Genomic DNA, 72,089 nt, shown 5'->3' with positions numbered 1-72,089 from the left:
GGACCTGGACTCTCTCCGAGAGGCTCGCCGACGCGTGGGGTCGATAAAACACAAAGGTGGTCAGTGTTGAAGCGGGGAAATGGAAATAATGACCTCCGTCGGCTCCAGATCGCTATCATCCAATCAGCCGCTCTTTACCTCCCGGAGACACGACGCGATTGGCCGCGGCGGGTGTGTGTGAACCAACCAGTTTGGCCGCATTTTGAGGAAAAAGAGACGTTGGCGTCCGCTTTGGGTAAAGCAATTTCTTATTCTCACTAATCGACGAATTCCACCCAACCGTTTGAAGCGACCGTCGTTTCGTTAATTGATGATTAAATAATATTACTGAAAAATATTTTTTATTTATCAATATGTTTATCTATTCATTATTTCTATTTATTTTAATTATTTAATTATTTTATTTTATTTATTTGTATGTTTATTTTAAATCCAGACCCCTTAAAAGAGATGAAAATCAAAGATCTAAACACCCTTCTGTCTGCCTCTCAGTTGTTCCCCTGCAGGAACACGTAAAACAATCATTCATTTCTTGAAGATCAGATCCCGTGATAGGAACACGCCTCGCGGCCTGAAGGTCCTTGGCTCGCTTCGGACTTTTTTTTTTTTTTTTTTTTTTTTTTAAATCGGTTAAAACCTTTTTTAAACCCGGTGCATCTAGCCGGGAATCAAACCTTGTTGGTGCAAAATTAGTCAAATGCTTAAAAAGTGTGAGATGTTACTGCCGTGCAAAAATTCCCTTAGATTCCGCAGAAGGGGATCAGGACACAACACGCCGAGACGATTGTAAATTTCATCTCCTGGAAGAAAAATGTTGGACTTTTCACACAATCTGCATTTAGACGATTTTTTTTTTTTTTTTTTTTAACCCAAAGATGGTCTTGGAATTTTGGCACTTTATTGAAATCTGCAAGACATGTTTTACTCAACTCAAGTTTCTAATTTAAATGATCCGCAGGGGAGATTCTTGATAAATCGAGATGTCATTTTCTTGAGAAAGCGAGAAAATCTGTGCATTTTTGACGAGCAATAAGCCGAGCGTCGAAGAAGAAGGGTTGGACGTCCGGGACGGTCAAAGATCCCCGTGATCGATAATAACCGATTGATTGATTCCGATCCTGATCACGGATAATCTCAGGAAAGTCACTGACGATGCAAACAGGAAATAAAACACCCGGCAGGAGGTTTTCAGTCGCGGCTGATTCGGATCTTCCTTTAAATGGGACGATAATCTCGGCGAGGAGAAAGGGCTTCCGAAATCACACATTTACCGTCGAATCCTGGCCGAGGGCGACCGCGCCGGGAAACGTGCTCGGAGGTGAATTCCATTCCTTCTCCTCGTGAATATCGGTTTACTAATCGCAGGGTGCTCGTTCTGTTCGAACCAGACTTTCGCTCCCCGCGGGCGGCGTGAGAAAACAACCCTCCCCCCTCCTCCTCCTCCTCCTCCTCATCCATCCAGCCCATCGATCGGATCGAGACGGTTGATTGTCTAAACCCGCGCTTTTGTTCTTATTCCGTGTGTGTGTGTGTGTGTGTGTGTGTGAGGAAGGTTAGGGAGCGTTTGCCACCGGGTGCCACTCCCGTGTCAACAAACCACTCCGGAGCTATTCTCAGCAACACGTCCTCATTAAAACATTCCCAGAAGTGCCCCGGTGGAAAACGCCCTTGGCTTAATATTTAGGTGTCTAATTAGACTCCCTTCCTCCGCTTTGGTTTTTTGGCTTGTGTGTCATTTTAATGAGGCAATTAGGGATATTAGTGATATTCTATCTGGGACTATCTGGAAAGCGGAGGGGGAGCGGGGAAGTTTCGGGCCAGCGAGAGGACAGAGGTGTAGGGTTGCAGGCATGCAGGGGCTGGAATGGTCAGCCGTTGGGAAAATAAATGAATTAAAACGGAGGGAAGTTGAATTTTCGGACCGTTATTAGCGCGCATTGGCAGGATTTAGAATCCAGTTCTGTCGATCTCCTCGGCGTAACGGAGGTTTAAATCCGTTTTCCAAAGAAACCGCGCCGAAGATATCCGAGGTCGGAAGGAGGATTTATCCGCGATGGCATTCGAGGTGAAAAAAAAAACAAAACGAAAACACGCGTCTTCCCGCAGGTTCGGGCTCGCTCATCGATCAAACACATTATCGGGATTTCTGCCCGACGTCTGGTTTTTGGCCGCCGGCGATCCGCGCGGCGAGGATACGGATAATCTCGCCGCGGTGAACTAAAGTTTTTCCGCCGCTGTTTTCGTCGGGCGATTTTAAAGACCTCCTGCGGGAAATTCTTTACATCATCCCGGCGCGCCGCTGATTTATCCAGCGACGGCGGAGTCGGACTCGCGATGCTGTCACCGCCGCATTAATCTCGGCAAACGGTGGCGTCATTGACAGGATCTCTCATTTTCACAGTTTCCGCCGCGCCTCCGGGCCACGCCGGCACCTTTTATCACGAATCTAATTTAAACGCGGCACTCGATGACCGGATGACCTCTGACATTATCCGGGGAGGCGGCGGCGGCGGTCGGTTCCGCTGCGACTGACACGGAAAATCTTGCAAGGCGAGCCGCGAGTAGAAAAGGGCGACGGCGTTCTGTGTCCGGTCCTGCTCGGACATCGACCCGTCCAGAGGGCTCTGTTGGAGGAAATAAGTCACCAAAGGTCTTTGTGACTCAGGGGGTTTGTCTTGGCGTAAATATCCTTTAGTGCGGCCTCGGGGTTTCTCCGGCATCGGGTTTCAAATAAAAACTTGTGTCCGTTCACGGTATTTGTCTGAATACAACCATCTATATCAAGCACGATAGCTTCATTAGCTAGCCGTTAGCTGCAAATAATGCGTAGCCGGCGCGTATCACCTGTTGGGGTGAACCCGTGCTATCTTTATATTTTCTTTTACATGCAGCTCTCTTTTTTGCTCGTTTCCTCCCGAAAAAGCTCTCCAGCGACTTTTGTTTCTGGTGCTTTTTTTTTTTTTTTTTTTTCCCAAGGTCTAGCTCGTGGTAGCCGATGTGTGAAATGGTGCAACAGAGTTAAGTGTGGCAGTAAAGCGAAGGCGGAAACAGTTGTTTTTCAAAAGAAGATACAAAAGTTGTGATAAAAAAACTATAACTTGAACCCAAAAAAGATTTTCTTTGCGGACCAGTACCAAAATATCCGCGGATGGGGGATTGGGGAGCTTTAGAATTTGCTGTTAAAAAAGGTTGAATTTGTTAAAAATGTTTTTTTTTTTCCCGTTTTAGAAAAAAAATAAAATCAAATAAATAAATAAACATTAAACAAACAAACAAATAAATAACAAATAAATAAATAAAAAGGTTGAATTTGTTAAAAAAAAATTTTTTTCCCGTTTTAGAAAAAAAAAAATCAGATAAATAAATAAACAACAAACAAACAAATAAATGAATAACAAATAAATAAATAAAAAGGTTGAATTTGTTAAAAATGTTTTTTTTCCCCATTTTAGAAAAAAAATAAAATCAAATAAATAAACAACAAACAAACAAACAAATAAATAAATAACAAACAAACTAACAAATAAATAAAAAAATGAAATTTAAAATTGCAATTTATAACCTATTTCAACCAAGATGTGCAGCCATTGTTTGACTAGCGCAACGCACGCCGCGTCGATGACGTTAACAAGTCGCACTGTGTTAACTTTCGCGTTAACGTTCACCGCTTACGGCACAAATATAGCAATAATACCGCTTTCAGCTGCTTTTGGGTGGAACTTCCAGTCCGAGCTTGTGGACGCACAGGACATCCTCAGGTTCCGCGACGGCGTTCTTGCCGTTTCTCTTCAGGTTCTTCGAGCCGAGCTAAGCTGCTGAGAGAAGCTCACGTGCGCTGCTAGTTTTAAACGGAGGCTAAAGCCAAACGTCGTGCCGAGAGTTTTCGTCCACAAGTGTACAAAAGGGAAACGAGTGAAGCCGGTTTGGAGAAACGCCACATGCAGGAGACGCCGGATCTTCTCCTGCTATGTCCGAAGTAGCATCTACTGACGTGAGATGTAAGGGGAACTCCTAACAACAGACGCGCTCTCTCCCTGTCGGCATAGCAACGCAGTTTGGCCGACTCCGGCTTCTTCGCATTTTTGTCCTGCTTTATTTAGAAGCTCGTGGACTTCTGTCTTCAGCATTCTGCTCCTCGCTCTCGTCTCTCTGGGGTCTAAACGGGAAGGGAAGACAAAATTGGGATGTAAACAACAACAAGCTTAACATTTCTTTTACAATTCTATCCAAATTAGATACAGTGAGAGAATTTATTATTGTTTTGCTGTAGCTCTTAAAAATTTCGATCAAAAAGGACAATTAAAAAAAAGTATGTCTTTCAAATAAAAATGAAAATTTGAGAAACTACCCAACAAAAAAAAAAAAAAAAAAAAAAAACGTGGAAAAAAAACAGCGGGAAATACTTCCAAAAAAAAGTTTCGCGAATTGAAATATTACATTTGCGCGGGGGCGAGCGCGGGTGTACGAGTGTGTCATTGACTGAAGCGCGGTAGGTGTGAGTGTGTGAGGCGTTCTGCGTGCGAGCCGAGCGCTGTGCTGCAAATTGCATCTGTTCCTAATTACAGAGTGCTAATGAAAGCCTGTACTCGGCGTGGGCCCGGTGAGCGCCGGCTTGGCACCTCGCCCCCGCCGCTCGTAGGAGGCGGCGGGGTGATGCCACACCCCAAAGCGAGAACAAAATGAAACGGTTGCCGCGCGCCGGAGGGCCGATGAAGATCGAGGGGAAATGACGGGGCGACGGTCAACGGCGGAGGGCGCAGCTGTCGCACGCCGGGGTCCCGGAGAAGATCGACCCTCGGAGGTCGGATGTTTCTCACGGTCCGATATTCATTTCCTCCGAGATTCCCGTAAAATGTTTTCCGATCGAACTGTCGCCTTATCGCAAAAACAAAAACTCGCTCGGTCTTCGATATAAACGGCTAAGCGGCGAAGGTAAACAAAATCAAACACCCGATTCGGAATAACTTGCTCGGCGCTCAGAAAGCGGGGAAAAAATAGCAGCGAGGACGAACGCGCTCGGCGAAAGGGGAATCTTTCTCCCCAGATGTGGGGGTAGACGGTCATACGTAGACTCAAAATAAAAAAAAAAACTTTGTCCCCGAGGGGCAATTGGGAGGCACAAAGGGTCGCAGCATCGAATTATAAACGTCAATAAATAAATGGGTGAATGTACACTGCTCAAAAAAACAAGGGGAAGACTAAAATAAGCAGCAGAAGACGGATGGAGGGAGTTATAAGACAAAGCAATTTTAACCCAGCAATGAAAAACACAGGGATTAGGAAAATACACGGCTCAAAAAAATAAAGGGAACATTAAAATAACACATCTTGGATCCGAATGAATGAAATATTCTTATGTTCTTTACATAGTTGAATGTGGTGATAACAAAATCACACGAAAAAGATCAATGGAAATCAACTATCAACTCATGGAGGTCTGGATTTGGAGTCAAACTCCAAATTAAAGTGGAAAAACAGCCTGATCCAACTTGGATGGAACGTCGTCGAAACAAGAATCAGTGTTGCTTCCGAGGTGGAAAGTTTGATTTCAAACAAGTGTGACTTACTCGGAGTTACATTGTGTTGTTTAAGTGTTCCCCTTTATTTTTTTGAGCAGTTTATACTGCATATACTTTACAGAATTGTGCATATTGCACCATTGGAAGGGAGCGGTAAGGGTGAAGAAGTTGGATAGTTCTGTGGACGAAGGTTGCCCTTTAGGCTGCGCCGTTATCGCAAAAAAGGGCGAACCCATAATCAACAGAACAAAGAAAACGACATAGCAGACAGCGGTGCATCATAAGGGCATTTCATGACGTTTAAACAGCAGATCGACCAAGGATATTAAAGGGGCGCAGGTGGAGCGACCCCAAAGGCGTCCCAGTCATCCCCATGAGGTCTAACATGTCAAGTTAGACCGGACCAACTGTGGCGGTAACCAAATAGAGGTTCCCTTCTTTCTCAACGCCATCCTTTTGCCATCGGAGGGGTTCATCGACAACCAGGGACGCTCCGACGGGCTACGTTGCTCTTCTTAGGTACGCCAGTTGGGGATTACCAAGCAGCTAAGTCTTGGCAAGAGCAGTCGCGAGTCAGACCCGATCGGCAAAGTTTGTTGGCAGCGCCCGACGCTCTGCAGCCTTGCACGTAAAACCGATTGTCCGTGTCGGCGTGCGGTTGAATAAGGGTTCACCCGCAGGGACGTGCGCGGTCTGTCCGTGACGGTCACAATGAGAAATTCATTCAGAAAAGACAGAAAAGATGTCGCTCCGTCATCCAAGACATGCGATCCATTATTCATTTACTGCATTTTTTTGCACTTAAAATCTTCGCGCTATGAAATCTTGTTGTGCTTATTGACCTCCAACCAATCAGACGTGGTACACTGCGCTCAAAAATCGCGTCGAAATGTTTCAGTGCGACGAAGCCGATCCGCTTGATTGGCTGTCGGAGCGTTCCCACCTGATACCGTTGATACGTTGTATTTAAATCGGTCCTCGGTTGAATATGGGTTGCGACGACAGACAAGGTTAGATGACTAATAATGTCGTGCTGGAATACCACATTGTTCCAACCTCGCACTAACTTCAGGTGTCGCTGGCAACGATTGACCAATCAGAGAACGGTATGTCCTACGCTTACCTCCGCTGCTTTTTGGAATAGCGGTCCGTACTGTGCCTCTGTTACTACTGTACATTTGTTTGTATGGGGAACCCCCAAAATGGCATCTGTTAAGAGACATGCTCATGAAGGGGAATTCAAACTCAGGACGATCAGTCACGCAGGAAATGATGGGAACTGAGCAGCTGCGAAAGAATTCAACATGAATGAATCGATGTTATGGAAGTGGAGGAAGCAAGTAGATGAACTGAGCCAAGGAAAGACCAAACAGAGTTTCTAAGGGAACAAACCGAGACGGTTGCAGTTAGAGGACAAAATTGTACAGTGGGTTATTGAACAATTGAATGACTTGAATAAAGTTCGACTAAACTATTTTGTTTCACTTTATATACCATATGTTTTATCAGCCTTATAACACGGTGCGCCTTATGAATGAAAATAGACCCCTTCATTGATATTGCGCCTTATAATGCAGCGCGCCTTATAGTCCGCAAAATACAGTACGGTGATCCCTCGCTATAACGCGGTTTACTTTTCACGGTTTCGCTAATTCACGGATTTGCATAGTACATTGTGTTCTGCATTCTGATTGGCTAAAAAGTCACTCCGCTTCTTCTCTACCTGTGCGTCAATAACGTTGCAGTTTAATATGTACACGTACGTAAAACAGCTTGCCAAATTTACATGACGTACGTGCAAATTCTCTTGTGATTTTTTTTTAATAAGGATGCAAAAAGGGTTGCAACTGTCCGCAACAAGACCATGGTAAGGATGGAGTCTGCATTAGCTCTGTGGATTAATGACTGCATTAATTTTATAATAATTGTAAAAAAAAATACAGGTTTCTACTTCACGGATTTTGCCTATCACGGGTTCTTTTTGGAACGTAACCCCTGCGAAAAACAAGGGTATACTGTACATGCACAACATTCATCCTCACATATCAAATAGAGACTTAATACCGTTGATCCTCTCATTCAGCGTTCAAAGTTCATATTCTTGCAATTCACTCAATCACATATGATAAAGAAACTCAACATCCCTATTCATTCATCCTCTCATTTATGCATCATATATGGACAAGCAGTCACTCATTCTAAGGTCATATTTGCACAATCCTGTACAGCAATTTATTTACTTTTTATATTTTGATGTATTTCTGCTACCCCACGTGCCCCCCAATTGCCCCTCGGGGACAAATAACATTATTTCTGATTCTGATTCCACCATATCATGGCAGTTTGGGGACTCCGATGAAGCTATGGCGTGTTTTTGGCGTGAAGGAAGCCATGCAGACACCTGGCAAACATACAAAGTCCTCTGTTGGAAACTAACCGGGGACCTTCTTGGTGTGTGGCAAAGCACCGCTGTCCCGCCTGAGACTAGAAATGCTCATCGTTTAAAGATAGTACCGGATAGAAACCTGTTGCTACAAGCTAGTAACGTGCGGTGAGGTTCATGGCTGGTGAGGCACGAGAACTGCGTGCCTCACTTAGCGACTCCTTGCGGGCGTTTCATGATTGCTCAGCAAAAGAAACTAGTAACATGCATATAGTTGTTACCAAAAGAATACTGTGCATTGGAAATGTAGTTTATAAAGCAAAAGTGTTTCAACATTTTAATCGCGACATACAGGGAGACAGCAACACGGTCTGAGTGCAGCGCACGCCAGCAGTCAGGCGTCATTGTGCAATCTAAGTCGAGGCTCAACATGCCTCACCGCATGTCTGTTCTCAGTAAATGTGAAAATCCAGCGATAATGAATTGAAAAAACAATCTAACACTGGCGAAGTTAAATGAAAACACCTTTATGCTGAAAATCACTGATAAATATAACCATTTCATTCAACTTTTTTTTCTGTCCAAAATTGGCAAGTGAGGCACGGCATCTCCTGCCTCCCCTGATTGCACGTCACTGCTACAAGCAGCAAACAGGCTGGAGGATTCGAGTCCGTGGCTTAAAATCGCGCCGTTCGCGTTTAATGTCGTTTATCTGATGGGTCTGATGGGTCTGATGGTTTGAGTACAACCCTGCGGGTCAGAGGCCGACCAGGCTCACTGGTTTCGCCCATTTTGGGTTCCTTGGGTTGAGGAGAAGAGGCTTCGAGGTAAATTTTCCTCAACCCTCTCTCTGCTCTCACTACATATCACAGCGTCATCTGACGTAAGAAATTTGCCAATATCGAAAAAGGTCTTCGTAGCTTTGCCTCCTTTCTGCGGTGAACTCCTCTGCGTCTTCTGTCTTCTAACTGTTGTCTATTTATTCATAGATGTCTTTGCTTTCCTCTGTTTTCTAACTCTCTCTATTTATATTTATATTCATATTTATTTGGGACATTATAACTGTTGTTACCAAAGAAAAAACAAAGTTTATCTCAACTCTCAGCGTTGATCGTCACAGTGACAGGGATGAGCTACGTCCATCGAATACAAGTCATCGGAGAACGTTCACGTAGAATTGTAAAGCTAGCTAGTAGCTACTCTTACTTTGTCCAAAAGAATCCGTCCAGAATTCCCCAAAAAATGGATAACAAGGAGCTCAAGGGATGCAATTTATTCCTTGAACTTTTAAAACGCCAGCATTGAGTCCGCTGGAGACCAGGAAGTAAAGTTTACACGGCAAACGGGAACCAGGTAGTTACGATACCATAAGAAAGACGACGTGAAACTACATCGACCGACGAGCCGTCGGGCGATCGCGCGGTTTCCTCCATCGGCCGCGGTCGGATGTTTCGGTCGTATCGGCGTCACGACTCGGCGTCGCCGCCTCTCCCTTCGCCCGGCGAAACCTCCGCCGCTCATTGAAGTACTCCGTCTTTGTCTTCTCCTTCCCATAATTACAGAATTATGAGGACTAACTAGAAGGTTTGCAGAAGGAGGCGGCATGTAGAACTCCAGCGGGCGGAGGGGGCCGAGGGGCGGGGGTGGACCCTCGATGTTGCTAATTCATTTACAGATTTAATTAGATGGATGGAGCCCTTGCCGTTATTAAAACAGGGAGGGAGAGAATGTTGCCAGCACTACAGGACTTTTTAATTACAACTCCACATCCCTGCTTGCTGACGTCTGGGGAACCAGTTAATTAAAATCCTCATTATTTTACTTTTAATTAGTTCCCCCCTCTTTTGTTTCCTTGCGCCATATGGCAGTGTTCCGTGGTCAAATCAACTTAATTAAGCTAATTAAGTTGATCAGTTTAATTATTCAAAGTGCTCCGATTGGATGAAATTGCTCCCCCCCCCCCCCCCCTTCTCGTCCAGGAAATCCCTCAAACGCGGGTCTTACCTGCTCAAAGAGTATCCCTGTCATATCGCAGTCACCCGCCGTCGCCGAGAACGGATTAATGTAACGCGCGTCAAAGGTCAAATCGGCCTCTTTTCCCCCCCCGACGATAAAGAAAGAAAGTTCTTGAACGGGGAGGAGGAGGGGGGAGGGGGGAACACCGATGGTTAGAAGATGTTTGCAATTACCGCGGTAGTAACCGGGGGTCTTTTCTCAAACCGGATCAGACCACCGGGGAGCGAAACCTGCGTTTTTACGCTTTACGGCGAACGCAGAACCCGTTTTCGACCGTAAAATGTCCGACTGGAGGAGGAGGAGGGTCAAGGACGGATCAAGGGGGTTCGACGGGACTTTTTAACCGACTGGAAGTAAAATGTAAATGTTTGAGGCGAGGTGCGCTTAACCCACCGTTACGTCACTCCGTATCCTCGGCTAAAGATCACCGAGGTTGAAGCAAAAGACGACTTTCCGCGCCGCTATTTCATCCGGGACGCTTCGCCTTTGGCACCTGCAGCATGACGCACGCAAAGAGACGCGTTTCCTGCGCGGTTAATGAATTAGACCGCCGTCCCATCGCCGTGACGTCAGCTCCGACCCCCGAACCCCGGAGCCGGTGCCTCCGCCATCGCGCAGTCATTTGTGTGTGTGAGAGTGTGTGTGCGTGTGTGTCAGGCGTTTCATCCTCATTAACGGTGAAGTCAAACGGTGTAACCTGAGCGGCGGCTCCGGAGTCATTTACCCCGATTGATTTCGACACGACGTTTCTCATCGGAAGATCTCACTTTCTCTTGATGCGACCGCCGCCATCCTTCACCTTTGGATCCAGAGGTCCTTATTTATCTTTTTTACGGATGGACACTAGATTTAAATCAGGCGTACACCTTATAATTTTTACAGCTGCAGACTTAAAACTGAAAGTCGGAAGGAAATATTTCACTAACTGGAGTCACTCCCGTCATCCGGTTGAGTATAAAATGCTAATCTGAGCCGTTTTCGCTCAGTCTTTTCTTAGTCTCTGGATCACGATGATACCAAACATGTTAGATATTATCCCAAGTCTTTACGCGATCAACAAACAGTAGATGAGCTCAAAGCAAAAACAGGAAACCCGTAGCCTGTTTTTGAAAAGCGAAGGACGTCCCGATCAGACGTTGGAGAACGATGTCGACCCTCTCAACGTCTCACCACCGAGAGGAGAAGGAAAAAAGCGAGAAATAGCGGAGGCTCTGCAAATACATGGTGAAAACATTGCATGTTGGGGGAAAAAAAATGCTGAAAGAATCTAGTTGCCGTCTTGTAAATAGCGACTCTTTCTTGTCGTGGCAACCGGACTTGAATTTCTTGAGGACGTTTCACCTCATCGTTCGTCTTCGACAAGAATTTCACCCGGAAGGCTGAGAAGCTCCCAAAAAAAATGACACCATAAGATTCACGGTAAAATCTCAGTTGGAGATCCAACTGCGACTAAAATCTTGTAAAACTAATTTTTAGATGTATTGGTGGCGTTATTCGACATGCGTTCCCTTTAAACAACTTTCACGTTAAATGACTTAATAGCCCCGACATATGTTACACTTTAAAACTTTATGCGCTTTAGCATAGCCTGTTTGACCAGCTAAGCGAATAATCAATTATAGTCATGTGAAATCTCCACAGTTAGCCAAAATATACCAAAAGACTTTGCAAGAAACAGCTTTTTGGTTAAAAAAAAAGGTCCCCCAGCATGTTTGGGCCTTAATATTCAGTTATAGGAATTTTTAGGATTCATTTGAAGTTTGCCAAAGGCCAAATTTTGATTTGTGATGAATAAATAGGCGTGCCGTGGCATGGTAGCGTAACGGTTAGCGCTTCGCAACAAGAAGATCTGATTCTGACAGGAGGCTTTTCTGGAGTCTCCATGTTCTCCCCACGTCTGCGTGGGGTTCCTCACAAAGTCCAAAAATATCCAGGAGGTTCTCGTTGAGATCTTCTTGTCGTGGGAACTGGACTTGAACGTCTAGCAGAAGCTTCTCTGACTCCGAACGAGTTGTCGAAACAGAAAAACCATCTCTGAGCAGAAGAGAAGGCCTCAGAAACGACCTTTGACCAACGTATAACTCCGTACTGGGATCGATACCAAGGCGGATTCGCCCACGGACCTTCTGCACCCTCCAAACAACCAGCTTCCCTCCAACTTCCACCTGAGCTTTACCCTCTCACTTTCCGATCCAGGTAATCCCCAAAAGTTGCTCCTTTGTCCCCAACGAACGACAACTGTTAGCAACCGTTAGCGTAACAACACCCTTAGCTCTACCCTTACATTCGGAAACTCCCAACGGGTCATTAGAAATGAAGAATAGAATGAAACGTTATTAATCCCGTAGGAAATTCTTTTGCCGGGAGGCTCAAACATTTCATCCATTCACTTGAAACCTATTGATTTTATTGCCGTCAGGTTTCCTTCTTGCAGAAAGAGGACGAGTTATAGAGTTTGATGGCCACAGGTAAGGAAGACCTTCTGTGATGTTCCGCGGTGGTCTTGGTGGTCCACGTCTGGAGTTGCTCTGGTTGGACTTCAGTCCAGCATGGGAGGGGTGTTGAGCCGCATTTTGTAATAACGGTGCATTTTGTAATAAACGTCCAAAATGTAATAACTTTTTCGTTTCATTTTGTAATAAAGCCGCATTTTGTCTTAAACTGCCGCATTTTGTAATAAACCGCCCCGACGCATTTTGTAATAAATTTTGCTGCATTATGTAATAAGTTATCACATTTTGAGAAGGTTATTACAAAATGCACTTGCAACTTTTTTATTCTCCAGGAAATGTAATAACATGGAATTTATAGAATATTCTCTGTTAATACAACCTTTGAATAGTGTAGTAATTGCTAAGTACTGTTACTAGGCTAATACAGTGATACTAATAATAGGCCTAGCTTTTACAAATACTTTACAAACAAATAAACTATGCTCTGGAATTGTTATTACATAATGCACCATGTTATTACATTTCCTAGAGAATAAAAAAGTTGCAAGTGCATTTTGTAATGATCTTCTCAACATGTAATAACTTATTACATAATGCGGCAAAATTGATTACAAAATGCGTTTGGGGCAGTTTATTACAAAATGCGTCTTTATTACAAAATGAAATGAAAAAGTGTTAACATTTTGGACGTTTATTACAAAATGCACTGTTACCCTGATACCGAGCAGCTTCTCCAGCTTCCTCCTCTCAGATACGTCCACCGACGGGTCGGATTCAACTCCCGGGACCAAGTTTAGTCTGTTAGCATCTGTTAGCCTACCGCTTTAGCACACTGCCGCGTAGAAGATGACGCCGGACACCGCCGTGCCATCAAACATCTGCGGCGTGGCTCTGCAGACGCCGAAAGACCCGAGTCTCCTGAGAAAGAAAGAACAGGCGGCTCTGACCTTTCTTTTATATGGCTTCTTTTTTTTTTTTTTTTTTTTGGCCGGTCTAGAAGCCTCTCGGTCGAGAGCTGAAACGTCTTTCGAGCGAAGAAATTCAAGTGCGGTTGCCTCGACGAGGAGACAAGGATGACCGAGAACCTCCACACACCCTAAATTACCCAGACGAGTGAATCCTTGCATGTTATGATATGATTTGAGAATGAGAGGGTGGATATATGTAAATATATACGTACATATACCATTAATTCCTGCATATAAGACGCTACTTTTTTCACACGCTGCTTTTACAGCAATGCGGCTAATTTGGGGATTTTTAAAGGATATTCACAGAAGCTTCCCCGTCACACCGGACAGATGAAACCGTTTTATTTACAATAAATCTTCAGATCAGCTATTTTGAAGTTTTGGCCCATCATGAAAAAGATGCGCAGAAATGCATTTGATGCTGCTTTACGAGTCGAAAGCTATCAATCCGGCAGTCGAAGAAGGAAATAGAGCTGCAGGACGTAAATTCGGCATCTGTTCTGGAAAAAATGCATTTGTGTTGTTTACCGATAGTTGTGCATGTTACCGTCATTTATTAAAAATGTTCCAAAAAAATCTATCATCTAACAGGAGCAAATGCAGCTTATTGACAAATACCGCTTATTTAGCACATTTTTTTTATTTTTTTTAATTAATTGGTAAATTTTCCTATCATCTAACAGGAGCAAATGCAGCTTATTGACAAATGCCGCTTATTTAGCACATTTTTTTTTTTTTTTCAATTAATTGGTAAATTTTCCCGGCCGACCAATCGTGATTAATTGTGAAAAGTGAATTAATTTAGCAAAAAGACATTTGGATTCTAAGTGGATCCATTTGTGTTTTCCAGATATTTAACACAGTATTATTTGCCGTCGACACACGCTGCCACCCGTTCAGTCGTATCAGATCTTTAATCACGTGAATGTGGGATTTTCCCATCTCCTTGAAAGCGCCACTGTTCTTGAAATACATTAGCACATGGTAGCTTATACGGTTTTTGGGGGCCCACGGTGCTTTCGCGGGGCTCGGGCCTCCTGGATCGGACCGATAATCAAATATTTATTCCCTGTCCTTGATCTTGAAAAGCACAAGACAAATTCATTAGCGGATGCAAATGTCTTTAATTGCAATTATCTCCGTATCTGGCGTCTCACCGGGATCCCCCTCCTGCACCCCCAGCTCCGCGGCGCACGTCGCGCGCCACTCTCGAACCAATCAAGCCTCATCTGCATATCGCTAATTAGCCCGGCGAAATCCGAGAGCCAATTATCAGGGCGCCTCAAGTCGAGCGCGGTGAAAGTTTTTTTCGGGAGGGGGGGGGGGGAAGGTTGTGACTTCCAGCTGGAGTCCCGGGCAGCACACGAAGAACACGATTCGGGGATTCGAAGATACTTTTTGAAGTATCCATCATATTCTGGATGATGTCATTGTTAATTAGAACATGAATGATTCTCATTATTCACAGACATTGATATTTCAAAATTACAATATAGATGCTCCGACCTCAGCATCCTTCCACCCTGTATTATTATTAAAAGTAAAAGTATTTGTACGTGAAGTAACTTCCATGTCAGGCGCTAACTTAACTGGACGCATGCTATCATATTCTACGTGCGTCAGATCATTTGTTCAAACTTATCGCCTTTGCATTCAGTTTTTTTCCTTTTTGCGTCCTAGATAGCAAGCTAACGTGTAGCCCCGCCTTCAAGGAGATCAAGATGTCTATAAGCAGTAGCATAAACCATGCTAGCGCAAACTTATCACCTATTAGCATGCCGTGAGTTAGCATGAGGGGTGTTAAAAAAACGCGAGTGAGCATTGAGTTTGATCGTAGCGATCTTATTACGATTGTTCTCTTTCTTAAAGTATATTGCACAACATGCTCGTGTGACTAACGACGTGCAAGGCGACAACGGTTTCAGATAGCTTAGCAGCATGTCGGACGTTTCCGCTCGGCCATCAAACGCGGCGTCGAATGCCCTGTCATGCTCTAACTCCGTTGTCTATTTTTATCCTTGTTTGTCTCAGCCCATTGCTGCTTATTTTTGTTTATTTTTGTCATTGCTATTGTCATTCTGTTTTTTTTCTTTCCATTCTGTTGTTCATTCTTATCGTTGTTGTTGTTCATTCTTATCGTTGTTGTTGTTCTCTCTGCTGTCTATTTATTTGTGGATGTCTTGTGATCTTCTAATTGTCGCAATTTATATTTATATTCATATTTATTGATACTATTACTGTTACACTGCTGTGACAGAAGTATATCCCCTAGTTTATCTTATCGAGCGCTGCGGACTCACACTTCGTCACTTTTGTGGTATTTGTCCAGCAAGGCTCGAGGGTCGCTTTTTCTGCACGTGGATCTCAACTTGTTTCGATCGTGGCCGTCGTCATGTGTTCTCGGAGGCGATGGAGCCTTCTTATCTCGGCGGTTACCAGGCAGTCCTGGTTACTTGGCACCACCTGGACATACCCCCCTAAATAGACCTTGTGAATTTGCAATTTTTGCACATCATAATCTCACCGTGCGAGACCGAGTACCCACCGAAGCACGCGCGTCTCCGTGAAATATCCACTCTTGACTGCTGCAAGGCAAGCCATACAGGGCAACTTGGGGTACAACACTTGTACACTTTTATATTCTTCAATTGGACGGGTGTTCTGCAGTAGCAGAGGAATATGGCGGCCTTCGTTTCCACAGGCCCCGGACATCTGGGAGAGCCTTGCCAACTGGTTCACCTAATTGACGTCCTGGTTGCCAATAGTGATGGTTCCATCTGTCTACAGTCCACCTTCCATGTATTCTTGGGCATTTCGGTGCATGAAGATTCTGTCGGTCCTTCTTGGACAACATGACGTCGTCAGCATAGAGTCGTGCTGCTCAAACAGTCAAGAGGACAGGGCAGATTAGAAACTTTGGGAAATGAGGAATCTCATCTTACACTTGTCATGTTGCAATGTCGCACTTGTCATATTCAAAAGCAAAACTTGTATAATTGTGTTTATTAGCAAAAGAGAGATGGGAGAAGCCCATAAAATAAACAGCATTTTTCATCCCGGTATGACTTGTACACCAGATTTTATAGTAGATCTATTAAAAGGTAGTTTCTCCATGTGGATCCTGCTGAAAACTCATTTGGGAGTGGACCATTAGTCAGATGAACAGAATAAAAATATAGTTTTTCGCTAAAATGTACCTTGAGATTACCCTGTAAATATTCCATCCACGCTTTTAGCCCCCCGATAATGGGGAAATGGTGTCTGCAGAGTCCACTCAAGGCAATGGATTCAGACACCTTTTAGCTCCTCGCTATCTGCGCAAAGTTCAACCTTTATCATCGGATTTCTTTACAAATAAAGACACTTTTCTTAAAAAAAAACAAACTGTTATGCATGTGTGAGGACCGGCCATGGATCGTACGTACTTCCCCCGACTGAAAGTTGCCAATGTTAGCAATGACTATGATTAGTTGGGTTCGTTATCGTCCAAAAACCTGAAACCCGAGAGCAGTCCGAGGCGTAATAATGTCGTTCCACGGGCCGTCAAACGCCCGCACTTAACCGTTCCCTCCCCGCAGATAATCCGTTTTCATTGCTGGACTGCACAGAGCCGGGTTACAATCCTCCGGCGGCTTTAACTTCGGCTAGTTAAGAACTTAATTATCTGTACCTTTTCTCTCCCCCCTCCGTATCTCCTGGTTGTGATCTGGAGCCGGTGGGAGGCCGAGCAGATGGCGGCGGACAAACAAACCAGGTGTCGGGCTTCGGAGTCGCGACCTTCGGGCGGCAGGAATGCGAGCAGCCTCTCCCATTGTAACACAGGACTTTAAGCAGGAGCGCTACAAACCCCCATTGTTATAGTGAACGTGAAGCTAATTGGGCTAGCACTGCATGTGTGTGCGTGTGTGTGTGAGACGCTACAGAGTTCATTGAAAAGCCAAAGCCGTCCGCCTTCGCACGGTGGCCGGAAAGTCGTGTTTCCAGGACTAATGTGCGCGTTAAAAGGCAGATTTACGAGGCGCGTCTCGTAAAAAGACCCCCCTCAAAAAAACAGGACGGCCATGAAAGACGGGTCGCGGAAAAACCAAATCAAATTTTTTTTTCATTTGCAAAAGATGAAGGAATGCGAGTCGTTAGAGCCGATCGATGCGGATTCGGCCCCGTCACTTTGTTTTTTTTTTTTATTCCCCAGGCAGCGATAGCGAGCTCAAACTGCCGCCTGCCCGGTGCCACAAGAAAAGAGCTCCCTCTCTTTTAATTAGACCGGCTCGCCAGATTAGGCCTCATTAGGCAGCAACAGTGGAGTGCAGCTAAAGCCCACGCAGGCCTCCAGTGCATCCCACTTTAATTGCTTCTGTAATGGCCTCGGCGCAGGCCTTTGAAAGCCATTCCTGTGGGTAATCAGCCATGTTTGTCTGGGAACCGCGCGCGCTTCCGATTTCTTCATCAGCCCGACGACAAGTCGGCGCGCTAACTTCGGTTAGCTCTTTATCACGGCGCGGCATCGCGCGGAGGTGTTTTGTAACATTTCGAAAACCGGCGTCGAACGTATAATCGCTCGTTGAACTTTTCCGAACTAAATCGGACGGATTTTTGCTAAATCTTTTTCTCGTTTCTTAAAAGAAACAAGTTCCACGCCGTGCTTCTGCTGATGTCATGATGATGCTAAGCTCCTGGCGCTGATGTTGTGCTCTATATATAACCCTATGCGTCAATAAAGACATTTCTTCTTTCTTGAAGTAACGGTAACAGTATAAATGTAACCAAATGTAAAGTAAAATAAGTATAACTACTCCAGAATGTTAAACAACTCATTCAAATCCTAACTGTTCCATATGCATTTGCACAGATGTAAAAAAATTGTTTGTTGTTTTTCTGGAAGGCTAACTTTAGCGTACTTAGCTCCATGTTTGGTGTCAAAATGCAGATTGTACTTTTGTCTCATAACACAAAACAAATACCGCTTTTTCTCCTCGAAGCACAAACATTTATTCGCCTTTCCATCTTTCTTGGTCAACTTTCTCTTCCTGGACATTTAGGGATCATTTGTATTTCTCAATTCCACTTGTTGAAAATAGCATTGACACCGCGATCCAATGCCGTCGCTTTGCGGGTAAAATGATCGGCTGGTATTGTGGGAAATGTAGTTTATGGTCAATGCACGCGTTTGACTTATTTATTTTAAGAAAATTAGACTTTATGAGACGTTCTCGCGGGCCACATTCGTCCCACGGTTTGACACGTGAGTTAGACTCGTGATTTTTGCGAACACTTGTAAACTATTCTTAAAACGACCAAGTCAAAATGATCTACCATTGATAAAAATTATATTTATGTATGTGTGTATGTGTGTGTGTATACGTACAGGACTGTCTCAGAAAATTAGAATATTGTGATAAAGTTCATTATCTTCTGTAATGCAATTGCAAAAACAAAAATGTCATACATTCTGGATTCATTACAAATCAACTGAAACATTGCAAGCCTTTTATTATTTTAATATTGCTGATTATGGCTTACATCTTAAGAAAACTCAAAAATCCCATCTCAAAATATTAGAATATCATGAAAAAGTATTTTTTGTTTTTTCGATTGCATCACAGAAGATAAAGAACTTTATCACAATATTCTAATTTTCTGAGACAGTCCTTCATATATTTATGTGTATATATATTATATGTACGTGTTTATATATACATACATTTGTATATATGTACATATGTACATATACGTGCATATATATATATATGTGTGTGTAGTTATGTGTATTTATTTGCCATTCTGTTGTCTATTGTTAACCTTGTTGTTGTTATTCACTCTGCTGTCTATTTATTTGTTGATGTTTTTGCTATCTGTTCATTGTCTCTCTATATATCTTTATATTTATACTCATATTTATTGATACTGTAATTAATTGTGACGCTGCTGAGACAAGCATTTCCTTCATGGGGATCAATAAAATATATCTTATCTTATCTTCATATATATATATATATATATATGTGTGTGTGTGTATATGTATATATATGTATATATATATATATGTATATATATATATACATATATATGTATATATATAAATATTTACACACTGAGTATACTTAATATTTAGAATATGTATTGTCGAGATCTCTGATTGGCTGTACTGTATGTCAATCAAGCGCGTCGATGGATGATAGGCTAACAGCTATTTTGGATGACATGACATAGTGTGATGATCACCACATGATTTTATTCCGAAAGGGATTGATGTGTTGAGCGCCCCTGAAATAGAGAATAAAACAATTTATTCACCTCATTTAATCATGAATTATTTTTCTTTTTTAACCAGCGCAATATGTGAATGAACGTAACGGCAAAGAATCATTCAGTTCAATTTAAAAGCAGTCATTTATTGAGTGGATTATTCACTGTACACACATTTCAGTTCACCGCAAGATGATCATCATACGATTTATTGAGTCATCTATTTATTTTAAAAAAAGAAAAAAAAGGATCAGACGTCTTAATGTATGAAATCTACCTAAAAACCGAGGAGATCACCGGAAGCAGTGCTATGTAGAATTAGTTGCACACACTGGACGTAAACAAGTTAATTACAAAAGCCAGGAACCCACCGGTCTGGTCTTCACTTACTGCCACGTGTAGTCTGTGAGAAGATATCCACAACCCAGAGGTAAAAAAAATAACAATAATAATAATAATAAAAAGTCCGAGACCGGGCTGTCGGTCGGACGCCTCGGTCCTACAGACACGCAAAGGATTACACACAGCGTCGGCACGCCTTCTCTTCATGCTCGGCTGTCTTTAAAACCGTTTGGAAAACACCTCAAAAAAAAAAATCGCAAGATACTTTCTTTTCCCGGAACCCAAGAACGGTGAACGGGGGTCGGCGCGGCCTCCGGACCCGGACTGACTGACTCGATAAAAAAGCGATTACACCGAAAATCGCTTCGAGGGCGGATGCTTTTTTTTCCCGTCGGTGTCCTTCGCCGTCGCGGCGGACGGCGGCCCGTGAACGTCGGCGTCCCCGTTCCTGCGTTTCACTCCTCGGCGGAGGGGGATGGACCGGCGGCGGGCGTTCGGGCGGGAGAGGAAGGTGGAGAAGAGACCGTGGAGGAAGGCGGGGGGGGGGGGAAGGGAGAAGGCACACGTTTTGGTTTCCCATCATCTCGCTTAGCAGACCTGGAAACAGGAAGCGGCAGGTTATTAACTAGAAAAAAAAAAAAAAAAAAGGATTTTCAAGTCTTTCGTTTGGGCGACCCAGGATGCCGATTTTTCCGAGATACGTGCTGTGTTACGGTTTATTTTTTAAAAAGTTGTCGTAAGTTGTCATGGAGAAGTTGTGGTTGTAGGTTTATATATTTATATACTGCTTCCAAAAATAAACACTTAAACAACACAATGTACACTGATTCATTTTGACTTGTTTTAAGGACATTCAATCCAGGTTGGATCAGCCTGTCGTGTGTTTTTCCACTAAAATTTTGAGTGTGACTCCAAAATCCAGACCTCCATGGGTTAAAATATTTGATTTCCACTGATCATTTTTGCGTGATTTTGTTGTCAGGACATTCAACTATGTAAAGAACAAAGTATTTAATAAGATATTACAATATAATATTTAACTTATTCAGATATGGGATAGGAATTGAGGATTTTTAACTTTTTTTTTTTTTTTTTTGCTGATTTTTTTCAGTTTCTATGGTATAAATGTATTTTTATTTATTATTTTAATTATTTTTATGGTAAAATAATCAGAGCATAGGGCTTCTGTTTCCTGGACTCTGGCTCAGCGGCTGTAGCATTATTCCCTGCATCTCCTACGCATAGTTCTCATTCAGCATCTTGCCTCGTCTGTTCCACATCAATGTGATCCCTTCTCGTAACATAACTGTAGTGTTGTATCTGTGTGAATCATCCATTCAGGTTTTTAATTAATTTCAACACATATATTCTGTCTTGCTGCGACTAACCTTCATTGCTCTCCTTTCCAGAGCATACCTCCACCTCTATAGATTTTCCTCAACCTGTTCTCTGCTCTCACTACAGATCACAATGTCATCCGCAAACATCATGGTCCATGGGGATTCCTGTCTAACCTCATCTGTCAGCCTGTCCATCACCACTGCAAACAAGAAGGGGCTCAGAGCTGATCCCTGATGGAGTCCCACCTCCACCTTGAGCTTCTCTGTTACCCCTACAGCACACTGCACCACTGTCTGACAGCTAGCATACATGTCCTGCACCAGTCTAACATACTTCTCTGCCACTCATACAATACCAGAGCTCCTCTCTTGGCACCCTGTCATATGCTTTTTCTAGGTCTACAAAACCGCAACGCAGCTCCCTCTGACCATCTCTGTACTTCTCTATTAGCATTCTCAAAGCAAATACTGCAACTGTAGTACATATATATGCATATATGTATTTATAATTGGGTAGTTTTTTTTAATAAACTAAAAGGTTACTGGCCCCCTCAGCCTGTCCATCGCCACTGCGAACAATAAGGGTCTCAGAACTGATCCCTGATGAAGTCCCACCTCCACCTTAAACTCCTCTGTTACCCCTACAGCACACCTAACTATTATCTCACAGCTAGCATACATGTCCTGCACCAGTCTAACATACTTCTCTGCCACTCATACAATACCAAAGCTCCTCTCTTGGCACCCTGTCATATGCTTTTTCTAGGTCTACAAAACTGCAACGCAACTCCCTCTGACCATCTCTGTACTTCTCTATTAGCATTCTCAAAGCAAATACTGCAACTGTAGTACATATTTATGCATATATGTATATATAATTGGGTTGTTTTTTAACTAAAGGGTTATTGGCCCCCCTAAGCGTCCAACCTTCTGGTCAGGCATCATGCTGCTGGCCTGCAGGGCGGCCGGGTGTCCGCTGATCAGGCCTCCTCCCGGCCGGTCGTGCTCGCAGAAGATCGTCCCGTTGATGTAGTGGAAACGGTCCCCGGGAACCAGGCGGTTCCTGCAGGTCGCACAGATGAAACACTAGGACGAAACGGAGACTCGGGATGTAACTCCACACACTTCGACCAAAAAGAGACCGTTGTTTTCTCCCGTTCCCGTCAAAAAAACCCAGCGCTCACCTTGAGGTGGTAGACGTTTCCTTGCGCTCGCATCACCATCTCGCTGGCGGGGATGGACTGTCCACAAGCGCTGCAAGCGCCACTGTGGCCGAACAACCTGCGCACACAATCGTACGACAAACCATTTGAAACACGGCAGCTCGCTTAACCCGCCGTTACTTAACTAACACCTTCATCCTTCCTTGGTTGGCGGTAAAGCTCATGTCTACGCACGCGGGTTGTGTCGCGACTATTTTCGGATTAATCGGCGTCTCCGGTGTTTCTCACCCACGTTGTTGGATCTGCAGAGGAAGGTGTGAATTTCCCAAAAGCAGGAAGTGTTTTCGCACAATACATGAAACCAGAGCCGGCGTAAAAAAAAGACGCGTTTCTGACGAGGCGCTCGCTCCAACGCCCCGGGCTTTGAGCACGTTGGACGCCGTCGCGGTCGAACGCCAACGCCGTGTCGGTCCGATACAACCGGGCTCGGATTTAGCAGAAAATGCAAATCGGAAGCAGACGCGTCTCTTTGTCATCCGGCGTCCCGAAACAGGACTACGGGTATATTTTTCTCCCCGCAACAACTAATTACACACTCCATTCTGTCAATGCTCAATTTTCCTAAGATGGGTTTCAAATTAAAAGTAGACACACACACACACACACACACAAACACAGAGGCGGCGGTGGAATTTGCCCTTGGCTGATCAGTTCTCTGAATTTAATTACCTGCGCTGGCACGCAGCCAGGGCGCTTTCAGATGCAGTCTTGTGATATTTGAGTGTTGGGAAATTGCTTTTGCTTGAGAAAGTTTGGGAGCGGAGTGGTGGCACTCAGGTGGTGAAAGACGGCTCCTCCTTTTCCGCCGCCGCCGCCGCCGCCGGCCTCCTGTTGCCTCTGTGTTTGCACGTCGCTCTTTTCAGTTTTTTCATTTATTTTTTTTTTTGGGGGGGTGGGGGGAGCGTACATCTTCGTCGAAATTGATTTACAGCGTAATCCGGCTGAACAATTGCTTTCGACGAGAAGGGGCCGCGGCGTTATGGGAGCCGTGAAGGCCGGCTGTCGTCAGCAGATCCGATCTCCATTACATCTTTCCGGCGAAATAAATGAGGACGGCGGTTTAAGCCGACATTTTTACCGCTAAAGACGGTGTTTATAATGATGTTTGCGGGCGTAGAGATGGGCTGACAGTTATACATATTCGCTCTCGTGTTTGCGTTTCTCACGTCTGGCTTCGGATGATGGACGACGTTGAAAATTAAACATCTGGAAAACTCAAAAATCTGTTTGCAGTAAGTAAAACTCCCGGCCCCCTTCAATCTGACTGGTGTCAGCCCCCCCCTTTTTTGTTCGCATCCGGAGCCAGATGAATTCTTCCGTGACACTTCTGTGCTTTGGCGGTTTGCAGCGTTAGGAAAACGATCGCGAAAACGAGAATTCGGATCGAAAAGTTCTAAGATCTGTGCAGCTCGAATTTTGTCGTGGCCAACGTCCGGCCTGCGGGCCGAATGAGGCCCGTGTTCAAATTTCCACCGGCCTGCAACCTTTGTCGTAAAAACAATAATAAAATCTTATATCGCTGGTTTTTCTGTTTCGGATGTTCGATCTGAGTCTAAAATTGAAATCATCGAAAACATTCTTCCTTTTTTTGATAAGGAATAATATAAGGATTCATATGGACCTCAATGTTTTATACTTCTGAATAATATTATTTTCCTGTTCACATGTTTTGAATTTAGTGAGCATGCAAGAGTGAATGGGATGTAATGTTTCAAATTAACTTGTTTAATATTTCTGAAATTATTTTTTTTTCCCCAGACAGACTTTTTCCACATTTTATATGAGTGAAATGAAGAGTGATTTTGGAAAAATACTTATATTTGTGTTATGTGTTAAGACATGAAAAGTATGCCATTCTCAAATCTCTTTGCATTTAATGTTACCGGTTCAAAGAATGATCGGCCCTCACATATTTTCACCAAATATGACCGCTTTGCAAAACGTCTGGACACTTCTGCCTTGAGCACTTAAAAACAAACCACAGAAAAAGAAGAAGAAGGAAAGGAAAATGACAGAACTTTTCTTTCTTTTAAGCTCTACATGTATTTGGATTCTCCTTTGATTCACCGTCATGGATTGGTTGTACAACATTTACAGCATCTTTTCGTTCTGACCAAGAGCTTCCCCGGGGAGGTAGATCCGTCTGACCAGAATGCCGAGTTGGTACATTTCATGAATATTTAGGTTTCTCTAACAATGAGAAGGGAGGAAGCCTCCCAGACACAAAATATGTCTCTATTTCCTGTACAGGATAGAAAAGTTTTAAGCTCTATCAGCTCGTATTTCGTTCCAGGAACTAGCCTCCTCCAGGAGGAAAACTGTTAGCTTTGCATTCCCTCAGGCAGGAAGGGCCCACGGGGAGTTTACAACGTGCACGCTCAAAAATAAACCACTGAAGAAGAAAACAACACGGAAAACACGGAGCTTTCCTGGAATGCTAACCGTGGACTCCCTGCACTGAAGATCCCCATTAGCCGTCAGCTAACTTGTTTTAGCCAAAATGTAAATGCAAAAGCCCTCTGTTAACTGTTAGCTTTGCATTCCCTCAGGCAGGAAGGGCCCACAGGGAGTCTCCAACGTGCACTTGTAGCGCCACGCTCAAAAATAAACCACTGAAGAAGAAAATAACACGGAAAACTCAGAGCTTTCCTGGAATGCTAACCGTGGACTCCCTGCACTGAAGAGCCCCATTAGCCGTTAGCTAATTTGTTTTAGCCAAAATGTAAATGCAAAAGCCCTCTGAGCTTGGACCTCCTCCTCGCTCCATTTATCAATCTCTGTCCATTTATTCACAATAAACGGCACTTTGCGGTCCACAAACATTATTTGGTAGTGGAGTTGGAGCTACCAAGGTTCTAGGAGGTCCACAGTTCCTGCTCCCTCTTCAGGAAGTTCCTGAAAAGGAACTGCAAAAACTTCCTCAAGTGTCCTTGGGACTTTAGCGGCTTGCGAAAGACATCCGGATCTCAATGGTTTGTTTTTTTTGATAATAAAAAAAAAGTGCAAGAGCAGCCGGTGTTATGCTCGATGAGGACGTTTAAGTCTTCTATATGTTGCGGAGCCGTCAGTATTCTGCGTGCGCAGCGCTGAGAATCAACGAACGCCGCATCACGCTGCGGGCGTACGACAGAAATGACACATATGGCCCGCCGCGCGTTCATTACCGTAATTGTTGATTCAGCCCCCAAACTCAGTTAATGAGTAACGGCTGATGCACAAAAAGCTGCTTCGACAGCGTTGATGGGAAATGAAATCCAACACCTGGCCCGGCTTTGTTTGACTTATTAACAGAAGAACACACTCCTTCACCAAAATCTGTTGGAGTTTGTCCTCTCCAGAACAATTAGCGTCTTTTTTTTATTATTTCTTTTCTCCCGGCCTAAACATTACAACATCGGTAAAAGGATACAGGAAATCAATAGCTCTTGTTTGCTGTACGACAGCAGCCCGACCCGACGCGGGAAGTTGTCGGGCTGCGCAAAGCGGCGAAGGATTGATTCCCTGTGTGTAATATTAGCGGAAAAGGGCGAACAGAACACGATATTTTACCTCGGACCATCCGAGTCACACAGACGTGCACAGATTACCAGCGTTGCCCTTCAGTTGTGCCATGTAGCACTCAATTTCTTCCAAATCAGCAGAATGTGTAGAATGTGATCGTCCCCCACTCTCTGATCGTGTGGCAAAATAAATATTTTTAGAAAAAAAAAAATTTTTAAACACATCTCTGCAAAAAAAACAAAAAACAAAAAAAAAAAACGTCCATGTGTGTATGTTGCTCTTAATTTTCCCGCAAAAGTTTCCTTGTAAACAATTACGGGAAGTTGATGAGTCGGTTTGCGCTGCGGGGCATATTCTAATATGCTGTCATGAAATTTTCATTGGACCTGCTCAGACATGGTGGAGATATTTGTGTGTGTGTGTGTGTGTGTGTGTGTGTGTGTGTGTGTGTGCCTCCGTCAGCAGCTGCATGCCACAACAGCACTTCCTCCGTCAGTCTGCTGCTGTCAAACAAAGAAGGGAAGTGTAGTTTTTGAGGCTACCGAGCTCCGCCTTCCATTTATCCGGACGTGTGCGACAGGGATGAAGAATAACTTTAATTAATACTCGAGTTTCTCGAGGACGGAGACGTCAACAAAGACGAATGGGAGCGAATCACTGATTCGGTTTCGAATTGCGCCGAATTATTAATCCGAGATTAATAGTTACATTTATAATTCACGGGCCGCGCGACAAAAGCGATAGTTAGTGGAAACCGGACGCTCGGGTGGCCCAGCATTATGTAACACTATATATCGCCGTATTCATAACCGCGAGGACGAAAAGGAGCGCTGGAAAAAGTGACCGGGGAGTCACATGACCTTCCCTCACAGGTCAGGTGACCTCAGGGGACGACACAGCGGCATGCGGTTCGAGACTTTTCACTATTTTTGCATTCCTGTGATCGATACATTTCCTCAGGGAGACGGTGTGACGGTACGAGTATCGTAAATTTAAACAACGAGGGGGATTTTAGGCTTTGCGGAAAGTCTTTACTTTTATCAAAATCCATTTATCGCATATGCAAAATACCGAATGTTTATCAGTGTACCTACCGCCTTTGGATCTTTCACAAATCCATAAAAAAAAAAAAAGTCAAATATCTGCTGTACTGAGAGGCATATGGAATTTGTCAACTCATTTGAATGGAACTTTGAATAAAAAAAAAAAAAGAAAAGGAGGAGGAGGAAAAATCTGAAAGTAATTTCGTCGATCGGCCCCCACCCGTCCTCGGTGAACTGGCTGACTTTAGGAAAAATGTAACGTTGGAAAATATAAACTAATAAATACAGGTATATATCTATGTAATAATTATATAGAAGCCCATCTGGTGGAGGCTGACGAACCTTCCCCTATTATCCCGAAAACACAAGAAGTAAAAAGAAACCCCCCGCCCCCCCCCCCCCCCCCAAAAAAAAGCGTCTGTTTCCACTAACATCATAAACGAGCTGCGAATATATTTTTAATGTGCTCGTAAACAAGAGAGCCCGCGAGATGATGCTTTGTTTTTTTTTTTTTTTTTAATGTTTTCAGCCTGACGTGAGGAGGTGCGAACGCGTCCCGGAGCTTTATGGCTCCGATTCAGGAAGACGAAGTGGCGGGAGGCGGGGGGAGCGAAGGCCAGACGGGCGGAAACAAGGAATCGTGGGGGAGAAGATTGGAAAGGAAAGGGTAGAAAGATTGGTGTGAACATCTCTGCTTGCACGTCCAGGGGACGCCGGCGGCCATGACCCCCTGACTTTCTTGCAGAACACCCTTTGCAGGCTCGCGTTTCCACACAAATTAGGCTAGTGAAGGTTCACGGCTGGCCTACCATGAGGCAGGAGCACTGCCTGCCTCACCTAGTGGCTCTTTGTAGCTGTTTTATGATCGCTTAGCACAAGAAACTAGTAACACACATAAAGTTGTTGACAAAAATCTAGCAAAAGTGTTAAAAGATTTTAAAAGTGACGTACAAAAAGACAGCAAAACAGTTTTAGTGCAGCGCACGCTAGCAGTCAGTTAGCTAATTGCGCTATCTACGTTGAGGCTCGTCAGTCCGCAGCCTCACTGTACGTTCTCTTCTCTAAATGTGAAAATAAAAAAATGAATAAAAAAAAAAAGGTCAAGTTAAATGAAAAATACCTTTACAGTGCAAATCACTGATAAATATAACCATTTAATCCTTTTTTTCCATTTTCCATTTTGTTCTTTCCAAGATTAGCAAGTGAGGCACGGCCTCACCCGCCTCCCCTGACTGCACGTCACTGAATTACACCAACGTGCACGTCGGGAGCCATCTTACGACGGACATCTCCGACGTCACATTGTAACCCGGGTGTGTTTATTTGCGTCTAAACAATCGTGCGCTTTTTGCCGACCCGTTTTTTCCAGCGGACTAAATGTATAACTTCTATAATACACAACTCGAGTGTGCAGTGTATGTTCTCCGTAATTTGAGTTTACAGTAAAAGCTTTATTTATTCCGAGAGAGAGAGGGGTCCCGAAAGTCGGCGTGTTGTTATTGGCGCCGTGCACAAAGTCTCCTGTGTCTAAGTTCCTCCTTAGCAGGCCTCGGGCTGCGGCTCTCCACATCCAGCCCGCTGTTTGCCCCCGGAAATGTAGGCAGCCGCAAAATCCCCGTCTGTGTTACACCGACCCACGTCAAAGACGCGAACAAACTGTCTACAGAGCGCAGGACAAGCTTCCACACACACACACACACACACACACACACACACTTGGGAAGTGGGTTCGTATTCCACCGACTTTGGATCGTGACCTTCTCCTTTCTGAGTAGCCGCATATTTTTCCCGTTCAATGCAGTCGGTTGTGATCGGGCGACGCAGACGTAAGGACGTCTGATCACGTCCGCCGCCCCCTCCCGTTTCGAATCAGCGCCGTATTACCGCTGAGAGTTTAAAAAAACAACCGTACATTAAGTCATTGAGCTCCTTTTTTCCAATGAAAAAGTCTCGTTCTCGTTTCGGCTGATTTTCGCGAGCCCGTAGATGGATGGAGTTCGAGTGCTCGGTTGGGTCTTCGGCTCGTTTCCTACCAAAGACAACAAACTACAATCACGTAGTCGAGGCGTTTGAGCCCGACGGAGCCCGTGGCGACCTCAAATTATAGACAAACATATTTATAAGGGGGGGCAGCGGTTAGCGCTTCCCCTTCCCTGGTTGGATTCTGACAGGAGGCCTTCCTGTGTGGAGTCTCGTGGGGTTCCTTCAGGTTCTTCGGTTCCTCCCGAAAGTCCAAAACACATGCAGGAGGGTCATTGGAGTCCCTGAATTATGAATGGTTGCATATCTCTAGATCAGTGACTTGTAGGCTTGTTGTAGGTCCCCATGTGTCCCTTTATAACAAGTAACTGAGTAAATAGTTGTACGTCTAGATAGGACATATGAATGAGAGGGTGAATAGTTACATATCTTTATATGATGTTTGAATGAATGAGTGAATAGTTGTTTTTCTACTGGACTGTCTCAGAAAATTAGATCATTGTGATGAAGTTCTTTATCTTCTGGATGAATGGATTTATTGGGCAACCGAGCTTCACGGCGCCAAAACATTTAGCCTTGTCGTATCACACCAATAAAATGAGCGTGAAAATCCTGAGGTTGTTCAATTCCGACACTGAAGAAGACGACTTTCATGGTTTTAATGCGCAGGAGGAAGACCAAGATAGCGATCGGCTGGAGTCAGACAAAGCAGGGATAGACAACGGATAAGACAACGTCTTATTTATTATTTATCTTCTACCCCAAGGCTCTGTCCGGAAAAAAGCATTTCCAGCACATATTTGTGGATGTTACCGGCATGTATTTACCGTATTTTCCGCACTATAAGGCGCACCAGATTATAAGGCGCACCTTCAATGAATGGTCTATTGAAAAAAAAAATCATATATAAGGTGCACTGCATTATAAGGCGCATAGAATAGAAGCTACAGTAGTGGCTGGGGTTGCGTTATGCATCCACTAAATGGAGCTGCGCTAAAGGGAATGTCAACAAAACAGTCAGATAAGTCAGTCAAACTTTATGAATAGAATACAAACCAACGTTCTGACGACTCCGCTCACTCCCAAAACAAGTTAGTGCATTCACAATACAGTACCGTGTACCGGTAGCTCTTACCGGTATTTGCGCCGCCTTCATTCAAACAATGTTTTTCCAACTCCATTTGTCACGGCTGAAAGCTTGTCATAAAACAAAAGCACCAAGAAGGGCCGCCTCTAAATTCATTGATGTTCATGTCGCTAGCTAGCGCTTCATTCGAATAGTGACCGTAGAGACACCTCAACTTGCCGCTCTCTGTTCAACAACCCACTGTTCGAGTTTGTCCTTTAACTTTTGCCATCTCGCTTAGTCGTCTTTACTTGGCGCGGGTCGTCTTGTTGCTTCCTCCACTTCCGTACCATTGATTAATTAATGTTGAATTCTCTGGCCGCTGCTTTATTCCCGTGTTCTACTGCGCGACTGATCGCCTTGAGTTTGAACTCTGCGTTGTGTCTCTTGAAAGGTGCCATTTTGGGGTCTTTATACACACACAAGTGGTTTTACTGTTTTTACCGCTGCTACTTCGGCGACGCACGCACACACACACACACACACACACACAAATGGACATGAAAATGCAAGCTTTGCACAGTCATATATCCCAGCGTGCACCGCATGCTACTTCTTCTACGGGAGAAAATGGAGTCGGCGGCTGCTTCCTGTAGACACGGGACCTCTTGCGGCTCAATATTGATCCATATATAAGGCGCACTGGATTATAAGGCGCACTGTCAGTTTTTGAGAGGATTAAGGTGCGCCTCATAGTACGGAAACTATGATAATTATGTATCAGCACAAGCATCTCATGGACGCCTGCAGTTTATAGACAAGTTCGGTATATATACTGCTCAAAAAAATAAAGGGAACACTTGAACAACACAATGTAACTCCAAGTCAATCATACTTCTGTGAAATCATAGTGTCCACTCAGGAAGCAACACAGATTCATTTTGACTTGTTTTAAGGACATTACATCAAAGCTGGATCAGCCTGGAGTTTGTTTTTACACTTTAATTTTGAGTGTGATTCCTAATCCAGACCTCCATGGGTTAATACATTTGATTTCCATCGATCATTTTTGTGTGATTTTGTTGTCAGCACATTCAACTGTGTAAAGAGCAAAGTATTTCATAAGAATATTTCATTCATTTAGATCTAGGATGTGTTTTTTAAGTGTTCCCTTTATTTTTTTGAGCAGTGTATATATGTACACATACATTTACTTTGCTATTGTTAGCTGGTGCGGCTTATATTCAGGTGTGCTCAATAGTCTGGAAATTATGATACACCACTGATAGATGCTAGCAGGTCTCTGGCACGAATCAGACAAAAAAGTCAGTAATTCTGCTCGTAATAATCGAAGCGAAACGCTCTTTGGTGACCCGTTGGTGCACGAAGGGCACTGCGGGAACCCCGAATGCGCAGCTTGGAGGCGCAAACCGAGAGAAAAGCGTCCGGAGGCTCGGGGCTCACCTGATGTAGTCGTTCTTGCAGAGGATCATGCCTCCTTTGCTGTAGCAGGTGCTGCTGTACTCGCCCAGCTGAGCGTGGCAGCACGAGCACTTCAGGCAGCGCGTGTGCCAGTACTGCTCCATCGAGAAGAGGAGGAAGCGGTCGGCGATACGACCGCCGCATCCTGCGCACGACCTGCCCGCCGTCCCGGCGCCGCTGCCCCCCATCACTGCCACTGTGGGAGCCTCCACCCTGCTGTTTACCATGGCAACTAGAGGACAGAGGAACAGCGGTGAGGGACAAAAAGAAAGGACGGGAAAATATAAAGCTCCAAAAAATAAAGGGAAAACTTAAACAACACAATGTAACTCCAAGTCAACACACTTGTGTGAAATCAAACTGTGCACTTAGGAAGCAACGCTGATTCATTTTGACTTGTTTTAATGAGAGATGAGATGTAAACAACTTTATTTATCCGAAAGGAAATTTTTGTGCCAGAGTTTCAAGTAAAAAAAACATAACAGTAATAGATAATAGTAGAAAGGAGGAAGAATAAGAAATACAATGAAATATAATGAAATATTAATTGTCTTAACTATTAACAGGACATTAAGGACATTAAATCAAACTGTTGTGCAGTTTTTCTACTTTCCACGAATCAAAACCTCCACGGTTTAATACATTCGATTGCAATCGATCATTTTTGTGGCATTTTGTTGTCGGCGCATTCAACCATGTAAAAAGCAAAGTATGTCATACGAATATTTCATTCATTCACATCTAGGATGTGATATTTTAGTGTTCTTTTTATTTTTTTTGAGCAGCGTACTTAGGAATTACCTTAGTAAATAATAAAATTAACAATCATTCATTCATTTATTATCTATACTTGCTCTGCACTCTACTAGCTGTCATGCATTCACCCTCTCATTCACATCATAAATATAAATACCGTCATTTCTGGACTATAAGATGACACTTTATTTACACGCTTTGCACGCTGTGGCTTAAACAATAATGCGGCTAATTTATGGATTTTTTTGAGGGACCGACGAGCTTCATTTAGCCTCGTGGACCAATGAAATTCTTAATATCATTTCAAACGACATCTGTGTTTAAACAGAAAACATAAAGAAATGCATACAACGCAGCTGGCAACTTTAAGGCGACCTCTCCTTGTTATTTGTGTTATTTTTATTTCCTTACCTCACCCATTCATGAGTCATGCACTCACTCTGTCTTTTTTATCCTTATTGGTCTCAACCCACTCCCTATTTTGGTTTATTTTGTTCTTGTCGTTGCTATTGTCACTGTCTATTTTTCATCCTTTCTGTCTTTTTTTCTCTCCATTTTATTCATTTTTATTCTCAATGTTGTTGTTCTCTCTGCTGTCTATTTATTTGTGGACGTCTTTTGCTTTTTCTAATTGTCTCTCTATTTATATTTACATTCATATTTATTGACACTTATAACTGATACGCTGCTGGATTTTGGGGGATCAATAAAGTTGATCTTAACTTATTTATTATTCATCTTTTTCATCAACCGTGTTGCAGGAACTGTGAAGAAAAAAGCATATTCGTGGATGTTAACGGTATGTATTTAATTAAAGTAAAAAAAAAAATTTAAAAAAGGGTAAATATCTCATATTATGACGTGGACACCTGCGGCTTAAACACAAGTGCGACCTATATATGTACACATATATTTATTTAGTAATTTTAGCCGGTGTGGCTTATATTGAGGTAAAAAACACGGTGCAACCATTGAGCGGGTGATGAGGAGCGTCGGAAAATGTTGCTTTCTTGCATTTTCTGTATTGGTATCTGTATTTCTTTGGATGATTTTGACAGAATATTCACGAAGTCATTCGTTTATTATCTATACGACCTTTCATGCATTCAAGGTCGCGGAGATGAGAGTTCGTCACAGGGACTGATAGCGACAAATTGCCGTTCACCCTCTCATTCGCACTCACTCATTCGTTTTCAACACAATGAACCTGTTTTTGCGTGTTTTTGCAAATAAAAAGACGTTCACCTTCTCGCTCTCTTTGAACACTGCGGCTAATTTATGGATTTTTTTGGGGGGTTACGAGCTTAACGCCACTAAACGGCACAATTCAAACGCCGAAGAAGACGACTTTAACGGTTTTAGCGCGCAGGAGGAAGACCAAGATAGCGACTAGCCGGAGTAGGAAAAAGCAGGGATAGAAAATGAATGGATGTTTCCTTATTTCCTTATTTATTATTCATCTTTTTAATCGGACGTGTTACAGTCACTGTTTGGAAAAAAAGGGTTTCTGGTACGTATTTGTGGATTTAATTAATTGATTGATTAATTAATTTATTTTAATTAATTAACTGGTGAGTTTATTCTGGTGTTTTCAATATAAATAAATGACTGAATAAATGTGAAGTTTAACAAAAATAAAGAAGAAAACAGGAATTCATATAAAAATCTCCCCCTTGAAAAACATTTTGGCAACTCCTTCTCACACTAACCTGTTGAATTTTTATATTATATGCACATCCAGGCTGGCAAAGCAGTTTTATATTTATTCCTAATTTTATTTGTAAAAAAGAGTCTGCTAGATGGCTGCATCTCAGGGTTTGTAGCTTTATGAATAATTCCTTTGTTGTTTCACCACTTTTCTAATTTGAAAAATTGTTTTGTGTTTGTGATTTTCCAGAACCTCCGCAAAGCAAAATATATTTGTCAAATATCAATATTTTTGTTGTATCTTCTACTGCAGTAGATTTTGATATTTTATTAATGGCATTGTGGTTTCCAGCTTAGTTGATCATCTATATTAAATTGATAAAATGAAAAATTGATTTATATAAAGCGGTGTGCTTAATTAATTAATTCTAATTGATGAATGTATTGATTCAATTAATTAATTCCATTTAATTCATTCATTCATTTTAATTAATTTAATTTATGGATTTGACGTATTTAATCAGAAGTTTAAAAAAATTGTGCCTTTGTAACATTTTTCTGTTTAAATATCCCACGTGACAATGTGGACACTTGCGGCTTATAGACGAGTACAGCTTATATATGTTTATTTTGTTATTTTTAGCCGATGCTGCCACGTGTTATTTTGCATTTTGCATTTATGCAGAGAACATGGAGCCTCCAAGCATAAAACCCCCTCGCTAACCGCCGCGCCGCCCTCGGTCTTGAACACATCACTATTCAACCAAGAAAAAAAAAAAAAAAACGTTTGTTTAAATGGTTTCATCACATTTACCTCGAATGTTTATTTTTTCATTCAAACTGCCATCTTTTACATTTCAAACGACGTCTGTGTTTAAACGGTCCGCGCTTCAAACTCAGAACCAGAACGAAGCCGTCAGGCGGTTCGATGTTTGCCAGGAGAAGGACCGCAGCCCTTTGAAGGAATTAAATAAACACTTTTAAAGGTCATTCATAACAAAACACACCGTTACTCCCTCCAGCTGGCACCAAAATGCTTTCCTCTCTGTTTCGTGTCACAAATGATCCTTATTTCACGTCATATTCACAAGCGGGTTCTCCACCCGTGACCAAAAAGCTCAGTCGGTGACATTTAACCCCCGAAAGAAACCAGAAAAGTGCCAGACAGAAATACGGCTCCTTGAATCCAATTCGGATGCAAAAACATCTTTAGGCTGTTCAACGCGAGTGTGAAATGTTATCAAAAAAAAAAGCAAAAAAAAAAACAAAACATGAACCATCTTTTTTCCAGTGACTTTAATACGTTACATAAATCCATTTTTTATTTTATTAATTAATATAGATGATCGACTAAGCTGGAAACCACAATCGCATTAATAAAATATCGAAATCTACTGCAGTAGAAAATACAACAAAAATATTTCATATACGAGAAATGAGTATTTTTTTTCGCTGTGTGGAGGTTTTGGAAAATCACAAACACAAAAAAAAATTTCATATTAGAAAAGAGATGAACCAACAAAGGAATTATTCATAAAGTTACAGACCCTGAGATGCAGCCATCTAGCAGACTCTTATTTACAAATAATATTAGAAATAATTATAAAACTGATTTGGCTGCCTGGTCGTACATATAATATTAAAAATTCAACAGGTTAATGTGAGTTGGCCAAAGTGTTTTCAAGGGGGAGATTTTTATATGAATTCCTGTTTTCTTCATTTTTTTTGTTAAATTTCACATTTATTCTGTGATTTATTTACATTGAAAACACCAGAATAAACTTACCAGTTATGTTTTTTCATCGGGAGATTTTTCTATGAATTACCGTTTTCTTTTTTAGTGATGTTAAATTTCACATGTTATTCCGTCATTTATTTTTATTGAAAGGCCAGAATAAACTCACAACTAAAAAGTGATCCAATATAAAAACAAAACAAAACAAAACAAAAAAAAGAGTGCACCTTTTCCTGCCCTCTTTGGCGTTTTTTTTTTGTTTTTTTTTTTTTCCGGTCCACGCACAAAAAAAAAAAAAAAAAAGAAAAAAAAAGAAAAAATGAGGAAGTCAGAAATATGGAAACAACTCGTTGGAAACATGGTCCGACTTCATCAGGCAACATCCACTGTATTTCCTCTTCTCTCCTTTTCTTTTTCCATGACAAAATCATGCACAGCTGGGAATAATATTGCTTTTGAATCACACCGAGCACGGGCACAGAAAATGTGCTTGTGTGTGTGTGTGTGTGTGTGTGTGTGTGTTACTCAGCAGTGAGTCAGCAGCACTGCCTCTTCAGCCGCTTCCATGATTTACAATTAGCGCCAACAACAACATAAAATAATTGCAGGGCCTGATTTCATTTTCCAAATGAGCAACAGCAGCACAATTTGTCCTCCGGAGCATCTAATTTCAGCTCGGGCTTGTTTGGCTTTACGACCACCCTTCCCACAAGATTATTTGAGATTGCAGCAGCTGGTTCTCTGCAGTGGAACGGGCTGCCCTCAATACCCCTTATTTTTCCCGGGCGGACACCTGGCTCTAATCAGTCGGAGGAACGCCGCGCTCCGGCGCCCCGAGGCTACATCTGAACGGCGAGGCCGCCGCCGCCGCCACGGGGCGAGGACGGCCCCCGCGGGCGGCGACCCGCTCGTTCATTTCCAGTCGTGAACGGCGAGGTTGACCCGTAATTCATACCAGGAGAGGTTTTTTTTTTTTGAAACATCTTCACGGGCTCGCTGAAAAAGTCTCCTCCTCCTCGCCGCGGGCGGTAACCTCCTAGCTCTTCATCGCCGCGCTGCGTATTTGGGATTGAATCCCAGCCAGAAGGTTGTTGGTTCTATTACCGACGTGTTTTGTCTGCGCGCGGTTCCTCCGGATTCTACGGGTTCCTCACACCGACCAAAAACCATGCAGTAGATTCAGTGGATAACCTCAATTCCAATGACATGTTCAGAACAAGCATAGCTTAATACTATACAATATATAACTTAATATTGCACACAAAATCCTGTTTTCTGCCTAAGTAGCAGGGTGCCAGTATTAGCATAAGGTTGCTATGACTACCGTACACAGAGGAGAGGGCGTTTATGGGTCCTGTTGGGATTTTCGTGCCAAAAAGCCAACAGAAAATTTGGGGATTTGTAGAATAAGCGATACATGCACTGTAGAAAATACCTGCCGGCCAGCTCTAGTATTCATATGGTATGGCTTTGCGGGCCGAATATAAATACAGAGCGGTCCAAATTTGGCCCGCGGGCCAGAGTTTGACACCTATGATCCATATAATGTGTTTATGAGAGGGTGAAAGGTTGTACAGGACTGTCTCAGAAAATGAGAATACTGTGATAAAGTTCTTTATCTTCTGTAATGCAATTCCAAAAACAAAAATGTCATACATTCTGGATTCATTACAAATCAACTGAAATATTGCAAGTCTTTTATTATTTTAATATTGCTGATTATGGCTAAGAAAACTCCAAAATCCTATCTCAATATATTAGAATATCATGAAAAAGTTTTTTTTTAATTGCATTACAGAAGATAAAGAAATTTATCACAATATTCTAATTTTCTGAGACAGTCCTGTATATATGTGTGTGTATATGACATGTGAATGAAAGAGTGAATGGATGAATATCTCTATACGTTGTCCAGATGAGAGGGTGAACAGTTGCATGCGTTTCTATGACGATGTAAGAGCCAACGGTTGTATGTCTCCGAAAATTAGAATATTGTGATAAAGTTCTTTTTCTTCTGTAATTTAATTCCGAAAACAAAAATGCCATACATTCTGGATTCATTACATATCAACTGAAATATTGCAAGCCTTCTATTATTTTAATATTGCTGATTATGGCTAACATCTTAAGAAAACTCAAAAATCCTATCTCAAAATATAAGAATATCATGAAATTTGTTTTTTAAAACAAAAATCCACAGTGCATTTGGATTTGTATTGGCAGTAAATTGTAGACATTATCACAAATATGAACGGTTTTGGCAATTAATACACAAACAAACTCACAAAGTGCAGGAGCAAAAGGTGAGTACAGTTCATAAGAAAATCTTTCACGGTACAAATGTTTTGATTCGACCTTCCGGATCTTATTTCAACTGTTTCCGCTTTCGCCTCACTAAACTCCGTTGTGTCATTTCACACATCGGCTACCACAAGCGAGCCCTTGAAAAACAAAAAAAAACAGCCAGAAACAAAAGTCCAAAACGAGCAAACGGTGAGACCGCAGAAGCGTTGCAGACTTCCAGGAAAAAAGAAAGCGGTATTTACAAGAAAATACGGTAATTCCTTGCAAAGTTACGCGTATCATCCGACAGGTGGTAACGCAAGCTCCGCGCCCGCTATGCATTATCGAAACGGCGAGCTAATGAAGCTTTCAACCGGTGCACGGAAACATTTTCATGCATAAAACTGGTTCCTGGTACGAAAACAGTCGGAATCTATTGGACACATGAATGAGAGGGTGAATGTTTTGATGTTTCTACTTTGCATGTGAATTAAGAGTGAATGGTCGTGTTTCTTTATATAATATATGAATGACAGGGTGAATGATTGTACAACTTTTTCCTGTGCATCGTGTATTTGCAAGTGTATTTGCAGTCCCTCTGTCCTCTATTGTAAGTCGCTTTGGATAAAAGCGTCTGCCAAATGCAACGTAATGTAATGTAATGTAATGTTTAAATGATGCGTGAATGAGAGGCTGAATGGGTCGATATCGCTTGTGGATTAAAAGGCGAAAATGTTGTGGATTAAAAGTGAACGTCTGTCTGTCTTTATGGGAAGTTTGAATGAAAGGGTGAATGATTGCATGTCCTTACATGATTTCTGGATGAGAGGGTGAATGTTTACGTGTGAATGGGAGAGTGAATGGATGAATGTCTCACCGTTGAACGCCGCCTCTCGCCAAAATAACAACCTGAGGTCGCGGCATTGATGATTAATGAATGAATGAATGAATGAATATTTGTCTTTTCCTTTCCTAACGCTCCTCTGCACCCTCTTCTCCCACTCCAACTAACCTTCCTCCTTCCCTCCGTCCATAAACCTCCTGTCTGGTCTTCTGGACCTCCTGCAACCTTCTCCAGCATCCTTCCACCCAGACCTTCACCATCCCTCCTCGGTCTGATCTTATCTCCAAAAATAACAAAGACGGCGCCTTCTGCGTCTTCCCGCAACACGACAGTTACGCCACTTTGTGTATTTTTCAAAATCCCGGAACCGCCGCCGCCGCCGGAGTCGCGGGGTAAACGGATGAATAAATCGATATATACACACCGAATTTACAATCGGTTTACTTGAGAGAAAACTGCGCGCCAGATGCCGGAGTGACGGGGCGGATGATTCATATCGCCGTTCCAACGCCATTATCAAATTGAGCAATATTTCAAAAAAGCTAAACTTGCGCTGCGCTATTGTACAACTTGATTTATACCGACAACAATAGACTTCTTATTTGACCGTGTGGCTCGGGGCATTTTTTTTTTTTTTTTTTGTCCTCATCTATTTCCCGTCTTCGCTGCCAGATTCCTCTGGGCAGCACATCACCAGCCGTGAAATCAATTAGCAGCTCCGGGGGCCGGCGTTATATGAGGAAAAAAACAAAAAAACAAAAAAACAAAAAAAACAGGACCCAGTGAAATGAAATCGGGGCAATTTCTGGCGGGGATCAAGCGGCTTATGCTCCGACGCGCAACACTCTTTTCCATAATTTCTAAATAGCCTCTCATGACAAATAGGTACGAAAGGAAACTCCGGATGTTTTGCTCGCGTCATCTGCACCGCCTCGGGCTCGATAAAAGTGCCACAATGATGCTCGGTTTACATCACCTGTTTCTCCGCGTGTAAAATGAGTTGTTATTAAATAGTAAGCAAAGAGCGGGCAATTATTTACCGTTATTGCTTATTATTTTCGGAAATAGCCTCGGTGCGGAAATTCCATTTCGGCATCCGTCTTCGCGGGCGTCGTGAAAAATAAATGGCGGCGGGTTGGACGTGCCCTTGGGCAAAGCGCTGAATCCTTCATAAGCTGGCTGGCGCTTTGTTTGAAGAGCATTTCCATGACTGAAACATCATTAGCAAAGTTTTCTCCAAATGAGGAAAAAAAAAAAAAAGGATTGCTCAATGCCTCTTTTGGAGGGTTTCAAAATTCATCATAAGGTTTCGGCCGAGGAGGCGGTACGTGTCTCACAGTAAACAGATACCTCCTGACTGGATCGATGTATTTAATGTCAGACAGGGGAAAAGAAACAAGCCATTTAGCTGAATTACTGGCTGACAACACGTCTGATGCTACGAAGTCCTCGTTTTAATAATCGCAGGAACAGCGAGCGCTGGCTGGCTGGCGTGAGGTTGTGTGTATTTTCCATAATTTCCTATAACAGCGGGGCTGCTTGTTAGGAACCCAATAAAAGAACGGGACGCCATGTGAAAAGACGACGTCCTCTCGCAGTTAAACTAGCGGTGCCTTTTAATCAAAGCAGAGGGAATCTGCTAACACGCTCACCGTATCAAAGCTCAGGAGGCCCGGATGTACCACGGGCGTCGGGAACTCCTGATTTGAAACGCACCTACTGTGACTGAACACGACGGAGATGAACATTGGGGTTCGCCTCAAACCACCGTGATGCCCCTGAAAATTGCTTCCAATTTTGGATATTTGAAAGAATGACTTTCATTCATTCATTCATTCATTCAAATGTCATATAGAGACATGTGACATTCACCCATTCATTCAAATGTCATATCGACGTGCGACATTCACTCTTTCATTCAAATGTAACACAGCAACATGCAATAACTCAGCCATTCATTCAAATATACAGAGACATACAAGATTCACCCTTTCATTCAAATGCAATATCGATATGCAACATTCACCCATTCATTCAAATGTCATATACAAACATTCAATCATTCATCCATTCATTCAAATACCAGATAGAAGCATACAACCATTCACCCATTCATTCAACTGTCACATTGACATGACTCATTCACCAATTCATGCAAATGTCATATCGACATGCAACATTCACCCATTCATTCAGATGTAATATAGCAACATGCAATCATTCATCCATTCATTCAAATATCAGACAGAGACATACAAGATTCACCCATTCATTCAAATGTCATATAGAAACACACAACCATTCACCCATTCATTTGACATTTCCTATGGACGTGCGACATTCCCTCATTCGTTTAAATGTAACATAGCAACATGAAATTATTCACCCCTTCATTCAAATGCAATATCAAAATGCAACATTCACCTGTTCATTCAAATGTCATATACAAACATACAATCATTCACCCGTTCATTCAAATGTCATATACAAACATACAATCATTCATCCATTCATTCAAATATCTGGCAGAGACATACGAGATTCACCCATTCATTCAAATGTCATATAGAAACACACAACCGTTCACCCATTCATTTGAAATTTCCTATGGACATGCGACATTCCCTCATTCGTTTAAATGTAATATAGCAACATGAAATTATTCATCCATTCATTCAAATACAATATTAAGACATAAGATTCACGCACCCATTCAAATGCAATATTGACATGCAACATTCATCCATTCATTCAAATATCATATAGAGACATACAACCATTCAACCACTCTCACAACATATACAGTAGCACACACTGACATTCACCATGTCATTTGAGATTATATAGGAACATATAACATTCACTCATTCAGTCGCTTGTTTTATAGAAAAATACATTCACAGGTCATGGAAAGACATGCAACCATTCAGCCATTCATTCAAATTCTATATAAAGACATGCAACCGTTCACTCTGTCATTCACATGTCTTATTGAGACAAATATTCACAGTTCAGGTAGACACATACAACTATTCACCCATTCATTTAAATATCGTATAGAGATATGCAACCATTCACTCTCTCATTCACATTGCATATAGGCACCCAACAATAACTCATTCATCTTACTCCACTTGTTATATAGAGAAATACATTCACAAGTCATGTAAACACATGCATCCATTCACCCATTCATTCCAATTCCACATAAAGACATGCAGCCATTCAACTCCTATAGAGACACGCAAAATATTACCCCTTTCATTCTCATGTCATGTAGCAACATACAACCATTCACCCTGTCATTTATACATCATGTAGAGACTTTCACCCGTTCGTTCGAATGTCATATAGAGACATAAAACCATTCACTCTCTCATCCACATGCCATTTGCACATCCAACAATTACTCATTCATTCACAAGATATATAAAGCAATGCATTCACAGGTCATATTGAGACATGCAACCATACACCCTCTTATTTGTGCATCATATAGAGACATGCAACCATTCACTTGCTCATTTATGCATCATATATACATCATATATGCATCATCTGCACACGTGGGTGATTTCAGGTCAGTGGTAGCATTATTGATGCAGTGATGTCAGAAGCACAACTGTAAAGGAAGAGTGCAAATCTAGCAACGGTTTAGCCGAGACAGTTTGTTCTGTTGCGTTTAAATCTGTGTAATTGGCACGCATCAGTCTGTGCTAATAGGGGATTTGGAGTTGAGTCCCCTGTATTAGGTCATGGGTGTGTTTTGGGTGGATTTACCGGAGATCACCATGACGACCGGACACTTAGAAAGAAGAAGACGCGAGTGACTTTGTCCCGCTGAGATAAGTGCAGTCGTGAGGGAGAATGAATCATATTTACAAAGAGCTGGCTTCCACGCTCGGGATATCCAGAGGCGATCCATCACGCAGGCAGCATCTATCTCCTGCAACAATCCGCCAAACACTTTCCGAGCAGGTTTCTTTTTTTTAATTTTTTTTTTTTTTTATTATCTCTCCATTTCCCAGGCTCAAACTGTAAATCCAAACAGATTAAAATGTTCACGACAAGCTGATTGGTCGTGATCTCATGCTGCGTCGCAAATTACACATCGGGATCTTACTCACTGCCGGTGCCACTCGCTGAAACGCAAACGGCAGGAACTTCCCATTATCGTTATTCTTGTACAGTTATTATATTTTAGTATTGTCATGATCATCGTCATCATTATAATATCAGTATCATAATTAAAATAGCAACAATTTATGATATAATTATAACAATATTATATGACGTTTTATATAAATATAAAATGTAGTATTACAAAATAATACAAATCACAACAATAAGTTATCATTATTATCATTTGGTGATAATCATAAAATATTATTATTATTAATAATAATAATAATACTTTATTGTTTTGATTTGTATTATTCTGTTATTTACATTATATATAGTATAATAATTATCAAATAATTATAATCATATCATAAATTGTTGTTGTAATTAATTTAGGCAAATATACCACAAAAACTAGGGCCAAAATAATACTAAATCTAAAGATTATTTGTCTTTATTTTAGATTTTTCTGAATCTCTTAAGCCTTAAGATTCTAGACTGCAGACTTTCCCTGCGTTCATCTACTATAGAATAGAACAGAATATTGACATTATTATTGTGAAATAAGAACATTGGTTTAATAGGCATAGGGAACGTTAAAACATAAATGTGACTTATTTATAGAAACACTGCACGTATTAGAAAAACAAATATGTAGTTAAATGTGAATTGAGATTAACGGGAAGTCGAGCCTTTGCAGACGAGAGCGACCGTGTTTGGGTTTGTTTACAGGCGGTTCTTTCTGTCACTGATTAGTAGTCATGTGGTGTCTTCCATCAGGTTGATTGGTTGCTCCGAGGATGTTGTTAACACCTCCTGAAGGTCTGAAATGAACCGGGGGGGCGGCGGCCGGGGGCCAATTCGTCTCGGGAATTCAGTCCGGCAACGGCGGGCTTCAAAAAACGTGCGTCCGCGATAGGAAATGTGTCTGAGCCGGCCTGCAGGAATCTACGCTTTCCCGCAAACGTGTAACCCGAATCCAGAGGTGCGTCGGACGGGTTCAACTTCTGGGATCCCGGCCGCCGTCGGCTCGACCGGACTTGTCAACAACTTCTCCGAAAGGAGGCAGAAGAGCGAGCGGCGCTGATAAATCCGGTTTCACGCTTCTTAAAAACACAGCCGAGTGCCGGGCCGTCCGGAACATTTGGTCCGAACGACTGGATCTCGTCAAGGTGTTGACACCCGACGCTTTTCGGACTGAAACGGCTCACTTTCTCGAATTACGCTCCAGGAACAAGCCTTTTAAAACCTTTTATTTTGCAATCCCGCAAGCGGTAAAGGGACCACGTTTTTTTTATCCCCTCCTTCCACCTCTCTGCTGTGTGAGGAACCTGTTTAGCTAACCGTGAGCTAACCGTTAGCTAACTCCAGATTTGTTTGGACCAAAATGTTGATGTTCCTCCCCGGAAACCCCTCCGAGATCTCGGACCATTTCTCACAGAAGACAGACAGCCGCTGTAGTTTTTAAAAATGGCGCTCCTGAATCACGGCTTGTGAGTTCCACCAACCGGAAGAAGACCCTGCTAGTTCTAGAAAACTAGGTCCATCTAATCGGGAAACGTGACGCGTTCAGTGTCAACCTTTGCTCCGAAACCAGCGAGGTTAAGCTGTTTTGATTTAGCGAAAACACAGAAGGTGCGGCAGAACGTCACACACCCTTGTGCAACAAAGGGTAGGCAAACACACTCGTACTGCTTTGGTGTTTTTCCTCATGTTGCGATCAACGCTTCTAAAAACCCCGAACATCCGGACGACCTCTGCGTCCGTACCATCATAACTCGGGCGTAGATACGTAAATATAGATATCTATCAAGCCTCTGCACGGCGAGACGCCTTCTGGGAAAAAAAAAAAAAAATTAATTCAATTCGGATTATGTTCCTCCCGATAAGCGCCCTAAAATGAAACTGTTGCTCACAAAGACTCCCCCACGTGATATAAATAATGATCCTAATTTTGTCCGCGAGTGATAAACTGGAGGCCGCCGGCGCCGCCTCCCTCCGCTGCCATTGAAACCGGCCTCCGGACCCGATTTACAACCCAATTTCGACGCACAGATGTGGGATGTTTTGAAATGAAACCGATTCTTTGCCCCAATAAATCCCCCCTCCTTTTGCTTAAAATCCTCTGATTAAAATCGTAGATACCCATCACACACACACACACACACACACACTGGATGTAAGAGGCATAATTAATAAGTACACGTGTCAAGGGAGGGCTGTGTAATCTCGACCCGGCGCCGAGCAGGAGGCGGATCCCGTTTCCACGCCGTTTGATTTAAACGTCCCTCCGTTTAATTAACGCAAAGGGTCAGAGTTCACGCACAGGATACACACACACCAGGGCGCGCTTTCAAATCCGAGAACGCCATTTGTGGCTTTTTATGACTCGGATTTCTGTCCGATCGTCGCAAAGGGTGAATAGCGCTAAATAGCGTGGATGAGAGGATGAATGGCTGAATATTCACCAAAATGGCATGTTTATGAGACGGTACGTGATTTCATGTTTCCACACAACATCTGAAGAGCAAACGGTTGTATGTGTCTCTTTATAACGTCAATAAGAGGGTGAATAGCTGAATACAGTGATCCCTCGCTATAACGCGGTTTACTTTTCACGGTTTCGCTACTTCACGGATTCGCATCGTGCATTGTGTTCTGCATTCTGATTGGCTAAAAAGTCACTCCGCTTCTTCTCTACCTGTGCGTCAATAACGTTGCGGTTTAATATGCACACGTACGTAAAACAGCTCGCCGAATTTACATGACGCACGTGCAAATTCTCTCGCAATTTCGAGTTTCTCTAAAACCCGTAATGTTGACAAAGCGCTCTGGACCGACAAAAGGGCCCAAAAGGCAGCGGAAGCTGCTATCTATCGCAGATAAAGTTAAACTTCTGGACATGCTAAGGGAAGGTAAAAGCTATGCGGCTGTAGGTCGGCATTACGGAATTAATGAATCTTCCGTTCGTTCCATAAAGAAGGAGGACAAAAACATAAGGACGACAGCAGCAATAAATTTCACAGCAGCAATAAGGTCGCGGTGGGCGCTGCTAATCTCTGCAATTTGAAGCCTTCTGTTCACATTGATGATTAAAATTATTATTTGACGGTACAGTACAGAAGTTATTTGTTGAAAAAAACGTTTCAAAAGTAGAGTACTTTTATTTGTGAAACAAATGATTGAGCCTGTAAAATGGTTTGTTCTTTCTTTTCAATGTATAATAGAGTATTTAATTGTATAATAATTGTAAAAAAAAAATACAGGTTTCTACTTCATGGATTTTGCCTATCACTGGTTCTTTTTGGAACGTAACCCCCGTGAAAAACAAGGGTTTACTGTATCTCTATATTTGGGTGTCAAACTCAAAAACACAGTGGGCCGATATTCAAAACTGGGACAAAGCCGCGAGCCAACGTGGTATTTATTGAAAAAAAAATCTTCCTCCAGATATAACAATGAACCTTTTCATATGGGCCCAAACAAGTTTTGCTTAAAAACTTATTATTGAACAAGCATAGCTTAATACTATATAATATATAACTTAATATTACACACAAAATCCTGTTTTCTGCCTAAGTAGCAGGGTGCCAGTATTAGCATAAGGTTGCTATGACTACCGTACACAGAGGAGAGGGTGTTTATGGGTCCTGTTGGGATTTTCGTGCCAAAAAGCCAACAGAAAATTTGGGGATTTGTAGAATAAGCGATACATGCACTGTAGAAAATACCGGCCGGCCACCTCTAGTATTCATATGGTATGGCTTTGCGGGCCAAATATAAATACAGAGCGGTCCAAATTTGGCCCGCGGGCCAGAGTTTGACACCTATGATCTATATAATGTGTTTATGAGAGGGTGAAAGGTTGTACAGGACTGTCTCAGAAAATGAGAATACTGTGATAAAGTTCTTTATCTTCTGTAATGCAATTCCAAAAACAAAAATGTCATACATTCTGGATTCATTACAAATCAACTAAAATATTGCAAGCCTTTAATTGTTTTAATAAAACCTATCTCAAAATATTAGAATATAATGAAAAAGTAATTTTTGTTTTTTTAATTGTATTACAGAGGATAAAGAACTTTATCACAATATTCTAATTTTCTGAGACAGTCCTGTATATATGTGTGTGTATATGACATGTAAAAGAAGGAGTGAATGGATGAATATCTCTATATGTTGTCCGGATGAGAGGGTGAACAGTTGCATGCGTTTCCATGACGATGTAAGAGCCAACGGTCGTATGTCTCGGAAAATTAGAATATTGTGATAAAGTTCTTTATCTTCTGTAAAGCAATTGAAAAAAAAAAAACTTTTTCATGATATTCTAATATTTTGAGATCGGATTTTGGAGTTTTCTTAGCCATAATCAGCCATATTAAAATAATAAAAGACTTGCAATATTTCAGTTGATTTGTAATGAATCCCAATATTTAATTGCATTACAGAAGATAAACTTTATCACAATATTCTAATTTTCCGAGACAGTCCTGGATCTCTATACAACATGAACGACAGGGTGAACATTTGTATATGACGTATTTATGAGAGGGTGAATGATTTTAAGTCTCTATAACTAGCGACCCTGTTAGGACGTACAGATGATAAATAAACGACTTTGTGAATATTCTGTCAAAAACGTCCATAACATCCTGAGAAATGTGTGACAGAAAATGCGAGAAAGCAACACGGGAACTTTCCCACGCTTGTCGTCGGACCGATAAAGGGTCACGAAGAGCAGGAGAGGCGGATCTGTGAGGAACTCAGGTGGAACACGTTCTCTGGAAGGTTCCACGAAGAAGGAATTCCCGGGTTCCTGCAGAAGACGGGACTTCAACCCGTAATTAAACGATAGCTAATGAGGGAAGAGAGAAAAAACTAAGAGGCGTGCAGGAGGGAAAAGTGATATCCAAGTGTGTGTGTGTGTGTGTGTGTGTGTGTGTGTGTGTGTGTGTGTGTGTGTGTGTAAGCGGGGGAAGGAAACAATAATAAGTCAGGAAGGGAGCGAATATCAGCAGTTTCTAGTTACATCTCAACCCCGGTGACCTTGAACACTTTTGACTGATAACATTTCGCTCACAGTCGGTTTGTTGGACTTGTCGCCGTCGTCGCGTCGTTCCACGATGTATTATGGGATGCTCTGAGTTGAAACCACTTCTATTATTCATCTCAGCTCGAGGCGATGGAGGTTTTTATTTGAAATAAAGATCTTTTTACGTGTCATTATTAGCAGTAGGTGTACTTTCAAACTTCAAGTACACTGATAATGACCATAATAATACAAATACAACAACTGCTACATCCAGTCGTCAAATAAAATCATGAAATACTGTTATTAACATGAATGAACCTTGTCGATTACGGTTCGGTTGTAAAGGCACGCAGCTTTGCGAGATGTTATGAAAGAGTCCGTAAGCAGATCGAACCCGCCGTCGGCGCGTCGGTTTATTACAGCGTAATAGACATGTAATAGACGTGTAATGACATGTAATAACGCGTAATAAGTTGTTCTCACTCACGGCGAGGGACGATGAGAAGGTCCGGACTTGACTGGGCTCTCCTCTCTTTTCGGTTGAAGTCCAGGCGAAGTGCGAACTTTCTTTTCTTTTCTTTTTTGCAGCTGCGATGGTTATATTTTCCACACGCCTCCGCGTCCTCCTTTTTCTTCCTCCTCCTCCTCCTCCTCCTCCTCCTCCCCCCCGAACCCTCGTCCCCGCCGCGGCTGCAGGAGCTCCGTGGACGTGGACGTCCGCGGGCGGCTCGGTGACACCCGTGGACCTCCTCTGAGGTCTTTTGTTCGAGCTCCTTCCTGCTCAACCCTCCGACACACACTGAGCCGACGCGTAATAACGTCTTAATAACTCCCCTCCTGTGACGTAGATGAAGGGGGCGTGTTTTTTTTTCCTGTCAGGATAATGGATGAGGTTTTCTGGAGGAGCCTTCTGCCTACTTTTTTAAACACCTTCATTAACCTGATCGTCATAATGATCATACCCGTGGCTTCGGCTGTTCCCGTTACCGCCGCGGAAATAGCGTTCCCAAAAGAAATATGTACATCCTGATGCACGGGTGTCCGTCGAAACGCCTGATTGTGCTTAAATGTGAGTTTATATGGAATTTAAGGGGAGACGCTGACGAAAAGGACAATTAGAAACGGTTACCGCAAAAACCCGAAGCTCTGGAATCACTAACAGGCCTCATTTAGTTGATCTCGGGAGCTTTTTTTTGTGTGTTTGGAGGGGGCAGGGGTTGACTGCACTGTCTGGCCATGTGAAAGAATTGTCAATTAGGAGCAAAGTATTTAAATCGGGTCTAATTGACTCTGGTAAGCAGGTTAGACGGGCTGGAAATGGGATGATGTCAGCCGGGCGTCTGGTTTTTATCAGAACTCTGGCTGGAGGCTTCCGCGGGGACTTTGGGCTCAAGCTGAGACATCTGAAGACGGCCTTACGCTGATCTCGGAAAGACGGGAATACAAGCGTATTTGCATTTATAAAAACCCGTGTTTCCGATTTATCCGCGCACATTCGTAACTTTCTCTTTTTTTTTTTTTTTTTTGGTTAAATCGGGGCGACTGTTTAATTCAACCGACAAATCCTTAGATGCTCCCTGATTATTTGGGACAAAACGGTGGCCGGACGTGATTAGAAGACGGCCGGGACCAATGATGAGCGCTCGTGTTTTGGGGGATTTGTCCGACTTTGAGGTACATCTGCCGAGCAGCTGCTGCGCGTTAGCTCGTCGCATTCAAAAGCAATATGCGTTGTCATATGTTTAATTTAACCCTCATATTATGTTAAGGGTCCAATTGAAGATATGAAATGATTCTCTGATTAGCTTTCTGCATTTATTTTATGATGCTTTATAATCATATTAAATTTTGTTATATAATTTTATAATCTAAAATAAGTTATAATATACAATTATATAATTTATCATTTATGCATTGAATGATAAATTGTTAGAAAAAGAAATGCAGAAAGCATTTATTTTTTAAGTCTGTTTTTCTTAAAGTTCTGCATGATTAAATATGAACTGGTTCTCTGATTAGCTTTCTGCATTTATTTTATAATACTTTATTATTTATAATAAATTGTATTATATAATTCTACAATTTGTAATAAGTTATAATATACAATTATATAATTGATCATTTATACATTAAAATTTAAATTATTAAAAAATAAATGCAGAAAACATTTATACTATAATTGTATTTATTTTTCTTAAAATTCTGCATGACTAAATAGGAAATGGTCCTCTGATTAGCTTTTCGCATTCATTTTATAATTCCGTACTTTTTTTATGTGCGCAAAAATGACTCCGTCTCACACGAGTCTCCGTGTTCTGGACGAAGTTCTCCCTCCTGGTTCCCCAGTTTCCTCCCACCGTCCGAAAACACCCCCAGAAGTGTGAACAAGAGGGTGAACGGCTGCACGTCTCCATATAATGTGTGAACCAGAGGTTGAATCAATTGTCGATTAGTTGTTTTTTTTTTCAGGTTGTTTTGTCTCTTGCTGGTTTCTAGCCGGTTTCCCCGATTCCTGCACGACAACAGGACGCCGCACGTGGACGGATATAGTGAAAGTGCATCACGTGGAAGCATTTGGCGGCCGACAACGGCCCCAGACAAAACAAGAGCTAAAGTTGACTTAATATGGAGTCGGACTCCAACGATTCCCCCCCGTATGTATAAATAGTGAGCTGTTTGCCAACATGTCAGGCATATTAATGTGATGCCATGAGATTCGGTTTACTATAAATCCTCTTTTGATAATCCTACACGTTTTATGACCGCGGTGCGGCGGTGCTTTTTTTAACCCGGGGTTCCTCAGTCCAATGTCAGTTTCCTGTCAACACCTTTAATTATGTGGTTATTTATAGTCCCTCCGATGAGCCTCGTGCAGTCTAACTAAGGCAAAAGGCTGCGGCGGTCATACATCACACCTGCAGAGCGCCGCGATAAGCACGGCAGACTTTAACAGTCTGGGATAGTGCTGCCGAGGGATCCGGAGTCTCACAGGTTATCTGCTTCATAATTTTAACAAGCGGAGCGTACGCGTAGCCGAAGACATTATAATGACCCAAGTCATTGAGTAAATGGGAAGCAATAATGAAATTGGGGGATTTATTGTGTCTGCGGAGCTGCTGTCGGGGGAGACTCGCGTCACGCTCCGAAAAGCTCGTCCACAAGGGGGCAGAAAAACCGTCTCCGCGATTTATAATCCGAGGCCGAGCGATGAATCGTGATACAAGGTGAAAACATCGACTTTCACTTCGGCAACAGATTATTAGGGCTAATAAGTCAGCGAGCGGATGATTTATGTATAGCTCCGCTTTAAGAGCCGCTAGCCGCTGTTGCGCTCTTGAGCGCAGCTGACAGCTTGGCTTAGGACGGTAGCACGCGAACACGCCGAGGCTAAGCTAACCGCGGCGCGCTCGCACACAGCCGGTGCGGGTGTGAATCCCAATGTCATAACAAAAACATAGCACCACGGCAACGCTTGGTGTTCACGGTCAGCTCGAGCCAAGGGTCTGCGCTAACCGCGAAAGCATGCTAACACATGCCAAACTGATGCCGCGGCCGCTAACGGCGTCGTAGCCTTGTGTGGAAACACACGCCGAGTGACAACGACTGCGAGTGACACATGGATTCTTAGCTACTTCATCCGTCCGATGAGCTACTTTTATCCCGGCCGCCTAATATATCCTATCGGCGTTATTTGATTTGTGATATTGATCCCTTAAAACCCAAAGGCATGTTGCATCAAACTCACGGCCGCCGTAATTGTCTAATCAGAGCGAGATCCAGACGTTTTTTTTCTCAACAAGCCTCCAGAGACGGGGTGGTGGGTTTTTTTTGGGGGGGGTCACCGCCATCCCATCGACTTTCGTGTGAAATATGAGCGGGCCCGCGAGGAGTCGGGCCAAATGGAGAGCCGTGGAGTTATGAAAAACAAGGGGCCACGCAAAATAACCCCGGGATAAAAGTCTAACCGTGAAGGAACTCTGGGGGAAGACGATCCAAGAAATGTGTATCAGCTGGTTAAGAGTGGACAAAAAGTAAAGAGGGGATTGAAAATATAGAAAAAAGAAACTCCGACGCGTGGAATGGATCATTAAAAGGAGTTTCTTTTCGAATGACAGGAAAACTCGAAAAGCTTTTTTTTGTTTTTCCCCACCCATGTTTCGGCTACATTAGACAACTCATGGGGCGTCGCTTTGCCAAAAACATAAAATCTCATTTTGATGGAAGCAACTTGACCTTTCAGTGTAGAAAAGCAGGAAATGTTGGTTTTCCGGATTGAGGTCCGCTGAACTGCGGCACAGATTTGCAGAGTGTGACCTCTGGTGGACTCAACGCTCAAAGTGACTACAAGTTGGACATTTTGTGCGTTAGATGCCGCCGTCTATTGACATGTGTGTGTTTGTCAGGATCGTTCCCCTCCGTCGGGTGGTCGGCGGTTCAATTCCCGGCGAACGCTGAACCCCAGAAAGCTTGCATGGCCTCCGTGTATGAATGGATGAACGTAATCTTGTGTAAAGTGCTTTATGAGGAGACCATTTATTGTATTTTTCGGACTAAAAGTCACACTTTTTTTCATTGTTCAGCTGATCCTGTGACTTATACTCAGGTGCGATACTAATATGTGATAATATATATCACATGTTGGTTATTTTCACACTGCCAGATGCAACATCAACTAATAATGAATTTAATCATCAACGTATAAAGACAACTGAGAAAGACTGAATAGAAATGCACCCAAAAACGGTAATCGAGCAGCGGACAAAAAGTTCGGAGTGAGCGAGAAACTAGTGAGGAAATGTCCGAAAAGCAGAGGATACTCTAAATGAAGAAACCAGAAAAAGCTAATCGCGGGCTAAAAGCTAAATGGCCACAGCTCGACTGATACGTTCACAAATGGGTACCATGGCCAGGCAGTTGTCAAGGCGATGAATAGAAATGACTCTCCGGGAGGACCTTCTTGGTGTTTCGGCTTCATGCAACGCAACCGCTTCTTTATCCGGGCACCGACAAACACGTCCCAAAAAAAAAGCCACGCCGAAGCGGAAGCGGGGCGCCGTCCACCTCCGAAGTTGGCGGAGTTGCTAAGAAATCACGCAGAGGGTGAAGAATTCAGTGGATTTAGTGATTTGGAGTGAGATCCGGAGTTTGCTAAACTTGTTATGCTATGTTGTTTGTGCTATAGTTAGTCTTAATACGTTATGTTAATATATATGATAATATATTTTTCAAGGTAAAACGTCTGTTCTTGGTCTCTGATTTCATAAAATACATTTCCCCCCCAAAAATGCGACTTGTAGTGCAGTGCAACTTATATGTTTTTTTTTTTTTTTTTTTGTCTTCACTATGCATTTTTGACGGGAGCTACTTATAATCTGGAAAATATGGGACTTATTCAAAAACAGACAACTCACAGAACTCGTGCTCTGTTTCCCGCGTACAGTGAAACATAACAATTATTCATATTATATTTCATCAAATTACAAATTCTGGGATACATGAATATGCAAATTTGCTTCATTTGTCGAGCTGAGGTACTGAAAGGATCATTAATTCCAACCAAAGTTGACATCTATCACGGCCATCATGCCTGGAAGGCCCCAAACCTAATTACTGACCCCTTTTCTCGCCTCCCGTCGCCGCTTTGCCCTCCCGACATCTGGAAAGGAGGCGATCGCGCCCTCAATCTGCTATTTCACCAAGCTGGAACCCAAATGAAACAGTGATTCTTGACCAAAAAGCTTAGCAGTATGGAATATAAAGACATTAAAATCAATGTAAAATATCGTAACCTAAAAATTAGACCCAAAAAATAGACGATAAAACACTTAAAATCTAGAGAAAGATGGGTGTTTTCAACAGGGGAGTCAAAGGTTTGCAGGGTCGGCACATGACTTATTTAAAACGGTAAACCATTCCAAGGGGAAAAAAAAAAAAGAAAATAAAGATGAAAAAAAAATCAAATAATTTTCTAATCAGAGCCATAAGTGTAGAGTCTGTTCGCGGCCGCACACTGCAAGTTATCGGATCAATAATTCAGATTTTCAGATTACATTTTTCATCGGAGATTGTGAAAACATCCCAATATTGAGTCCGGACTCTTTTCAACAAACGGTTGAAAAGAGAAGCGATACAGAGTGGAATCAGAATCGCCATCTGTTGGTAAAAAGTACCACGCTTAAAAATATGTTTCAAAATTTCAGAGTTGAAAATGTCAAAAAATAAAATCAGCAAAGAAATAAAGAAAAAAAAAACTAAAATATTGCTATTCAAGTGGCTTGTTGCATCTATTATTTTTTGCAAAGTATCTTCTGCCATCTAGTGGATGGTTTAAAACAAAAAGTGGCCACATTTCAAGGAAAAATTGGAAAATATCATGATTTAGTCGCTCTGTTGACTGTCAAATAAGCTAAAGCTGCTGGTGAGTTTTAAATATACACTTATATACACTTATGAATTACTTATTTCAATCTGGTCACAAACACAGGAATATTCGCCACACAAATTCCATGCAAATATGCCAACATGAATGCAAAATACTACAAACAACACAATCCTTCCTCTTCTTCACCTGCATTGCAATGTTCTGTAAAAATCTGGAAAAAAAAACTTGAACGTTCATCTGCTGACTTAATTGGACTTCCCTAGTTACTAGTAATTCAACACCAGCCTTAGCCATGAATGTAAACAATGAATAAATAATAGGATACGTATCGCTCCTACGTATCACTCCAGTGCAACGCATTGGAGGAACAAACCCACTTCCTAATGTGAGATATTTTTTTTCGATATTTGAATACACCTACATTTGACAAACTTATAAGTTGCGTGTGATTATATACTGTTTGTTGTTGTCCATGTTTTTTTCATTCCTGTGTTAAAGTTTATGTCTCCTTGCATGAGTGTTTGTGTGTGTGTGTGTGTGTGTGTGTGTGTGTATGTTTGTGTTAATTTGTCATGGGTATTTGCTTATGTGTTTCTGCTCATGTGTGACACTTTGAGTGTGTACCAGCTGAAACAAACCTTGAGTGAAACGGTGACTGATTTTGACATTTATTAATAATTTTGTGTATTTATTAACATTCTGCAATGCAAACCCATTCAGACTAGAAAAACTATGTGCAAGAGATAAGACTTCTCTGCTTTCTGTTTTTGAAGGGTCACAAAAAAGGGAAAAACCTGAACTGAAATATGCTTGTATAGATTAAAAATATAGATATAGTTGTTTATGGGACAGTTTATAATTATTATCAATGAAATTTGCAACGCTGAATCAAGAATTAATGATACTGTTGTAGTAGGTTCTAGTAGTTGAATGTGCACTGCTCAAAAAAATCAAAGGGAACACTAAAATAACACATCCTCGATCTGTATGAATAAAATATTCTTATTGAATATTTTGTTCTTTAAATAGTTGAATGTGCTGACAACAAAATAACACAAAAATTATCAATGGAAATCATATGTATGAACCCCTGGTGGTCTGGATCAGGAGTCACACACAAAATTTGAGGGAAAAAACACACAACAGGCATCCAACTTGGATGTAATATCCTTAAAACATGTCAAAACGAATCCGTGTTGCTTCTCAAGTGGACACTTTGATTTCACACAAATGTGATTGACTTGGAGTTTGATTGTGTGGTTTAAGAGTTTAAGTCCATTATTTTTTGAGCAGTATGGCTTTATTCCCTCTACAACAGTGTATTGCGCTGTGACACCAGTCCAGAAAATGGTAAAAGTATAAAAGTAAAGTATAAAGTAAATTAAAAGAATATTATATAGATAAAATACGGAATGAATGAAATAAAAATATAAATCTAAAGGATGTTTCTGACATCCAGGGCAAAACACAAGTTCCCATGGGAGTCGATGGGTGCAGTTCCTCATCCCCGCCGCTTGATAGCGCTATTGAGCCCGTCGGGTGTTTGCGCTACCGCAGTTAAAGGCGAAGAAGAAGAAGATCAGGCAGGCTAAGGTGATTTGTTGTGGTTCCCGGCAGTGGGCGGCTGCACCGCATAGCACAGATTACGTACTGGAAACCCCCATTTATGTTCGGACTGTCAGGTTTAAGGGCTGTCAATGTCTGTGTTCGATCCGCTCGTCAGACTTTTTCCTCTTCGATCATCGGCTCAAACCGGCTGTTGTGATTGAAATCGAAAAATCTCCGTTTCTTTTCCTTTCTCGAGTGTTAACATCAACCGAGGAGAGGTGAAATCGCATCGCCAGAGCCGCTGTGAGTATCGAATCCGCTCTCTTTAACTCCAAACCCGACGGACGTCCTGTGTTATCTTCGCTGGGTCGTCGGCTCTAACTTAATCTGTCCGCCGACCGTGTTTACATTTCCGCTCTCAGGAGAAAGCTAACGCGATCTACACTGCCGTTTAAGCTTCACCTGTAGGCTAACTGCGGGACTGACCGCTTTTAAAAGTGTTAGCCGTTTCAGTTAGCTTGACGGCACCGACTGTTATGCTAATAACGCCATGGAAGTTCCCCCCACCCACCCGTGGGTCTGCGGGCATCACATCTCGGAATCTCATCGATTCGTGGGGAAATTCGTAAAACATACCGGGTTTCCTCAGTCGAAGGCTGATCGTCAGTGAAAACAACCCGAGAGCGACGTTTTACTTGAGGTATCTCCCAAATATATACTGATTTCTAATGTAGCCTGTAAAAGTAGTTTCCGCTCTTTAAGCTAGCCCATAATTCAGTTAGCGGAACCGCATTGGATTAACATATCACAATAACCTCTCCGTAAAAAAGGGATTCTTTGACAAAAATAGGATTATTTTCATCATCCAAGTGGAATTAGTTTTATATTTATAAATGATTACGTTATAACGCAAATTGTAATATTTACAATAATGCTTACTATAATTATTTCTCATCAATTCATATCTAAATACACTGCGGACAGCAAGGTAGGACTGTAAAGGGAAACACGCTTCTGCACTGTGCATGTGATAAACACTTTGAATCTTGAATGCTAAATGTTTTCTTATCCTTAAATTAAGGAAAATTGTGTTCACTGTAGTTTGCACAGGAAGGTAACGTGTTATGACAAAGTGTAAACAAATAAACACATTACACAATTCAGGCATTAGCTGTAGCGATGGAGTGACATGCTGAAGTAGCTGTCTGCAGGAAAGGATTTGTGCAGCAGGATCCAGGCCGACATGTTGTCTCTAGATAAAGTTGGCCTGGGTTCAGGACAGAGGGATCACCTGGAGATCCTCTGTTAACCAGGGATCACCTGGAGATCCTCTGTTAACCAGGTGTTGTCGCATACTGAAAGGATCTTCTCATCCTAGAGATGATTTTCGGAAACAGTTTTTTTTACCCAACTTTAGACCGAATCCATCTCTGCTGATGAAAGCTGTCAGGAGATATGGTTTGTGGTGGGATTCTCCGTTGAATCGCTCGTCAGGTTATTTTGGATGGACTGCCTAAAAGTTGAAATATGATGGTACAATGTTTAATCGTGGCATCTGGCTATTCGAAGTGGTGTAATTTGTTTTTTGTATCAAGGCAAAAATGCATTGAAATTCATCTGGGCGGTTTGAGCTTCACCGCTGCTGATCTCTCTGCTCCTCGCTTGCTCTTTTCATCAATTAAAAAAAAAAACACTTAAAGAAAATGGGGTCATTGCAATTTGAGCTCGGGTCATGACGCTCTGTTCCTCTACTGAGATTGATCTTGCTGTTTGTGTACATTTCAGAGCACCGGCGGAGCCTAAGGGGTTTTCCAGCCCTATCATCTATCCACCGCTTCTCAAGCGTCTCTCGGGGGCGCGGGGGACACAGCGGAACCGGCAGGATGCCTCTTTTCTTCCGGAGGAGGAAACCCAGTGAAGATTCCCAGAAGAGGCTGGAGTATCAGCTGTGCCGGGTGTGACTTCCTTTCATGATGCGCTAGAAGCATAAGCTGTTTTCATTTTCATTGGTTCATCTCATATTTTGTTGTGAAGTTCTAACTGCACTGCGTGCGATCAGAGGTCATCTTAGCAACACATAATGAATCCCTCATTTTATTTTCAGTCCAAGGAGGCAGGTGCAGATGACATCCTGGACATTTCGTCCTGTGAGCTCTCAGAGGTAATGACATCTCAGGCCTTTAGCCTGTCTCCATATCCAATTGACTGGATAATGTACTTTACTCAAAAACAATTTAAACATAGCATCATTGAGTTCTCTGGACCATTTATATCTCTGATCTAGTAATAATGTAGTTGAACAGTATTTCATACAATTAATTTGTCACACTAGTAATAGGAGTATATGGTGAGCCATTCTTTTCCAGGCAATAAACTGGCATGTTAATTTTTTTCGGTGGAAAGAAACTTAGGTTTTGTAAGAGCGGGGATAGGGGTCAGCTGGAATGATTTAGTTTTAGGTTAACCTATCTTCTTGTATGCAAAGCCTAGCTGGTTGGCTAGCCACTGGGCTAATGGGCCTGTTAGCCATTTGGCTAATTTAACACAAATACTGGAAGCAATGGTAAAACAATGACAGAGATACTGTCATCTGTTCTGCCACAGGTTCCCTCAAGTGCCTTTTCCATCTGCAAGGTGCTACAGAAGAAGGTAAGAGCGGTCAAAGTTCAAGAAACAAAGCACCGTAGCTGTAGTTTACTCAGCAGCAGGCTGATCTGCCTCCTGTCCCATTCGTTCAGGTCTTCATCATCCACAACAATGAACTCAGGTCACTGCTGCCCAAAGGATGTGACATCGGCTCGCTCGCCACCTTGAAGGTAACTGGACACAAGCTTGATGGCAGGAGCTTCACATAGAGGTTCCTTGTTTTTATTTTTGAACTGACACGTATTCGTTTTTGGGCGCAACGACCGCAGACAGTCTCAGAACCACCACAACAAGCATGAAGTTAACCAACTCAACTCTCTCGTTCAGAGTTTTAACCACCAATCGCAAGCTTGGAACTTGGCCTAGGAGATCCCGGTTTGGTCCAAAGCTCCCTTTATCTACCAGGATGTTACAAAGCAGGTCCACATATTTTTAGATCGGTGTGCAGTGTGAGTCCGTAAAGGAGATTCATCAACACCCCATTTTTCAGCTTCAAATCTTAATCCTGAATTCAGTGATTTGAAGTACCAGGTTTTGGAGGTGGAAGTCTGTCTTCCAACCATTTGAATTGTTGTCGCGGCCAAAATAAGTACCGGTACGTGTTTGTTTTTGAGGGGCAGACGCAGCATGAGGTTCAGGGGAAATCCATGTCAATACTGTGATGAAGAGTCTTCGATTAGTGTAGCAGACACTCCTTTTTAGGCACGAATGAGTAAACGGCGCAGTTTTGACACTGCCTGTTTGCTGTTTCTGGTCTGGCGCTTTGTAGAACAGAGACATAGAACTGCTGCTAACAGTTTAACTGATTGACAAAATCCCGACATGAATGATGATATTATATTTACATTTATATTTACCCCTCATCCAATTGTAGATCTTCAAATGAGCATTTTTTTTTTCAAGGCTAAAGATTCACCCTGGCTTGTATAAAAACATATTGCCGCCGCCTTAAAGTAGTTGCCTGTCTTTTTTTGACTATTTATCTTTTTTACCCAAATCAACTTCCTATTCAACTTCCTATTGTGTGTTCTGAAAAAACGGAAAAAAATGACTTGGCCATTAGTTTAAGAGGGTGACGGTAAGCATAGAGATTATCAGATATCAGTTTAAATTGAAAAAGATTACACTCTGCTACATGTTTTTTTTTTTTTTTTTTTGATGAAAAAAAATTAAATGTATCTGACTGACATTACCCCGCTCTTCAAACTAGCACTTCTGTTTTTCTCCCCACGTTTGTTCAGAGATGTTAACGAAACTGACGTTGCACCAGCCAACGTTCACGAGTTTGAATGGGTTTTACTGCGAAAGTTTGGGCGACCTTTAAAACGTGTTCATACGTCACTTTGAATTTAATTATTTGAAGGTCAAAAATGTAAAAAAAAAATATTCCCGCTGTCAGACTTTATAATTCACCCTTTGGAATAATGAGGTTATCCGTGTGCCTGGCCAGGTTTTGGACCTGCATGAGAACAAGCTCACGTCACTCCCAGACGACATCGGGAGGCTGACGCTGCTGAAGGTTAGTCTGTTTTTGCCGAAAGGAAAAACAAGTAAATAAAAATAAGTCAACCCAGTAAAGCCACGGTTTGTGTCTCCCTCACAGATCCTGAATGTGGAGAAGAACCGGCTGAAGACGTTGCCGGACTCCATCGGGGGGCTGCGTCTCCTCCAGACGCTCAATTTGAAAGGTGGGCTCGGCTTTGAGGTCCCAGACGGGGCGGGAGATTTTTTATTTTTAACCTTTTCTCCCACTGTTGTGTGTGAAACAGGTAACTGTCTGGACGAGCTGCCGCCTTCGGTGTGCTCCCTGAGCAGCCTGCGCACCCTGGATGTCAGCGAAAACAACATCGTCCAGCTTCCCAAAACCCTGGCCTACGTCCGCACGCTGGAGGTACGCGCACTCGTGTTCTAGTCTCACCAGATGGCTACATACACAAGACGTTGAATTACACGTGTGTGTGTTTGCGCGGCGGCAGAGCTTCACACTAGACGCTGCCAAAATGTCCTACCCGGCCGCAGCTGTGTGTTCAGAGGGGACGGAGAGCATCCAGCGGTTCCTGTGCACCGGTGAGGCGCCACACCCTTCAGATGACATTGAGCACATTTTTAATCGGATATAAGGATTAATATCGTGATCTGAAATGATCACCTGCCTCGAATCTTCACCTAGGTATCCCCGCTAGCTACTTAAAAACACAACAAATTACAAAAAAAAAAAAAAAAAAAAGTATTTATTTCAATTATTCTTGAGAGGTTCACATGGGCATCTTAGTCAAATGGAGCCATTTTCCTTGTTAGAGGTTAAAGTGACAGGATTTGACATGGCTGCAGTTCTTTTTGTGGACAATAATCTGGTGACAGTGCTTAGCCCCGCAAATTCTTTACCACTTGATTTGCTTGTGCTTCCAGAGCTGGGAGAGGAGTACTGCCCCCCATCCCAGTATCTCCTGCCGGTGCTGGAGAGCGACTGTGTCAAAGAAAGCAGCGACTGTATGGACGGGATGGAGGCGGCCTGGCAGGTAGCTGGAAACCAAAAGTGTTTTCGTGTTGGAGAACATTTCTTATTTTACTGGAAGCCTCATTGTGCCTGTTTTGCTCCTGTTGCAGAATAAATTCAGCGACTATGAGAAGAGGAAGGTGTGTTTCTTCAGCTGACCGACTCCAATCTAGGGTCTCGCAGATTTGCTAAAGAAGCTATGCTTATTTAATTGGTCTCTCATTTGTTAGAATCCACATCCCCACTCGGGTCAGAGACTTCATATAGGCCACCGAACATCCTTCCACCCTGCCTTCCATGCAGCAGCCCCCCAAAAATGGACGCTTATTTAATCAACCCCCACCTAACGGCCTAAATTCAGTGTTCAGAATACTGTTTTTGGACATAAAGACATCGAAACAAAGATGGCTCTTAAACCGAAAGCAGCCACTGTTGCTGCAGGAGCCAATCCGACCCATGAATAAGATCTTCTCTGGGCTCGGTTTTATGGACCCGTTCTACACTCAAGACTTGTTTTTGTTTGCTCTCGTTCCCCGCTCTTAACCCCCTTGCCCGATCTCCATCAGGTGCAGAAGCAGCAGGAGAAGCTGGCCTTCGAGCGGCACCTGGAGGAGAAGCAAAAGCAGCACACAAAGCTGCTGCTCATGAACATGACGCACAAGGAAAACATCCTTAACTCCGTTCGGCTGGTACGGTCACATTCATTCGGACTCGTCGGCCGGAGCGCGAGTTCACGACCACGTTAACATTTGCACGTACGTACGTATATCAGGAGCAGGAGCGTGTGGAGCAGGGCGTCAGCCAGCAGCAGCGGACCCTGGAGGCGGAGAGGCTGCTGGTGCTGCAAAAAGTGCGCCAGGCCGAAGACGACATCAGCAGCCGCGTCAGCAGCATGCTGATGCAAGACAGCCGGTAGGATTTGGACCGACCGGCTCTGCCCGGTTTCATGTTGGTGTAATCTGTGTTTTTAACCGCACCGTTTGTCCCTTTCTCTCTCTCTCCAGGCAGAAGAAGAGTGCTGAGTTTCTCCAAGCCATGGAGGAAGATCGGTGAGCGGGTTGATAACTGGATTTCCACTTAGTGAAGTGGGCGCCTATTTATAGAGCACTCCAGATAAGATGCACAAAGTGCTTTTCGGAGAATGCGAATGAAACTGACGATCAGACGATTCGTCGCTGTTCTCCCCCGAAGGCGCTTCGGGAAGTTCAGCCATAAAACGTGGCTGTAATAAAACAAAGCGGAGCTAAACAGGAAGTTGTTACCCTTCGAAGTCAGTCAGTGACCAACCCGTGTCATGACTGCGATCCTGGAGCTGGAACACACAAAGGTGTCTTTCCCAAGTCCGAAGTGAACGTATGAATCTAAAATACATAAACAAGAAAGGCCCCAATGAATTTTCATGCGTTCGTCAGCCAGCTAGTATTTTCAAACGTCTATTTATCAACTTTTTTTTTTTTTTTTTCCCCCCTTGGAAGAATCCGCATGGAGCATCTGACTGCCATCACACAGGAAGAAACAAACTCGCTGCGGAGGAAGGAGGTGGCAGGTAAGACGTTCGTCTCTGACCGTCCAGAGTACCTCGAGGTCAAATGGGGTCAGATTGGCATCAACCCGGTTGTCCAATGACTCTTCTGGTTGGGGTAGAAAGAGAGCCAGAGAGATAGGATGGAGACAGAGGGGTTAGGAGGGTTGGGAGGGACACACACCAATGATATAGACCAGGGGTCGGCAACCCGTAACACCCAAAGAGCCATTTGGACCCGGTTTCCTCGGAAAAGAAAACACTGGGAGCCGCAATTACTTTTTGACGTCTAAAATAAAGGTACCACTGTATATATTGCGTTTTATTACCTTTACACTTTGTATAAACAAGTGTGTAGTGTGTTGCTTCTGAAATTCACAAAGTATTACGGAGAAAATTAAATTTTATTTATGTAATGAACTCATTTTGAGCTTTGGGCTTTCAGAGCGTGTAGCGGAGCCTCGATCTGAATTTAAAAAAAAAAAAAAAAAAAAAATTGCAAAATATCTTCATAAATATTTATTTTACCTGGTTTATGGGACTTCTGCTCCTGAACTGCGCACAGCATCTGCAAATCGGGTCTTTACCGGGTATACCGGCTTCCGCGAGTGTGACGTTTATTTTGAGCGGCGAAAAATTATAACTACTATTTTATTTAATATTTCAAGATCACAACAATCTTCCAACTTAGAACTTGAAGTTCAAAAAAGGAATTAACACAAATGAAATACACTTCAATTCAATATTTATAATTTATTTTCCCAAGCCACTCGGATCCGCAGGGTAAAGATGAAAGAGCCGCGGGTTGCCGACCCCTGATCTAGACTGATAACACCAGTAGCGCTAACAGTTGTATGCTAATAGCCGACACGATACGATAGTAGCTTCGATATTCAAGAAATAAATAATGAGGGTGGACGTCTGGTCAGACGCCGCAGTAGATCAAGCCCCGCCCCCTGCGAACCTGTCGTCAGGCTATAGACATGAGGTTGCTGTCACGCTTTGACAGGAAGGAGAGCGGCGCATCCTGGGATATCGCTCAACCGAGCAATCCCACGGCAGCCTTACTCACTGCGTTTATTTACCTCTAGCCGCCATGCAGAAGATGCTCTCCGACGGCTGTGCTGTCAGTCTCCTCCAAGAGGCCAGCGACTTTCGCAGGCGTAGCCTGGTCTCTGAGGCCTACAGAAGGTGCAACACACACACATATTTTGAAGAAGCTAATCGCCGCTTTGTCTAAACGTCAGCTTCATGATTCTGCTCTTTTGCCACTTAACAGTATGGAGAACTGGGAGAGGAGGTTCGATAAGATGCTGTCGCTCCAAGTGCTGGACAAATCTAAAGCCATCGCCCACATTCTACAGGAGGTACGATGAAGCCTGTTGCATCGTTGTGCAACGAATGTTGCGTTTCAGTCCGGCCACGTCTTGCAATATCCTGTGATGATTTACAGGAGGAGATGCAGAAAGCAGCGTTCCAGGCGCTGCAGCTGCAGAAAGACGCCGTTCACGGCTACATCCGCAACCAGGTCTGTGCGAGTGGCCGGAGACTAACCGAAACGTTTGCAAGAAACCAACGAACGCGCACAGACCCAAAAAGAATCACCAGACCTCTTTAAAAATGTAGAGGGGACATAGAAGTAATGCTCATCCAGAAAAGAGCCACCTAACAGGCCAGCTCAATTTCATTTGTTTTCCATTTTGCTCAATTCGCAGAAGTCCTCCTTAAACCCCTGCATTTCATCAAGTCACGCGATGGTTTCCATCCTGGCTTTTTTCTATTTATTTATTTATTTTTTTTGTTTTGAGCAGCATGAGCCTCCTTCCCTGCTTCATCTTGCTTCTCCACTGTCCCCAGATCAAGCTCATAGAGGGCGAGTTAATGCAGCTGACTAAACTGGAGGTTAAAAGACGCGATCTGGACGCTGAGAACCTGCAGGTGGGTGACCCGGTTGGGGTGCGGGGACCCCGTCTTTCTTTGCCTCGCCTCATTTACCCCCATCTCCCTCGTCCCAACCGAGTAGCCTTGTCATTAGCTTTTGTTTCCTCCATATCATCACACCGCGTATCTACACATAGACATACACGCGCATGCAGAAACACTCCAAACAAGGTATTTGTGTTTTTATGTTTTTGTGGCAGGGACCTTATGAGCATGAAAGCAAAAAAAAACAATTTAAGACTAACATATTTTTAACTTTTTTTTTTTTTTTTTTTTTGGTACAACAGTTTCAACATGGTACCGTAATTTCTGGACTATTGAGCGCACCTCAATATAAGCCGCACCGGCTAGCCGTCCGCTATCTCGGTCTTCCTCCTGCGCACTAAAACCATCAATGTCGTCTTCTTAGGTGTCGGAGTTTAACAGACTCAGAATTTCCCGGTCATTTCATCAGTCCGTTGTGACGAGGATAAATGTTTTAGCGGCGTGAACCTCGTTAGCGTCCCCCACCCAAAAAAGTCCATATATTAGCCGCGTCGTTGTTTACGTGAAAAAGTCTCGGCTTATCGTCCGGAAATTATGGCACTTTATGGCTTTTTCTAACAATTTGCATATGTACCGGAGGATTTCAGGTACTTAGGGTCAACAGTCCAGAGCAACGGAGAGTGCGGAAAAGAGGTGAAGAGACGGGTGAATATATAGTGAATATATTGGTATTTGGATGCTGGAATTGGAGCTGCCAGGCAAGAGGTCTCGAGGAAGACCAAAGAGAAGATTTATGGATGTAGTGAGAGAGGATATGAAGGTAGTTGGTGTGAGAGAGGAAGATACAGAGAATAGGGTTAGATGGAGAAAGTTGACTCGCTGTGGCGACCCCTAACGGGAAAAGCCGAAAGAAGAAGAAGAAGAAGACTGGTATCAAGTTTAATTTTGCTTGTCATCACAAGTGCGCACTTAACATCAGTATGTACTGGATCAATTCATTAACAAGTCTTAAAATGCAAAACCAAAAATTGCCCATCATGGGCCGCCATAGTCTCTTTAAATTTTGATAAATGGAATGAGCTTTTTTTTTTCTTTTTTTAATAAAGTGTATCAAATGGGGGTCTTCAGCAGTAATTCTATAAACCCTCGAATGCTCCTTTACTGTTTACCAGCTGTGACCTTTCTGCTTTCATATAAGATGTGATTGCTCTTTTAATACCTTTTATTTATAGTAAAAGTCAAATGACGTGTGTACGTTTGTGTGCAGGAAGTCCTGGTGGAGCAGCGCACCGCTCTGGGCGACATGTTGCAGCAGCTGCTGAAGCAGAAGCAGCAGAGAGAGCAGGAGCTGCAGCACATCCTGGTGAGGATCGCAAACGCCGTGTTATTTGCCGCTCGGTCACAAACTTTCTGGCCGGAGGATTTTTCAATCTCGTGCAAAACAAACCTGGAAGGAATTACATGTGCCGCTTGTGTCTCACAGGCAGAGATGGAGCGGAAGTCGGACTCCAACCAGCAGAACTACTGGATGATTCAATACCAGAGACTGCTGGACGCCAAACCTCTGTCTCTACGCATGCAGGTAAGCAGGGCAACACACACATGCACACACACACACACACACACAAAACAAGCTGAACCAAACACCGGCACGGCTGAGGTTATTGTGTCCTCTTGTTACAGGAAGCCGGTGTACAGAAAGAGCTGGTGAATCTGCTGTGCCGCCTGTCGGCTCAGCATTATCTGCCCGTCCTGGCCCACCACCGGGTGACTGCCGAGTCCCTACGACACATGACCTCCGCTGAGCTCAAGAAGGTCCGTGTCTTTACTTAGAAACTCGCCAGCATTCACTTAGAAGTATTCATCCGCCCCGCCTTCCCGACACTTGGTAAACCTCCCCTCCCTGCTCGGTCAAACATGGATCTATCAAGACAGACAGGATATTAAGGAGTTAGTGAAATCTGAAGTACGCTATTGGCATTGTTGTTCACAAAAACATCAGCTTTCGCCAGCAACTGTAGTGTCGATGGGATCAAATTGTCGTGGTTTCTTCCCAAAGAGCCGCTGAACTTCAGAGAACCAACATGAACTGCCTGCCAAAGTAATAATCAGTATTGGTATGTGTGTCCTCAGCTTGGGATCAGTGAAGCAGGTGTCCAGAAAGCTCTTCTGAACTGGGCCAGAGATCACTCACCAGAAGGTCAGTCACAAACGTCATACGTGCTTTTTTTTTCTTTTTTTTTTTTCATTATAAAGCTCCATGTAAGACTAATACAAATGCAGTATTTGCTTTGAGAATGCTAATAGTGAAGTCCAGAAAAAGTCAGAGGGAGCTACAATGCGCTTTTGTAGACCTAGAAAAAGCATATAGCTGGGTGTCAAATGAGAAACTCTGGTATTGTATGAGGAAGTCTGGAGTAGCAGAGAAGTATGTTGGACGGGTGCAGGACATGTATGCTCGCTGTGAGACAGTGGTCCGCTGTACTGTGGGGTTAACAGAGAAGTTCATGGTGGAGGTGGGACCTCATTAGGGATCAGCTCTGTGCCCCTTCTTGTTTCCAGTGGTGATGGACAGATGAGGTTAGACGGGAATCTCCATGAACCATGATGTTTGCAGATCTGTGATCTGTAGTGAGAGCAGGGAACAGAGAAGGGGACCTGCCGGGAGGCAGAGCTGGAGGTCACAGAGATGGAGATGCTAAGGTTCTCTTTGGGAGTGACCAGGATGGATAGGATCAGGAATGAGTCCATCATGATAGATTTTTTGTGTGAAGGTCAGAGAAGCCAGACTGAGATGGTTGGGTCATGTACAGAGGAGGGATGGTGAATATATTGGTAGACAGATGCAGGAATTGGAGGTCAAGAGGAAGACCAAAGAGAAGTGGATGAAGTGAGAGAGGATATGAAGATGATTAGTGTGAGAGAAGAAGATACAGAGAATAGGGTTAGATGACATCCACAAGATGACTTTTTACATGCTGTGTTTCCACACTAAACATTGGCTTCTTTCCTCCAGCAGGACCATTTAAGGTGGCGATGGAGATCGAGGAAGAGGAAGTCGTGCCCACCTGCCCATCTTTACCTCCCTCCCCTCCCTCACTTCCCAGCACTTCCGCCATGGCAATACCCAGCCCTCCCCTCCCCCCCAGTACAGCCGGTACGCCCGTCACCCCCTCGGCCCCCAGCCCGGTGGAGGGGCCCGGGAGCTCGGAGTGCGTGGTCTGCATGGAGACAGGGGTAAGGGTGCTCGTTGCGTCGTCAATATTTACACGCGAAAACTGTCAGAATCAGAATTTGTTTTTGGTTCACACCGTGTCTCACTGTCTCCCCAGGCTCAGGTCATCTTCCTGCCCTGTGGCCACGTGTGCTGCTGTCAGGTCTGCAGCGACGCCCTGCAGAACTGCCCCCTGTGCCGCGGCAGCATCTCGCAGCGCGTTCGCCTCTTCCACGGCTAGAGGCCGACGGCGCGTCCGCCTGCAACCGCCGTCATGCCGAACTCAACGTTTGGGGAAAACTCTCGCTGGATTTCAAAGAGCCGACCCGTTCTCCTTCCCTTAACCAAATAGTTTGTGGTACACAATTATGCAAACTCACAGTGAAAGCAGGTCAGCTGTCTAGCCCCGTGTTTTGTTTTGTTTTTTTGTCATATATTATGGTATTTCGAGTGGATTCCGCCACTCGATGTCACATTGAAAAGGGACTTTTTCTTGCCTTATGTAGCTACTCAACTTATCTGTGCCTTTTTTTTTTCCTTTATTTTAACTGTCACACTAATTTATCAAAAGACATGTGATAATTGCTTGTCATCGCGTTACTTATCCAACATTAATGTAGTGCACTTTTACGACCGTGTCCCTGTCCGAGGCCCGCGCGGTTTGCGATCAGGGCCGCCTCTCCCTCCACGTGCCGACATCTGGGGGTGGGATTGCGCTTTTACCTCAGGGGCACATCAGGAAACTCCCTTGCCTGGAAGGTTCACCCATTACGCTGCACCTCTTTATTATAATACTCATTGTGCATTGACCCTGTCTGCAGTAACCGCGCGGTCCGTCTGCGGAGATAAATCTCGGCAACCGGAGGGTTCTGGAGCTGAGAAGTGTCCTGGCGGAGAGAAATGTCTGCTAGAAACAACGCCCATCCGGTCGCCGTCATTAGATTCGTCAATAAATAATTCTGTCGTCTTTTTAACAAAAGCGAGCGACAATGTGAACAATCACAGTGAGACCGAGACTCCTGAAGGGTTCTATGATTTCGTGTGATTATTTTAGAGGCTGTGAAATTTTATTATATATGGTTGAATTATTTTGTTTAATGTAGCATGTAAGTCCTTTTCATTTCCCACTTTTTCTTCCTTTTTTTTCTGAAATGGAAGAAGCTTTTTCTTCTCCATATCCAGCCGTGCTATTTATCCATTAAGGTCATCCATTCTGAAACACCTTTAGGAGGGCTAATATCTAAATCCGAGAGTAGAGAAAGCGATAAGCATTTCATTGCTTCTCTGGTCTCAGACATGAAAACTAACACAGGGTTGCTGTTGCATGTTTTTTTTTTTTAAATGTGAAAATGTGTAACTATGCGTTATAACAGGAAAATGTTCCAGATCTATGTGAGAATATCCCAAAGCCATATGTGTGCCAAAACATTGAGGGAAATGTTGCAAAAAAAAAAAATCTTTCAAAATCTTGTAAATATGTTCCAAATCCAAATTTTGCACATCATGATTTTATCTCCAACCCAAATATTGATATAAAAAACAGGCCACGCATCTCTTTTATACACTCTCTCTAACTAGCCTGCTGCACAGGTTTGTTGATATTCATTAAACCGGTAACCTGATTCCAAGATCAAGCCTGAAGAAATTATATATAATCACTAAGCTCCTTAGAAGTGAGCAGCATGAGATAAGGCGGACGTCTTAATGGCCAACATCCCCACATTACTCTTAACTAAATGCACGCTATCGGGATGGATAAATAGCACCACAGGCAGGGAAGGACAAGTTAGTTGTGTCTTAGTTTTTCCATCAGATCCGAGACCCTATAACCCACTTTCAGAAGCAGGTTGATGTTGTGTTTTAGTGATGAATGTATTCTTATTCTAAACTAAAAGTCAAGTTACCCTGTTGCCCAAAGACAGTAGTCTCCTTTATTATCTTTCTAGTTTTATTTAAGTATACATATATTGCTATGTATGTATAAACCCACATCAATTGTGCAGTCACTAATGCTATCTTACTCTCAAGTGCTCTTAACACGGACATTGTTGCTTGTTTCCGAAAACATTTATTCTCTGTATGGGACTAATAAATGTGTGTAGAGAATTCCACCTTTGTTTTCATGTGGACACGGGTTACAGTTGATGCACAATGATACTCAGCCTGAACATGATTAGAAAGATATGCTAAAAAAACAAACTTTTGGGACATTTTTGGCATTCAAGAACCCAATTTCAAAAATAAAATGCCACTTTTGATTTTGAATCTGATTCAAAACTTGAATTTTGATGCTCCCAACAGTTAAACCTGTCTTGAGTTAAGCCCCTGCACATTAACAGAGAAAAACTAGTACATTTGTTGTTAAGTTTAAGAACGAAAATTTTGTAAGACAGAACACCACTTAAACTAAACATTAAAAAAAAAAAACTCTCACAATCCGGACAACAATGTGAATATAAAGCTTGATCCCTTAAAACGAGTAAAGTGAAAAAATGAAATAATAATTATAAAAAAAAAACCCCACACCTTCAATTTTACAAATGAGACAAACAAATAATATTTGTGCCTTTTTTCCGATATTTTTTACATGTCAGTGAACGTAGCACGGGCGCATTAGCCAATCACAACGCTGCCGTAAAGTGTGACGTTACTAGTCACAATGACTAGCTTCATTTGCCGTTCAGAGGAATAATTTACCGATTTTACACCACATTCGGTGTCACAGTTGAGAAACATCCACTGTAAGTGTCTTCTAACTTTACTTTTTCATATTATTTTTATTTATAAAGGAATTAAATGCACTGCGAAGGATTGTTAGCCGTGTCTTCGGGGAGGCAAAATCTGTGAGATTCAAGGAATTTCATGTTGGGTAACCTCACACAGAAAAACAACGCAAAGCATTAGCAAATATAATGATGATATTGCTGAATATCTCGGCGAAGTGTCGAAATACCACCTCAGCTAACGATTGTACATTTTGTCCTTAAAATAAAGCGTCTTGCTAAAAGGGACAACGTTCCGTTTCCCCCCCTTTTTCACTGTTTTAATGTAATTGAACATGTAAAGAACATGTAAAGTATCTCAAGGTCATCGTGAGAGGAAACAGAACCGCAAGATATCTTTTCCTTTGTGATTTCTTTTTGGCTTAAATAGTTAATAATTTAGATTAAATATGTCCTTTTTTTGGAGCGTAGAAATATGTAATAATACTAAGATTAGTATATGTAATTATATGACAAAACCGCACGTAATAGCTATTGATTATGGCAGATGTCAAATAATGCTAAACTTAATGATCTGATGTGTTATTTCTAAGGAAAAAGCCCAAAAGCTGCATGAAAACGTTAGTAAATACAGACTGTGTGTAATTTGAAATTAATGATATTTCAAATTACAGTACCGGTTGGTTTTGAAAGTCTTTTGAAAAACATACCCATAAGAGGTTTTCCGTGTAAGGACTATAATTTCAAAATAAATACAAGAGGAGTATAATCATTGCGGTACTTAATGTGTTTGTTTCTTCCGTACTACTTTTCCTCTAAGGATCCCTGACTTTCTGAGTCAACTCAGCATTTTTTTTTTTTTTTGTAATGACCGTTTCCCTCAGCCGTCATGGAGACTCCCACCCTCCTGATCCTGTACGGGAGCCAGACGGGGACGGCCCAGGACACGGCTCAGAGGATCATGAGGCAGGCGCTGAGGCGGCGACTGCGGGTTCAAGTCTTGCCCCTGGATGAATATAACGTGGTGAGTGCTTGGTTTTTTAATTGAAAAAAATTAGTTTATTTTAAAAGGGGACAATGCAATTTCATAAAACACATGAATAAAATAGGAGTAAAAAAGCCAGAATTAGCCAAAGAGGCTATTTTTCATTTGTAGTCCCCTGGCCGTGATGTCAAAAATGGCAATAAAATAAAGGCATACATTGTTGGACACAACAGCAACACAAATATAACAAATCTTCTTCTTCTTCTTTCGGCTTTTCCCGTCAGGGGTCGCCACAGCCAATCAACTTTCTCCATCTAACCCTATTCTCTGTATCCTCCTCTCTCACACCAACTACCTTCATATCTTCTCTCACTACGTCCATAAATCTTCTCTTTGGTCTTCCTCGAGACCTCTTGCCTGGCAGCTCCAATTCCAGCATCCAAATACCAATATATTCTCTATCCCTCCTCTGTACATGACCCAACCATCTCAGTCACCTTCTGACCTTCTCTCCAAAACATCGAACATGTGCTGTTCCTCTGATAGACTCATTCCTGATCCTCTCCATCCTGGTCACTCCCAAAGAGAACCTCAACATCTTCATCTCTGCAACCTCTAGTTCTGCCTGCTGTCTTTTGGTCATTGTAACAGTTTCTAGT

General features: G+C 42.7%; 3 protein-coding genes across 5 annotated transcripts in view; 2 read left to right on the top strand and 1 right to left on the bottom strand.

Moving 5' to 3' along the window:
* Positions 1–19,723: 19,723 nt before the first annotated feature.
* lmo4la (LIM domain only 4-like a) lies at positions 19,724–48,782 on the bottom strand. 2 transcript variants are annotated; one of them, XM_086170815.1, is made up of 5 exons: positions 48,475–48,782; positions 31,548–31,797; positions 22,455–22,551; positions 22,198–22,356; positions 19,724–20,527 (listed from the first exon to the last, which is right to left on the bottom strand). In XM_086170815.1, exons 2-5 carry the CDS (start codon positions 31,790–31,792, stop codon positions 20,519–20,521), a joined length of 510 nt encoding a protein of 169 aa, XP_086026941.1. In that variant the 5' UTR covers positions 31,793–31,797; positions 48,475–48,782; the 3' UTR covers positions 19,724–20,518. The 2 variants fall into 2 exon arrangements, with proteins under 2 accessions (XP_086026941.1, XP_086026940.1); XM_086170814.1 differs by having other exon boundaries at positions 20,378–20,527; positions 22,198–22,333; positions 48,475–48,608.
* Positions 48,783–56,079: 7,297 nt separating this feature from the next.
* On the top strand, positions 56,080–69,554 carry lrsam1 (leucine rich repeat and sterile alpha motif containing 1). Of its 2 annotated transcripts, none has more exons than XM_086170846.1 (25): positions 56,080–56,220; positions 57,703–57,872; positions 58,022–58,078; positions 58,522–58,566; positions 58,656–58,733; positions 60,014–60,082; positions 60,167–60,251; positions 60,333–60,454; positions 60,540–60,630; positions 60,973–61,082; positions 61,171–61,200; positions 61,627–61,749; positions 61,833–61,972; positions 62,065–62,109; positions 62,536–62,606; positions 63,674–63,773; positions 63,862–63,949; positions 64,036–64,110; positions 64,440–64,520; positions 65,776–65,871; positions 65,992–66,090; positions 66,192–66,323; positions 66,642–66,708; positions 67,525–67,745; positions 67,841–69,554. In XM_086170846.1, the coding sequence occupies exons 2-25, from the start codon at positions 57,801–57,803 to the stop codon at positions 67,961–67,963; spliced, it is 2,220 nt and encodes a 739-aa protein (XP_086026972.1). In that variant the 5' UTR covers positions 56,080–56,220; positions 57,703–57,800; the 3' UTR covers positions 67,964–69,554. The 2 variants fall into 2 exon arrangements, with proteins under 2 accessions (XP_086026972.1, XP_086026973.1); XM_086170847.1 differs by having other exon boundaries at positions 67,528–67,745; positions 67,841–69,297.
* Positions 69,555–70,346: 792 nt separating this feature from the next.
* The window catches only part of ndor1 (NADPH dependent diflavin oxidoreductase 1), a 9,521-nt gene continuing 7,778 nt past the window's right edge, over positions 70,347–72,089 (top strand). The window contains exons 1-2 of the mRNA XM_086170848.1: positions 70,347–70,463; positions 71,330–71,469. Coding sequence (XP_086026974.1) covers positions 71,335–71,469 — 135 coding nt within the window. The 5' untranslated portion in view covers positions 70,347–70,463; positions 71,330–71,334. The remainder of the gene's footprint in view (positions 70,464–71,329; positions 71,470–72,089) is intronic.

This window comes from Fistularia commersonii, chromosome 23, assembly GCF_037954325.1.
Source record: "Fistularia commersonii isolate RoL2024-O1a breed Wild chromosome 23, RoL_Fcom_v1.0, whole genome shotgun sequence".
Taxonomy (NCBI): Eukaryota; Metazoa; Chordata; class Actinopteri; order Syngnathiformes; family Fistulariidae; genus Fistularia; species Fistularia commersonii.
Note: the sequence above shows the minus strand (reverse complement) of the source record. Positions and strands in the feature narration are given on the sequence as shown.

Coding starts and splice junctions, on each gene's coding strand:
- lmo4la (XM_086170815.1), bottom strand. CDS start 31,792: ATGGTAAACAGCAGGGTGGAGGCTCCCACAGTGGCAGTGATGGGGGGC. Junction 22,552..31,547: donor TGCAAGAACGACTACATCAG/GTGAGCCCCGAG, acceptor TTGTGTGCGCAG/GTTGTTCGGCCACAGTGGCG. Junction 22,357..22,454: donor GAAACGTCTACCACCTCAAG/GTGAGCGCTGGG, acceptor GTTTCGTCCTAG/TGTTTCATCTGTGCGACCTG.
- lrsam1 (XM_086170846.1), top strand. CDS start 57,801: ATGCCTCTTTTCTTCCGGAGGAGGAAACCCAGTGAAGATTCCCAGAAG. Junction 57,873..58,021: donor TGGAGTATCAGCTGTGCCGG/GTGTGACTTCCT, acceptor TTTTATTTTCAG/TCCAAGGAGGCAGGTGCAGA. Junction 61,973..62,064: donor ATGCTGATGCAAGACAGCCG/GTAGGATTTGGA, acceptor CTCTCTCTCCAG/GCAGAAGAAGAGTGCTGAGT.